The sequence below is a fragment of the Phragmites australis genome, chromosome 6, assembly GCF_958298935.1.
Source record: "Phragmites australis chromosome 6, lpPhrAust1.1, whole genome shotgun sequence".
Classification (NCBI taxonomy): Eukaryota; Viridiplantae; Streptophyta; class Magnoliopsida; order Poales; family Poaceae; genus Phragmites; species Phragmites australis.
The window spans coordinates 7,195,278-7,264,284 of NC_084926.1; the positions used below are offsets into that span (position 1 = coordinate 7,195,278).

The 69,007-nt window shown below is 42.6% G+C and overlaps 8 protein-coding genes, 1 long non-coding RNA gene and 1 pseudogene across 13 annotated transcripts; 3 read left to right on the forward strand and 7 right to left on the reverse strand.

Moving 5' to 3' along the window:
- Positions 1-809: 809 nt before the first annotated feature.
- Positions 810-7,223, reverse strand: LOC133921414 (inorganic pyrophosphatase TTM2-like). 3 transcript variants are annotated; one of them, XM_062366268.1, is made up of 12 exons: positions 6,997-7,223; positions 5,898-6,265; positions 5,461-5,575; positions 5,170-5,365; positions 4,937-5,050; positions 4,591-4,764; positions 3,710-3,904; positions 3,436-3,558; positions 3,229-3,341; positions 3,017-3,137; positions 2,653-2,913; positions 810-1,446 (listed from the first exon to the last, which is right to left on the reverse strand). In XM_062366268.1, exons 2-12 carry the CDS (start codon positions 6,232-6,234, stop codon positions 1,237-1,239), a joined length of 1,959 nt encoding a protein of 652 aa, XP_062222252.1. In that variant the 5' UTR covers positions 6,235-6,265; positions 6,997-7,223; the 3' UTR covers positions 810-1,236. The 3 variants fall into 3 exon arrangements, with proteins under 3 accessions (XP_062222252.1, XP_062222251.1, XP_062222253.1); XM_062366267.1 differs by having other exon boundaries at positions 6,932-7,223; XM_062366269.1 differs by lacking the exon at positions 6,997-7,223 and adding an exon at positions 6,862-6,991.
- Positions 7,224-9,328: 2,105 nt separating this feature from the next.
- LOC133921415 (carbamoyl-phosphate synthase small chain, chloroplastic) lies at positions 9,329-17,202 on the reverse strand. Its single transcript, XM_062366272.1, has 11 exons — positions 16,906-17,202; positions 16,621-16,663; positions 16,326-16,452; positions 15,410-15,498; positions 15,270-15,330; positions 15,114-15,181; positions 11,965-12,093; positions 11,172-11,278; positions 10,746-11,093; positions 9,922-10,087; positions 9,329-9,553 (listed from the first exon to the last, which is right to left on the reverse strand). The coding sequence occupies exons 1-11, from the start codon at positions 17,062-17,064 to the stop codon at positions 9,513-9,515; spliced, it is 1,338 nt and encodes a 445-aa protein (XP_062222256.1). The 5' UTR covers positions 17,065-17,202; the 3' UTR covers positions 9,329-9,512.
- A 5,645-nt stretch (positions 17,203-22,847) lies between these two features.
- On the forward strand, positions 22,848-28,845 carry LOC133921416 (universal stress protein A-like protein). The gene is made up of 4 exons (XM_062366273.1): positions 22,848-23,130; positions 25,442-25,563; positions 25,682-25,800; positions 28,471-28,845. Exons 1-4 carry the CDS (start codon positions 22,947-22,949, stop codon positions 28,577-28,579), a joined length of 534 nt encoding a protein of 177 aa, XP_062222257.1. The 5' UTR covers positions 22,848-22,946; the 3' UTR covers positions 28,580-28,845.
- On the reverse strand, positions 28,605-29,516 carry LOC133921417 (uncharacterized). The gene has a single exon (XM_062366274.1). The coding sequence runs from the start codon at positions 29,327-29,329 to the stop codon at positions 28,799-28,801; it is 531 nt and encodes a 176-aa protein (XP_062222258.1). The 5' UTR covers positions 29,330-29,516; the 3' UTR covers positions 28,605-28,798.
- A 5,629-nt stretch (positions 29,517-35,145) lies between these two features.
- Positions 35,146-40,071, forward strand: LOC133922902 (E3 ubiquitin-protein ligase SIRP1-like; annotated as a pseudogene).
- A 4,539-nt stretch (positions 40,072-44,610) lies between these two features.
- LOC133922903 (uncharacterized) lies at positions 44,611-47,883 on the reverse strand. Its single transcript, XM_062368429.1, has 3 exons — positions 47,166-47,883; positions 46,502-47,067; positions 44,611-46,350 (listed from the first exon to the last, which is right to left on the reverse strand). The coding sequence occupies exons 1-3, from the start codon at positions 47,881-47,883 to the stop codon at positions 44,611-44,613; spliced, it is 3,024 nt and encodes a 1,007-aa protein (XP_062224413.1).
- Positions 47,884-49,174: 1,291 nt separating this feature from the next.
- Positions 49,175-50,462, reverse strand: LOC133920404 (uncharacterized). The gene is made up of 5 exons (XM_062365026.1): positions 50,201-50,462; positions 50,026-50,110; positions 49,791-49,915; positions 49,637-49,708; positions 49,175-49,516 (listed from the first exon to the last, which is right to left on the reverse strand). Exons 1-5 carry the CDS (start codon positions 50,280-50,282, stop codon positions 49,422-49,424), a joined length of 459 nt encoding a protein of 152 aa, XP_062221010.1. The 5' UTR covers positions 50,283-50,462; the 3' UTR covers positions 49,175-49,421.
- Positions 50,463-50,806: 344 nt separating this feature from the next.
- Positions 50,807-52,317, reverse strand: LOC133920405 (uncharacterized). The gene is made up of 3 exons (XR_009910097.1): positions 52,154-52,317; positions 51,707-51,778; positions 50,807-50,886 (listed from the first exon to the last, which is right to left on the reverse strand). It is a non-coding gene; the product is annotated as an uncharacterized LOC133920405 (long non-coding RNA).
- Positions 52,318-59,785: 7,468 nt separating this feature from the next.
- LOC133921419 (dof zinc finger protein 1-like) lies at positions 59,786-63,447 on the forward strand. 2 transcript variants are annotated; one of them, XM_062366277.1, is made up of 2 exons: positions 59,786-60,498; positions 62,449-63,447. In XM_062366277.1, exons 1-2 carry the CDS (start codon positions 60,445-60,447, stop codon positions 63,280-63,282), a joined length of 888 nt encoding a protein of 295 aa, XP_062222261.1. In that variant the 5' UTR covers positions 59,786-60,444; the 3' UTR covers positions 63,283-63,447. The 2 variants fall into 2 exon arrangements, with proteins under 2 accessions (XP_062222261.1, XP_062222262.1); XM_062366278.1 differs by having other exon boundaries at positions 62,458-63,447.
- Positions 63,448-63,759: 312 nt separating this feature from the next.
- On the reverse strand, positions 63,760-67,944 carry LOC133921418 (putative pentatricopeptide repeat-containing protein At3g01580). 2 transcript variants are annotated; one of them, XM_062366276.1, is made up of 3 exons: positions 65,629-67,944; positions 64,870-64,955; positions 63,760-64,335 (listed from the first exon to the last, which is right to left on the reverse strand). In XM_062366276.1, the coding sequence occupies exon 1, from the start codon at positions 67,843-67,845 to the stop codon at positions 65,749-65,751; it is 2,097 nt and encodes a 698-aa protein (XP_062222260.1). In that variant the 5' UTR covers positions 67,846-67,944; the 3' UTR covers positions 63,760-64,335; positions 64,870-64,955; positions 65,629-65,748. The 2 variants fall into 2 exon arrangements, with proteins under 2 accessions (XP_062222260.1, XP_062222259.1); XM_062366275.1 differs by having other exon boundaries at positions 65,070-67,944.
- Between the last annotated feature and the right edge of the window lie 1,063 nt (positions 67,945-69,007).

The following is a 69,007-nucleotide window of genomic DNA, read 5'->3' on the forward strand; positions in this document are numbered from 1 at the left end:
TGGCTGGGGAAATAGCTCATAGTGGCAAACAGGCACATTCAAGTGGGGCAAGATGGCATTTGAGCAATGCACTTGGTAGGGCGGTATTTGAGAAGTTACGATAAGGGTGAAAAAATAATTATTAATTAAGGAAAGGAGGCGGCACTTTCCCGAGACGGACATGGGACGTCAGACGAGGCCATATTTATAGGGTATGTTTGATTCATTTGCCGACCCTGGCTTAGCAATGCTACAGGACAAGCAAACATGTTTTGTTACTTTGCTTGTTTGAATTTGGACAAAATGGACAATGATTTTCTTGTTTTTGAGAGAGAGCTAAATCAACTATCTTCTTTTAGCAAGGTTTGTCTTGCCTAATCTTGCCAAGTAAGGCTAGTGGGCAAGGACGGTTTCGCATTGGGCTTGGAGGAGACAGACGGGTTGGAGTATGCGTAAGGCGTTGCGTTTTGCACAGTGAGCTGTGCGGAAAGCCCAAAATCTGCTCTTATTTTTGCAACATTAGCCATAGCCTATATAGATGAATCTATAGAAGGTCATCATTGTATTGACTAGTTTTCAAAATAATCTCTCTTTTTTTTGTCTTAGCCCAATTCTTCATGCACCATTCCTCTTTGGACCCCCTTTTTGCGACTAAGTATTTATCTTTTTCATTTTTTTTTGTGGGGAGAGAGGACAGTTTTGGCGTGCAGCAGCGTGTAATGGATTCCCCCTTTTTTTAAAAAGAAAAAGCAATGCGTGATGAATTATCTTTTTGGAGCTGAATGCGTGATGGATTACTATCATCTCCAAAATTATAAGGTCAGACACTATAAGGCAGACAGAAACATTTTTTTAGTAAAATTCATCTATGTTTTCTCATAATTTCGACGACATTATGTGAGGATTACTATCATCTCCAAAATTTATTGGTACTGGGGGCTTCCAGCATCCGTTACAGATAAATGTATGCCTCTGGCACACCTTTTTTCGAGCTTGGGACTAATTTCCTCAATAAGCAGACTTTGTTGCTTGTGCTGATAGATGAGTTTATCCGACTAAACTTTGTAATCTGTTAGATACGGTCCTGGTGTAAATGATTTGAGAATCGTCGTTCTTTAGCTTGCAGGAGAGAGATCAGTATGGAGTCTGGACTCTAGGGTACTGCAGATCAGTTGAGACAGTTGGCTTCTTCCTAGGGTTCTTGGCCAAACTCGATGGCGAGCCCCAGAGCAGCATGCTTCGGCTGATTCTCTTTGGTCAGTCCCGGCTGAGACTCTTGTACATGAAATATCCAATGCTGCCAACAGTCAGGAAAATAAGTGGACAGATGACCGTGTCGACATCCAGCACTCGGTTCCTGCTGGCGGCATTTGCTTGCCGCGTCAAGACCAAATGCTCATGAAGCAGGATGGTCAGATTCTCAAGCTGATGTATAACTTGGCGCTGACCTCTTGATACGATCATAATCTGCTTAGGAAACAAAGCAACAAACAAAAACCGTCATGCTAAGATCTGTACAAAAGAATGTGTTACAATATGAGCAAAGGAGTAGCAGGCACATCCGGCACTCGGTGTACTTTATGGTGAGATTTACCATAAATACCAAATAAAATGATGCAAAATGTCGAATAACCAAAGAATTTGCATATACCAACAAAATTTAACAAATTAAGAGTGCATATTCATTCAGCCTAGACATTTTACGATACATATCTAAGAAGTTAAAAATCATATGCCACTCAGATAGTTAGTCCTGTCATGCAGAAGCTTCGTCAATTGGAACATTTTATACCAGAATCAGAATCATTTACTTGTAATTAAGCTGACTGTTGCAAAAGGTGCATACAAGTTTCAATTAGTTATCTAGTTGTCAACACTCAAGCTATTCAGTTTATTGGACTTTGTCAGCTTGTGCATGAATAGTACATCATACTACAGTATGATATCATGCAATTAGCAATTATTCTCACAGTACGTGCATTTTACAATTCCAAATTTGATCCAACATCCATAGATCTAGTGTTACAACTTCATTGTTTTTGGTCATTGCTAACTATATCATGCCACTACCAATACTAGGTAGCTACTTCTCTTTTTATTTGTTTTGGTGTAGATAAACTCAAATTAGATCGAATTTGTGACCCCTCTTGTCTATTTGATTTTAGGGTACCTACAGCAACCGTGATTCTTTGCTATTATCGAATTGTAAAAGGTCCGTCACTTGAGGCACCTATTCTCACTTCAATCCGAAATTATGGGTTTGAATTCGGAAGTTATTAAATAAACTGATATTTACAATGTTAACAGTAATTCTACATCTGGATTCCACCAAGCTGTGAAATAGTGTAGCTACAAAATAGTAATGCAACTCATCTTAGATCAATCTAGTGGATGAAGAGAATGCTTTAGTTTAATTCACTAAGTTTCTACTGTTGTTATAGTCTCGAGTTAAATGACCAGATAGTATCATTGCTTCAGAGCAGTCAATCCTAATACTTCAGGCTTTTCTCTGATAAGAAAATTTGTACTATTGGCCTTTATGCGCATGACCGTGCCAAAGTTCTAGGCAAGATTTGAACTGGAAAAGTTTCAAAGATGCAACCGCAGACATGATCAAAGTCACTGCCTAAATCTTTACATAGTTTCAACAAACTGAGAGAGGGAGGGATATACCTCTTCCATTATTGGTGACTCTTTTGAAAGTTGGTTTGACGATGACGAGTGAGGTATCAGAGTACCGTTGCCTAACTGAGAAACAAAGAGATTTGTAGGCGCAGAACCATTACAAGCATCATTTGGAAGAGCTAAATTCTGCTGACTGGGTGAATGTTTCTTCACTGTAAATTTTGAATTGAGTTCCTCAACACGAGAGGTAAACTCGTCCATCCTTTCATTCAACGTTGATATCTGTTCTGAGAGCTGGGTTATTGCACCCTATAGAAGACAAGTGGCAAACGAGAACATTTGCAAGTCAGTGTTCACATATGTCAAATGTAAGTTTCAAATTATTCTAGTTATAACTTTTTACAAAAGTCACCTCGTTGATGGCAGGAGCTTCAGGGGCTCGCCCTCCACCAAACCTTCTGTTGGTTTCTGTCAATTTACTCAATTTCACAATATTTTTGTCTCCATGCGTTGAATACGAATGAGATAGACCACTGGACAACATCCACAAGAAAAAGTCAGCTAGATTTATTAAGGTTCCAATGTTTCAAGTTCCGACTGAGAACAAAGATGGTATTAAGAAACCTCTTCATAAGTTTGTTTCTCCTATCAGCAGAGACACGGGACAAGGCTTCCTTTGGACTTGAGACCAGTTCATCATCAATGCTGAGCTTTGTCTTCAAATCTTCTGGTAATGCCTGCACATCAGTCAGAAACCACCAATAAACTAAGCAATACAACTACAAGTAATGTGAATATACTGTATGAGTGCACAGTTAACAAAATGCATACCATAACATCATTCATCAATTTCTCCAGCTGAATTTGTTCAATATATGTGCGTGGTATATAAGAACCATCCAAGCCTAACTGCTCCGCAACAAATTTGACATAAAGCCGATCTCTTCCTTGCACCTAAAAAAAGAAGCGCGGTTATAACATTTGCACATCTGAAATAGTTGCTGAGGTACAAAGAGTAATGAAATGAGTAGTCCTCAAGAATTCGAGATGAGCACAATGACAATGAGAGAAACTACAGCAACCAAACAATAAAGAGTATGCTCACTTGTATATACTGCCGGTTAAGCTGCTCAAGCCAGTCAATTTTAACAGTTGCCTTGCCATTGGAAAAAACACGACTTCTTCTCTTCAGTATAGCTGCTATAGTATAACCCAATGCCATCAAACCACCAAGAAGACGTACACTGACTTCAAAAGTAATCCTTGGGGATATGATAAAAGGATTGTCGGTCACCCATTCCTTAAAAATACAAATAACATAAGCGACTTAGTGAAACCAAGGCCAACAGCAAGGATTTGCTTATTGCACATAGTTACAGGACACTAGGAAGAGGGTATATATAAGCTAACTGCAGGGGTCGAGAACACCATAATCCGCAGAGAAGACCGAGAAAATGTGTTAAGTTAAGCAGTCCTAGTGAATAAAAAAAGAGAAGTACAGTTACGAGTCTGACTGCAATGAAAATTGAACTGAAGTGGTGTTTCATGTTTTAGCAAAGTAAAGATTCCTGGGAACTATGTGTATGGAATAAATTACACTGCAGCTAAAAAGATGGATTACACTGCGGGTAAGGAGGTGGATTTAAGCCAAAGAACCTTACAATACTAGCATAAGAACATGAACAACCAACAATATCCTTCAAATGTAATATGTAGCCATTAAAAAAAAAGGATATATCCACGATATGCCACCGAATAACTGCCTAAGCCATAATATGCCATCCGTTAAGAGGATGACATGTGGGACCTGGACCCACATGTCATTGACACAATGATGGCATATAAGGAACATTGCAGGGTCCCACATGTCATTGACATAATGATGGCATATAAGGAACATTGCAAGTTATTCAGTGGCAAATTGGGGAATCTCCCTTAAACATAAACTGGAATTCAGCAAAAGAAAAAAATCATAAACTGAAATACCTCAAACATGAGATTATATTTCCCTTCCCTATTCCGCATTCTCAAATAAGATTGGCATGCTTCTGGATCTTCACCAGGTGGAAGTAGATATATATCATAAGTTTCTTCATTGCTTTCTGTATGATCATCACCAAGCACAGCCTTGATTTTATCAGGTGTTAGAGACCTTGGTGACTGCAAGTGTAGACGTCCAAGAGCCATGTTATCTTGATTAACCATAAAAGAACAATTTATTGAAGCTATGTCATTGGTTGATAATTCAACAGTTAAGCCTTCTTGCCATTCAGAAGAAAACCAAGATTGCCAGGCATGGATGACAAAAGAAAAGAAGATTACTAATGCCTACCTTTAGAATGTACATAGGATTTTGGAACCCTGAGAATGGGTTGAACTTGTTGATGATTTTTATATGTGCAGTCTCCAAATCCGGCTCAATGAAAGCCTTGTACATTGGATAAACCTGAAAAAAAAGCATCTTCCATTAAACCACACCGATGGCTGTGAGAGGCAATTACCTGTTAACATGAACCACAATATCACTAATGCATATGTATAGTCAAGTTGGGAAAGTCAAGCTACCGTTTCTGAGATCTGATGAATTATTTCTTCAGGCTCCTGGCCAGCTCGCTGTATGTCCCTTAAAACCCTCTTCACCAGGTCAAAATGAACACCACCAGTGACAGAAACACGCAAGTCCAGCACAGACCGTAACTTCTCACTCAGTGCATAGATACCTTCAATGATAACAATCCGGGAGCTAGGGGCATCAACTGTTCTGTTACACATAAGAAATGATAATATTAAACAATGAATGATGAAATATGGACCTAAGTTTCTAGTACTGAAAACTGGCAGTTATGTTTCATTTACCTGTATCCAGTTCGGCAGCTCAACTTGAAATCATAGATTGGAACCTGAACTGACCTTCCTTCCTTCAGACCATGAATATTTTCCAACAGTGTATCATAGTCAGTTAGACGTGGATCTGAACAAGTGTGAAAAGGTGAAAACATCAATTTCTCTGGTTAGCAATACAATATTACCTTAGTGAGTGCAGCTTGTAATAATAGAACTCTGATACTTTCATTACATCATAAAGCATATAAGATAACAATTATGCCATTATCAATGTAGAGGTATGCAGTTGCAAAAAAGTATAAGATACTCGGCTCAGATATATGTAGCATCAACTACCTCCTATTGCTTTTTTCCCCCCCAGAAATTCTGTTGTTGTGAAGGAAGTGGCATCCAAATTAAGCAAATTATAAGATAAGACAGTATGCAAAGTGCTTGGAGCTTAGGGCTACCATCAAAATTGCCATCAACTATGCGAGTTGCATCATTGTAGTTGTCCATTGATATCACAGCAACATCGGGCATGAAATTGACCACCTTCTCAGTAAACACAGTCTTCCCAGCACCAGAGGGGCCGGCAACACCAACAAATACTATCCCTTCATTGTGCTGCACCAGAAGCTGGCAGGCACGGATCACAACAAAGAAGCCTTTCTCAAAAGACAATGGATCAGAAAAGCGGACGATTTCATAGCGGTTTGTGTCCTTCCTTTTCACCAGCTGGACCTTGTCGCGCAGAAGGTTATGTCGCCTCCTTGGCGAGTCAGCCATGGAATCATTTTGCTCCATCCTAATGTAGTCTTTGAGATAATATTGTAACCTGCTTCATCAGATTTGAGAGGAAGATTAATGAGACAATAGAGCTATGGGAACTCAGAGCCCCTGAGAGACTTAAAACAAAGATTGATTGGCTTCAGAGTTTGTGCTGCGTAATTGCTAAATCTATTGTTTTCCCGAGCTCTGATATTCTACCCTTCTACTTCCCCAGCTCTTTTTTTCCTATTCCTTCAACTGTTTTCCTTCTCCAACTTTGTACCTTACTTTCTTGCACGTGCATAGTACTTGTAATGCAAATTCTATAATGCAGGGAGAACGGCTGGCTATTCAGTCAATAACAATGATTAAGCCAAATCAATAACATTAATTAATTAATTTACCAGGAATCTTTATTGCACGGTGAAAGAACGGTTGGGTATTCAGTTGATCCCCCAAAAAAATTGGAACAAAAAATAAACAGCACCCGCCCCTTGGCTCCCATGGTGTCAACTGGCATCGATCTAGCTTACGCTGAAGAAAGAGCCTAATCGCACCGAACCAGAACCATGCATGGTAAATTAAACTCGTGCTCCACCATGCAGCAAGCAATTCCACTACTAACTGATGGAGAGAAAGAAAGGTTTGAACTCGACTAATCACAGCAGCCAAAAGACCTCCCAAAACGAAAGTCACTCTTAGAAATCCATCCAGGTAAATTAGGGTTCCTAACCGACAGATGAAATCGACCACAATTCGCATGCCCGGATGGATCCCCACTCCACGCTAACCCAATACCTGTCCCGCGGAGGCTGGTGGTGTGGAAGGACGACGACTACGACCACCAGCGGGAGCAGATATTCCTCTCGGAGGTGGCTGTCGTGCTTCGGTCGGTGCCTGGACTCTGGAGAGCGGGTTCGACGGCGCGGGCGCGGCCGAAGGACGACGGTGTGAGCGGAGCGCGATGCCGATGCTTCGAGGATACGGCGTGACCAGCTTGGGGCCGGGCTCGACGTGGCTAAGCCCAAAGCCCGATACAATTTTATACTGGTCAGCTCAAGTGTGCGTTTCACACATATATAATTAATTTAGAATACAATAATCTAAAGAAGTAAAAAAATAGCATAGTAGAAAAGAAAAATTCACAATACGATCATATAATTTTAAGAGATAAAAGAATAGTGAATAAGTAGATAAGATGGTGGAGAGGATCGTATCCTCTAGAGCTAACCGTCCGTAATAACAGTATAAGGAGGATCAAGATGTTAATCGACTTATGATGAGATAAAAATAATTTTTATATAGTATTTTGGTGTAAAAATAGCACGATAAAAGTGACCCGTATGATAGATGGTGGTGGAGGAGAGATGCGAGCGACGACACACCCTCTCTAGAAAGTTGATGTTGTAGGCGAAGTGCGGGAAATGACGTACCATATTAAGAAACCTAGTGATAAATTTATAAAAGACAAATATTGAACGTCTAGATATATAAGGCAAATAATAAGAGAATAAATGTATTTTTAATGTATAAAAGATAAATATTTGACGTTAGGTATAGAAGATAAATAATAGAAAATAAAATATAATTTTGGAACGAGAAATAAAGTCCAACTTTGCATGATAATCATTCGATTAACTCGGATGAACGGTGGAGATCGATCGAATTTGTCACTACTCGTGCATTTTATAAGAGTATATATATACGCTTTAATTTGTAATAAGTTTGTACTAAAGAAAATGATATGTATAACAGATCTCTACTATATAAATTATGAGTTAGTTTATGCGTCACCTATTTTTCTATTTTCCTCTCATCTAATAAAAAATCATAAAATTTAATAATTTATCTATTTTTATCATGCACCCTCGCTCGCTCACTCTTCAGCATTTTCATCTCGTTACCAGTTATGGATATGTGACATGTTTTAATAATGAAAATAAATAAAGAAACTAAGAGAAAAATTAGTGGATAATCTTATTCTCCTTTTTTGGATCCAATTTAAAAACAAACTATGGCATTGCTTTGACGTATTCGTTTGACGGCGCTCTCATGATGTATTCACATCTCTATACTTGAATTTATATTTAATATTATCGCATCTAATATTTATGTTCTCATTGAGCACGTACACTTAGCGAAGTGCCTAAGTACTTCAAATAATTTTAACCTGTAGGATTGTGTTGCAACCTAAGCCCGAACTTGGCTCGAGATTTACCTCCAAAATTTTCGGTTGTTCATGACTACCTACGAACACAAATGTGAGGCATAGATGAGTTCGTGCTGAATACCAACTTCACCACACGTCAAGCGGAGTAGAATTCAAGAAGGCTTGCCTTAGAGTTGGCACTTTAGAATTTGTGGTGATCTAAAGTTCTAAAGTGTCAACTACAAGGATGGCAAATCATTAAATTCCCAGGCCAAAAATTCCACTCGACGACAGTTCATCTTTCACACAATTTAGTAGAGAGCTAAGAGTGTGATTGATTATTCGTTGATTCAATACGATAGGAAGGATGGGAAGATAACGAATAATGCCCTCTCTCTCTGAGGGTGAGGGCACAAGCTTACAGCCTCTGACCGGGCATCTTGCAGAATGAGGCAAGCAGCAAATTCCCAGGTCTTGTGGAAGACGCAAATTGCCGAAAACAGACGATAGTGGAAGACGCAACAGCTTAACTTTTAGTGCAACGTCCCAACCCAGATCGAATGAATCTGGGACCAAAACACAAACCGCAAATTCCTAACCCTTTTTCTCCTCCTCTGAGCACCGTCAATTGGGTCAGGGAGAGCATCTACAAGTGCCGGATAAACGAGAGTTTCTATCATGATCGGATGCACATCGAAAGATCTTCACTCCGCCAAAAGCTGGATGCTTTTCCATCAGAAATTAAAAGTTGACAACAACGTTGTGCATATCTGCGGAAGGTCAGATTAGCCTGGAACAACAAAAATATTCCCTTGACCAGACATTATTGCTTCCTAGCCATTCTTTATCCCTACTGTGCTCTGTCATGACCAGCTTAACTCCCCCCCCCCCCCCCACCAAAAAAAAAAAGAAATTCGTAAGGCATTATTTGTGTCTCGTACACTGTACGATTGATACCATGGAGCACCTTGTCGCCATAACAAGAGTTTCAACTAGGTGATTGAATGGTATAAAGTGCAAAGCATCTTATTCTCAAGTCCATTGACCCAAAAATTCAAGCATTAAAACACCTGGAAGACAAAAAATATACAAATACAACAATCCTTTGTGCTTGGCGCAAAGGATAGCCATATAATTATTAACCTTTTCATGTACTCCTCCCTCCTCACAACTTGTTCTTCATGAGCTCTATAAATTCACCGAAAGCTATAAAGCACAAAAAATGAATCATAACATCAGCTCAATCACACTAAGGGCCTGTTTGTTTCGGCTTCTACTTTTGGCTTTTCTAAAAAGTTGTTTTTGGATTTTAGCTGTTGGCTTTTACAACAAATTTTTAACTTATCAGTACACCACTTTTAGAAAAACTACTATCAACTAGTTTTTCAGCTATTAATTCATTTCTTCAGAAGTTGTCTTCTGGCTTCTTCAGAAACCACATGTTTAGGCTTCTTGCTTCTGACAGTAGAAAAGATAGAAGCAGAAGCACAAACAAACAGACCCTAAGATATATTGCATTCTACAACAAGTTGTATTTTTAAAAGATTATAGAAGAATATTACTCAGAAATGTACCTGTGTCAGAGTCATGCGGCCCTGGGGAGGACTCAGGATGGTACTGGAGAGACATAAGGTTCATCTTGGGGTACTGAAGGCCGGCACAGCTATTATCATTGAGATTGATGTGTGTTACTTTCACCCCTTCTGGAAGTGATTGTGGGTCAACTGCGTAGTTATGGTTCTGCAGGGAAACAAATCACACCTTAGAACAATGCAGAGCACACAGACTGCCAGAAAGCAGCACAAGTAACAGAAACAAATAATAGTGATTCCAGATTCCCAAAACTAAGGATTAGAGCAAAGTAATGATACTGACACTATCATACTACAAGACAAAACATACAGAATCTTTCTTGCTGGGGAAGCACATTCATTTCTGTCAATACCGAACTTTTATCTCAACTGATTTGTTGTATTTAGTTTTCAACCTATCAGGTTGGACTGGGAAATTGGATATAGCTAGATTGCTTAACAAAAACAAATTGACAATTCAGTGCCAAGAGGCTGAAAAACTCAAAATTTACCAAAGGAAAAGGTGGAAGAAACGCAGCATCCCTCAACAAATATACAGGTCATACAATAATTGACAGTGGTCATTGCAAGGGGGATTAACATAAATTAATTATTTAAACAAAACTAATCATTAAATCCCATAACAAAAGGCAGTGATTTTTTGGTTGAATGAATTCAAAAGTCCTTTATAGTACTACAGTTACCACCTGTGTTATCCTAGTACTAAAATTCAGAGGGGATCAGGATTTTATCGCTCAAATAAAAGATCTGATTTTGAACAGACATGGCCCATATGAAAACATAAAAAATAGCAAGTAGGAACAAACCTGTGCACTTATGTCTACACGTCCACTTTGGAGATCACAAACAGGATGATTGCCCCCATGATGACCAAATTTCATTTTAAATGTCTTCCCACCAAGAGCCTGCCCAATCAATTGGTGGCCCATACAGATGCCAAACACAGGAACCTTCCCTATTATTTCTTGTACTGTCTTCACAGCATAGGAAACTGCAGCTGGATCTCCAGGACCATTGCTAAAAAGAACACCATCAGGCTTCAAATTAAGTACCTCTGAAGCAGGCCAATTTGCTGGAACAACAGTTATTTTGCATCCATATGATGTCAAGCGTCTCAAAATATTATGCTTGATTCCAAAATCATAAGCAACCACCTATAGAAGAAAAGGAAGCCACTGTCAGGTAGGAGATCTATTTTGGGTGAGTTGTAAAAAGAGAAGGCCGATACTGACATGAAAACTTTCACTTGACTCATCCTTCTTGAACTCCCATTCCGAATTGGTCTTGTCTAACCATTCATATGGAGCATCGCATGTGACACCACTAATCAAATCAACTCCTGCATAATGTCAACATGAAAGCTCTTTCCATTACAACCAAGTCACCAACAGCTTAAACAACATTGAAAGGTCATTTGCAACAGTATAACAATTAACAATCTACTGGAGCCTGGTAAAAGAGGTAATGATAGCAGTATCAAAGAACTACCATTCTCATGTATCATTCGAACCCATACATCATATATGACAAATAATGTCTAGATGAAAAAAGAACAAAATCACTCCATTGAAACAGTAGCAAATCTAAGTGCTCCAACAGATCTAACCAAGTTAAACGTGGATATTTTTAGCAGCTCTCCCTTGTTTTATTTTCAACTCTTTTTCTGAGACATGTACTGGAATATTTGAAGTGGTGAATAACAATATCCAGTGGAACTCAGCTCTTTAAAAGGTCAACACCGATGACATCAGATAGACAGCTATATAATCCTATTAACATGCATCTTAATCAAAAGCATCAATAGATATAAAGCTAGTTCTTACTAGAAAAGGTTGGGAAAGAGAATTTTGTTATATCCAAGCTGGTCACTGTGCAGTCATTTAGGTTTATCACTGGAGATTGACAATGAAGTGTGCTTACGTGAAGTCTAATTTTTTTAGAATGATATAGAGAATCAAATATGAAGGTTTCAAAAGGAATGTCACTACTTCAAGGACTAGACTGCCTGAAGAAATCTTAACATACCAACAATTTTCCACTTTCGGGCCATTTCCAACAAGTCATCATCTGTCCGAGATTGATCAGTACTCAAGACACCAATAAGACTACCCTCTTCTCTTAATCTACGTGTTATGGCACGTGTATCCACGTCGTCTGCAAAAAAAGTAAGTCCACGGTGTTAGTTTCTAGGGTTAATTAGATATATGCCATTATAAATTTGCCCTTTTCGAAATATGCCATTACAATTCGCGAAATTGTACTTGTGCCATTACTATTTCGTGGATATTGGAAGCAAACCATTTTGTACGCCTGAAGCCCGTATGAATGCCATCCCCGAGTACTGTATTTCAGTATGGACCAAATAGCCCCCGTGAATGGCACGAGCATATCCGGATGCAGTCCGACTGAACCACGCCGAACTCATTCTCCCGAACCTGATGAACCCTAGCCCCAATCCCCTTTCTCTTGGCAGCGGCGAAGGCGACTGGCGATGGAGGTGATCTAAGATCCGTGGAGGCGCTCATCCTCGATCCTATCTTCACTGGTGGGCATGATGGATCAAGGTGGATCCAGTGCATCTACAGCGGGATCACCAAAATCGTGAGTAACCCTCCCTCTTAGATCCATCTGAGTTCGGTGCATTGGATTGCCATAGGTGTAAGAATTAGGTTATTCTAGTCTGCTTTACCATATGGTGTTTAGGATTTCGTTAGGAGTGACTTCATGTATTCCATTGCCCGTTAGGCACTTATTCACGATAGAGCTTCAGGTCCAAGGTTTTTTCTACATAGGCTCTGAAGGTAGGAAATCCTATACTAAGGGGAAGACTTTGAAATGGGTTGTGGAGTTTCAAAGTTTCTCCATAGACTTGCTTATGAAGAGCTTATGCACTGCTGTGGAATGGGACTCGAGCCAGACAGCTACGGTTTGGTTCTTTGACAAAAGGATAGGTGAGGATATTAAACTAGTTGATGACACACAACTAGTAGATGTGTTTGAAATGTACAGTGCAGAGATGTATGTCTAGCTTCTTGTAGGTGTTGTAGACAAGAATAGGAGTGAGGAATTCGGTCTTGCTTGCCTAGAACCGATTGAGATTGTGCCACTAGAAGTTGACTCTACTCAAGCATGCCCTCTAGCCCATGAAGCAGATGATTCAGAGCTTGATATATTTGACAATCCAGAGGAGTATGTCGGTGTCAATGATGAGCATATCTATGGTCAGGCAACAACTGCACCTGCGAGCAATGCACCACTAGTTGAGCTAGATGCACCTGCTGCCAATGCACAACCAGCTGAGCCACCTGCACCTGCTGCCAATGCACATACGTCTGAGCCTGCTGAAGCACCTGATGAGGAAGATGCTTGTAAGGGATTGGAGAAGGCTGTTAGTGTTATTTTCCCTCAAGCAGAGCCTAGAGAGTACGTGAGACATCTTTACTAGTATTTCATGAAAAGGTATCAAGGGCCCATATTCACTCAACACTTATATTCAGCTGCAAGAAGTTATATAGAAGAAAAATTTAGGTGGCATTTGCAGCAGATTTATGACCATGCTTCAGATGCCATCCAATATCTGGAGATTTATCACTCAAGGATTTGGTATAGGTGTGAATTTACTGAATTAAGCAAGTGTGATTACCTTACAAATAATGTTTCTGAGAGTTTCAACAACCAGATAAAGCGATACAAGGGCCTACTTCATGAGCTGGGTGATAGTATTACAGAACTGATCATGGAGAAAATGTGTGCTAGAAGGGAAATAGGAAGACAGAAGACAGATGCAAGATGGCATACTGCCAAGTGCGGAGAAGGAACTGAATAAAGCAAGCAACAACCTCAGAGTTGTGAAGGTTGCTAGGAGTGATAATGACTTTGCTGAAATCACCCTAGTTGAAGCTAACAACATAACCAGAAGGCACACAGTGGATCTCCAAAACCATAGATGCTCATGCAGATAGTGGCAGATTACAGGGAAACCATGCAATCATGCCTCAACTTGGATCTGTGCCAACAGAGGTATTAAGATCTCTAACTATGTACATGAATACTACTACGTCCATAAGTTTAGGGCTGCATATGCTGGAAGAATTGCACCAATGACAGATAGGTCTATGTGGCCTGTTGTGGATCTTGGCTTCAAGGTATTTCCACCTAAGCTTAGAAGGGTTACAAGCAGATCTAGAGTGCAGAGAATTAGAGGAGTTCTTGAACCTAGAGCCAACAAAAAAAAAAGTTGAAATGCAAGAGATATGGAGGATTTGGTCACTTTGAGAAGACTTGCAAGAGGGCAAAAGCACCTGATGAGGAAGATGCTCCTACTCAGTCGACACCAAGGAAGAGGTACTTGCATGTTGTCCACTATTTAACTAATCAACTTTGTTTCTTTGCTTTGATGAATGAGCAACCTATTTGCAGGAAGAGACGAGAAGAAAGAGCACTCACAAGCAAGAAGAACAAGAGGACGCCCAAGAAGAAAAAGAATACGAAGAAGAAAAAAGACCCCTAATAAAACAAAGGCTCAAGCAAGCTCAAGTGTACCGCCTGCTGGAGTAGTGAGTAGCCTGTCACAATGGCTTGGCATGTGATGGCCACCATTCTGTATTGGCATGTGTGAACTTGTGATGTCATGAAGCTGTGAACTTGTGTTATGTGTGGTTGTAAACCTGAGTGTGTCCTGCGAACTTGTGATGTCCTGTGAACATTTTGAACCTGTTGACAATCATGTGACAACCCACAGGAATCCGACAACCCAGGCATTCAACCAGGGAGAGTTGATTCACGTCGCTGTTGTTCACGCTCAACCTCCCTCCTAGCGTCAGACCTTGGGACATGGTGCCCTAACTTGCTCTCACTCTAGTCGCCTCCGCCGTCGCCGAGAGGAAGGGGATTGTGGCTAGGGTTCTTCGGGTTCGAGAAAATGAGGACGGCGTAGTCCAGTCGGACCGCATCCGGATATGAGCGTGCCGTTCACAGGGGCTATTTGGTCCATACCGAAATACAGTACATGCGGATGGCATTCATACAGGCTCCAGGCGTACAAAATGGTTTGCTTCCAATATCCACGAAATAGTAATGGCACCAGTACAATTTCGTGAATTGTAATGGCATATTTCGAAAAGGGCATATTTACAATGGCAGATATCTAATTAACCCTAGTTTCTATCACTTACATATGCCCATAATGTTCCTCTTAATCAGATACTCTTCAAGTGTTTCTGTGCATCGCCAGTTGGAAGTACTACGAAAGAAAATATCAATTCAACAAAAAACAAAGGGGAAGTTCACTCAAAATGTCAACTAACACGTAACACCAAATATAATTTTACCATATGCTTAGATTTCTTATGATCAGGCCACCAAGGAAACATTGGTTCGATTCTTCATCATCTGCAATAGCATTATACTTTATTTCATGCTTAATAATTAAAAAGGTATGTTATATCTTTCAGGAAGGAAAGTAACAAACCAGGATTAACACCAGTGTTTCCAATATGAGGGTTGGTCATCAGGACAAATTGACCGGCATAGCTTGGGTCAGTCAAAATCTCCTGATAGCTGCAACAGAACAAATGATACATAAGTACCAATTTGCAGTCCAACGTAAAATTGCGTTTACATCACTAAAACAACCACAGCAGCAGCATCAGCAGCACCAGCACATGAAATTAAAGCACATAACCAATCATGCTAGAGTAATACTGTGGCAAAATAGTGCAGTGAAATAGAAGAACTCATGTTCAATAGTCCAAAACAGATAACTGAGGAAGGGTAGCACTCCAAATGCCAAAATTAGTAGAATCTCTGTGTCAACCATCAAACCAAACCTCACCTGCCATGTAATTTCTGAATGACTTTTACCCTCTTCAGTGTCTTCGGGCCTCAGTGACGCCATCAAATATGATCAATATTACCACTCCCCGAATCTTTTGGCCTCAAAAAAGGCATGCACTTCGTTTTTCTTTTTTCTTTTTCCTTTTTTTTTTGGGGGGGGGGGAGGGGGTAAGGACTACCAGGATTCGGCAATTCATCCCTAATGGTTCTGTTGAACCAAACTTTGATGTAAATCCTTAATCTTGTACCATTGAAATTTTCAAACACAACGGATTGACTGGAAGCTGGAACATACTTTTTAAGGTTTCTGTTCATTTGTTTCCTATGACTGTATGACTAAGTTGCACCGCTATGTGGGTACCATGACACAGCCAAGAGAGAGGTTAGGTTACGTGGTAGGAGTAATTGTTGCCTCAACATACTTATATCCTCGCCTGAATCGCCTGATTTAACAGCACAACTTGACTCTGAGCAAACAAACAATACTCAACCAAGGTAGGCAAAACATGCCACTACTCAGACATAAATAAAGGTCAGCCTAGATGATCTACCCTGTCAAGGATGTATTGAAAACCACTTCGCCAACTTGAGTTCCTGAAGCACCAAAGGACTTGGCCCTCCACACTGAGCCATCCTCTAGAACAAGACGAGCATCACTCAGCTTCCACGGCCTTTGCGCTGCATGAAGAATTCGAAAGCGGTGAATCAGAAATCAGTCAAATTACCGAGCCCTCAAAATTGTGCCGCTACATGATTGCTGAATTCGTAAGACATAATCGAGAGAGCACACTCCCCGCAAGGAACACAAAACTAGCTATTTGAACCGGTGCACGAAAGACAACTCACCTCCATCGTCTAACACGCTGGCACTCTGCACGCCACTGGCAAACTGCGTGGAAGAACATAAAAGTAACTCAGCATCACAGGGGTAAAACAAACAACCATCGGCAGATGAAGTTGTTGTAGATTTAGCCCAGCATTAGCATGGGGTGAGACGATAGCAGGGTTTTACTGGGAGCACAAAACACGCCAAAGGAACCCACTCCAGCCCAACAACCCCTCCTAGTCGATAGACTCGATACTGAGCCGCAGAGTTAGCTGCAGAAGCGATAAGTCTCATCTCACGCTCACCTTGGCACGGAAACCGAGACAGCGGCTCCCGCCTTGCCGGGGGGCAACCAAAGGCGCCGAGACGGTGAGCGAGCTGAGACTCCGCTGAGCGGCGGCGCGCGGCTTGGCACCGGAAAGGCACCGGGAGGGCGCGGAAGCTGTGACCGGAGGCGCCGCCATCGGAGAGCGCGGTGCGGGCACAGGCTAGGGGTGCTCGCCTTCCTCCGCGCCGCCGGACCGTGGTTCTCGCCGCCGCCGCCTTAGGTTTTGGTGCGCGCGCGTGTGTTCCGTTGTCCCGTTGCGTCGGCTGACGGTCGGGCGGCCTCCAAGAGCTGTTCTTCTCCACAGGCCCGCAGCCTCGCGACATCGGTGGGCCCGTGATGAATCCTCGAATTCTCTGCCCGGCCCAAGGTGTGGTAGAAAGAGACATCTGTCCGAGTCCGACCCAGAGACAGAGCACTCGGCCCAAATGTAAAGGCCCAGAAACACTTCCATCCGAACGGGAAATTTTTTATTTTTTATTTCGAATCAAAAAATTGTGGAAATAGACATTTGTTTGATTTTTTTTGCAAAACTAGCTAATGTCGTATTTAAATATAAAAAATATTACGTTTCATTACTCTCAAAATTCAAAATATTATCGAAATAATCATAAAAAGTTCGGTTGTTGACTCGTTGCGCGGGCCGTGCGGCAGGTTCGGCGTACGCGTCACGTCCGGCGCTGGCACGCCGCACTCGCAGCGTACGCGTCACGTCCGGCGGTGGTCAGGTCGTGCTAAGCTTCGCCTCATGTGCATCTGCGTGCATGTGCTGCACGCCGGCAAGGCGGTGAAGTTGGGGGAAGAATTCACGCGCCGGCTTCGTCGTGGAACTTGGAACATGCGTGATTGTAAAGTTCTTGCCAATCTGCGATGGTGTGCATGTTTCGGTCTCCTCACGTGTACAGAATTATCGATCGCCTCTGCCCTTGCAGCGAAAGAAATACTAAAACATTGAGTCCCGCAACATATTCGTACCGTTTGACAGCATGCAACGAATAAACGAAAACAAATTATTTGATCCGTTTAAAAATAATCGATATTTTTTAGTTAAATAAATTTTATGTACTTTAACTAAGATTTAATTAAATTATAAAATTATTAATAATAAAAATATATAATTAAATTCATAATTTAAAAAAATATATTATATATGTTTTGTAGCTATAAATAATATACTATGAATTTTTTTAATTAAAATCTAACTTCAAAAATTGAGAAAAAATATGACTAGTATTTCAAAAATAGGAGGGAGTACTACGTGTTCATCTGTCAACCTTCTAGACCAGTGCCTATGGGCAGCAAGACCCCACGTGTGAGCAGAGACAGTGCGCCGCCCTCCACGTGGAACACGACTGACGTGTATCCGGGCCCACTCAGCCGCATCAGCCAAAGGGTGCTTCTACATCTGCCACGTTGGGCCTAAGGACCACTAGCTCCTGAGCAAATGAGATACAAGCAAATTCTATAAAATTAGATTCTAATTATATATTTTTTATAATACATGTTTCTTCTCTTTTCTCTTTAACGTATTAATTAGATAAAAAATATATAACTAGATCAGGATCAAAAAATCTATCATAAAGTAATATAGAATTTACTTCTGAATAAAATTAGACAACCATTGCAAACAAGCAATACCCAACCGGAAGCAGGTATTGCTTCCTGCACACCAAAACGCACCAAACAAATATGCGCGACCAGGGAGCACATGGTTTCTTCAAATATACCGTACACTCCTTCTGGTCACTAATACATTCGTTTAAAAAATACTCAGTAAACTTTTAAACTTTTGACTAACATTAGATTTCAAAATATTTACTTTGAAAACCTTAAAATCATGATCTTGAAAAATATTTTCATAATATCGCAAATTTAATAAATTTATAAATATATTATAATATAAAATAATTGCCAAAGCTATTCATCAGCGACTGTCTTATCCAAAATAACATATATTTATAACATGAGAGGTTATGTTTGTTCATTGATTTTTACTTAAGAATTGCGATGATGAAAAATCAATCGATAATGATACGATGTGAGGTGACTATTAGTGTACCAAAAAGGCGTCCTAGCTGGCCGTGAGCGCGATAACATGGCTCAAGGTGCCTGCCCATCGTAGCTATGGCATATAAACGGGTGTTATTTTTCTTTTTTGCAGTTGATCCACCTAAGTGATTTAAGGTAATAAAAAACGCTGCTAGGTCATTCGGCTAGACTACTTGAAAGTTATTATAGGCAGCAACTTCTGATGCTAATCGGAGCGTGGGAGACAAACAGTATTGGGGATGGTAGCAAATGAAGATGGGGACAAATGTCATATGTGTACAATGCAACGAGGACAAGGTGTGGTGTAGAGGCAACAAAGAGTATGGAAGTTGGAAGGGTGTAAAGGGAAGAGATGTGTCACCGTCCCTGACGACATCACTGAAGAAGCATCAGAGAAGGAGCGCACGGATTCTGAAGAGATGGCTCAGGAGAAGCTGGTACTAGAAACTGAAGGGAGGCGAAGACTTGGAAGGCGTATTCGTAGACCCAGCGCCCGAGTGTTTGGGTCGGATTGGGCCAACTGAAAGAAGGCCTTGTAATAGGTTAGGCTGGCCCATGGCTGGTTCTTTATTTCTCATATAAGCATGTATCTTCTTCTTGCTGGAGAAGGCAACGGAGAACAGAACCAGAACCTCATCGGAGGGGAGAACGAGCATTGCTCTTCGCCGTGTCTCAGGATCATCCAGATACTATCTATCTAGTATAGTGGGTGGTAACAATTGGTATCAGAGCAGTTCATCCTGGCGGGCACGATCATCAGACGAGGTTGCAAGTGGCGATGAAGACGGAAGATCAATTCGTTTTGATTTTGAAGAGGCTGGAGGAGAGCGCCAAGGGCATCGAGGAGAACAACAAAATGGTCGCAGAGGTACGGGTGGCTGTACTCGAGCTGAAGGAGGCCAAGGGCAATTTCGATCACTGGAAGCCCGAGGTAGAGGCGAGAGTACAAGATCTTCAAGCAACCGTCATCGACCTGCGTTCGCGGGTGGAACAACTCGTCTACAAGCCCACGATACTTCCTTCCGCGACCCCCACCATGGATCTGGTGAACCCTGATCCGCAGTTGAAGCCGACAACCGCCCATCTGGTTGCTTCTTCATCCGAGGCGGCTTCAGGGCCTAATGGCCACCACTCTGCTCATCATCACCGGGGTTCTTGTTTCAGGGTGGTCACCACCCTGGCACCAACCCCGATCACAGGTGTGAATCTACACCAAAATTTCCCTCCAATTCCTTTCAAACTTGGTGAATCTAGTGCGAGTTTGTTTGGAATTTTGTCAGGATTAGGCTCTGCCATCCCTCAATTGAGTTTTCCCCAATTTGATGGTACTAATCCCAAAATGTGGATCAAGAGATGCGAAACTTTCTTTGAATTGTATGCCATACCTCAGGAGTTGTGGGTGAGGTTGTCTACCATGCATTTCATAGGCTCTGCAGCTTTCTGGTTACAGTCCATAGAATCTTGTTTGGGTCAGTTTGGTTGGGTAGATTTGTGCGCAGCTGTTAGTTTAAGATTTGGAAGGGGCCAACAAAATAGGTTAATTAGGCAGTTCTTCCACATTAAGCAGAATAGCACAATGGTTGATTACATTGAAAAGTTTGATGAACTTGTGCACCAGATGTTGGCACATGATTCTTCCATTACTTCTGCTATTATCACTAATAGGTTTATAGATGGTTTAAGAGAAGATATTAGAGCAGTAGTTTTGATACAAAGGTCTCAAGATCTGGATACTGCTAGTTCCTTGGTAATTTTGCAGGAGGAAGTGCTTCAAGAATCACCCAGAAAAGAGGTGAGAAGGAATGATGGGGTGTCATATTTGAGGAGTTCCTTTAAATCTGTGTTGCCAATGTCAACCCAAACTCAGAAAATCAGTAGCTCAAATGCTGAAGATCGAAAGCGTGCAAATAATATCAAGTTCAGAACTGGTGAGGACAAATTTTCTGCTTTGAGGGCTTATAGGAGGGCAAAGGGATTATGCTTCAAGTGTGGTGAGAAATGGGGATTTAATCACAAGTGTGCTGCTACTATTTCTTTGAATGTGGTGGAAGAAATGTGGCAGCTATTGCCTGATTCTGGTTCAGAATCAGACTATAAGCCTAACCATTCAACTGAAACTGAAGAATTTGATTCTGGTGAAGACCTTATGTCAATATCCAAGCAAGCCATCAATGGCACAGAAGGGGCAAAGACAGTTAGAATGCAGGGTTATCTTCATCATTATGAAGTGATCATGTTAGTAGAGTCTGGTAGTTCACATTGCTTTATTAGTGAACAACTTGCTGCTAACATTCCAGGATGGAAAGCTATAGATAAACCTTTGAAAGTCAGGGTTCCTGATGGAGGAATTTTGTGGTGCACACATGAACTACCTCAATTTGCTTGGGGTGTACAGGGTCACACTTTTAGGAGTGATTTCAAGATACTTCCCTTGAACTGTTATGACATCATCTTAGGGATAGACTGGTTGGAAGAATACAGTCCTATGCAAGTGCATTGGGCTGACAAGTGGATGGCCTTTGAGTGTAACAGTACATTGATCAAATTGCAAGGTATTAAGACCCAGAATTCTATTTGTGCCCCCATCACAGATCATCAGATTCAAACTCTGTAGAAAATTGATTCAATCATGTTTATGGTACAGCTAAATACAATTGACCTATCTAAGGTCTCTCAGTGTGAATGGCCTACTGAAATTAAATCACCGGTCCTCAAATTTGCTAGCCTCTTTGAGAAACCTAAAGTCTTACTACCCAAGAGGTCAGAAGATCATGTGATTCCTTTGCTTCCAAGTGCTCAACCTTTTAGACTGCGTCCATATAGATACAATCATGCCCAAAAGGATGAGATAGAGAGGCAAGTGAAAAAACTATTGAAGAGTGGTATGATTCAATTCAGCTCGAGCCCATTTTCTTCCCCAGTGTTATTGGTCAAAAAGAAAAATGGTGAACGGAGACTATGTGTGTTGCGGTGTGTGTGTTTGTAATGAACTCATAAATACATAGATTATCTAGGTTCAAACCTCCATAAGGATAACATCTCTACGTCATATATATTTTTGTTATCAATGTTTGTGAACTGGTTACAGATAATTTTTTTTAACCCTTTTTCTCTATCCTTTTACACATCAGGTCCTCCTCTCTTTATATACCAGAGAGAAATAGACCTTACAAGCAAGTCTTTTTCTACTGACTCATATCTTAGCTAAACTTTCCACCCCTAAGCTATTTAAAATGGGTGACGTACGTGCCCCTTTTTATCCTAATAAAGCAGCTGAGCCCATCCTATCTGCTGTACACTGTCACGCCTATATCACCCCAGTCAACCGGTGCGTCTCGTCCCATCACTGGTCTTGCACATGAGCCTGTGAAGCAGTCTGACACGCCTGCGAGCCCGTTCCATAATGTTTAATGTTACAGGATGGGACATGACACCACTGCGCCGGCCACGACCTGTCCGCTGTGAGGAGTGACTAGGGAAAGAAAATACTTGAGTGAAATGTATTTAATGATAATAGATTGTTTAGATGTGAACTTGTCATGTGACCAGTGAAGACTGGTCGCGGGAATCCCTTATGTGGTAAGGATACTAGTCGCGAAGATGCAGACTGGTCGCGCGATGAGATTCTGGATCGAAAAATAATCTTCTGCCAACTGATATTGACCGATATAGGCCTCCAGAACACATGACCCATATTCTATACATCGATAAGCATGTATTTTGGACGCATCAATTTCTATGATAACCCTAAAATTATATATATATATTCCTCTAAACAGTCGCACGAGACTAGCATAGATGTCTCTTGTTTGGTTCACTGCTGGGGTGGACTTACTAAAATGAAGGGGAACTCGTCTGCCGATATAAAGAAAGAAATAGAACGGGCTGGATTTTGTCCTGTGCTCAAAATTTCCCCCAAAACTTTTCTTCTTGCCGAGGAAGGCAGCACGAGCGAGCGAAGCGTGCGCTGCAATGGCGGACTCGTCGGCGCCGACGCGGGTGATGATGGCGGTGAACGAGTCGTCGCTCAAGGGGTATCCGCACGCCTCCATCAGCTGCCGCGCCGCCTTCGACTGGACGCTCTCCAAGCTCGTCCGCTCCAACCCCGGGGGCTTCCACTTCCTCTTCCTCCACGTCCAGGTCCCCGACGAGGATGGTACGTACGCACACTCCCGCGACCTTTCTCCATGCTCGCTATCTTGCTGCGCGTTGGCTGCTGCTCGACGAAATGCGTCGGTTCTCTCTCGATTCGCGCGTTCGCGTTGGTGTCGATTTAATATGTGATGTCGCGATGTGAGGGTGCTAGCTATTCTCCGAGCAGGGGTAGTTGTTCGTAGCGCGCGGCGACGGTGTTCCACGAAATGCACGATGGTGTTGGTTGATGTTGTCCTTACTGCAATCTCGTTGTTTATGTAGGCGAATCCGCAAACTGTTGCAACCCGTGTAGTGTTCGGTAGTTGTAGTTGTTTTCAGCTTCTGATGTGTTGAACCTTCGTTTAAATTCACAGCATCATAGGGCTCTATGGCTAGGTGCTTTCTGCGAAACTTGTTCTGTTCAAGGACTTGTCGATGTTCTGAACTCTTGAATTAGGCTCTAGGTTATTCATACTAGGCGGTGTTGGTTGTTGTTAGTTGGCCCGACATCTGGATTAGGCGTGCCTTGATAAGAATAGTTGGTGGGTGTATTGAATATCTCGTCTTCAAATGCTGATTCCATAATGCGATTTTTCAGCAATTAGAATTTTAAAAAATCAGCAAATTGGTTCTGATACTTTATTCGATCCTAAATGGCTTGCCTCTTAAGGATAAGGTGTGATGCTTGTGTCTCGGAACTTGTATAGCTGTAGAGTTTCTCTCTCTACTCTAAATGATATATGCAGGACTAGCATATTGTTTGAATGAAAATGCCTCTCTATTGTGTTCGAGATAAGAATATATGGTCACCTTACTGATACTGCCCTACCGGTGATTTTCTGCTAGTGTTCTTTTTCTGGGGGTATGGATGGCATTTGACAGAATGGTTTTGAAGGTGGAAGCTTATGTTGCTTTGAATACTTAGTTTGTATTACGACCATTCTGCTAGGCAGATGCTCAATTATATTGCAAATATAACTCATGCATACAGGAACATGGTATTGTTTCTTTTTGCATGGGATGGTGTTATTGTGCTACTGGTTGTGGGCATCTTGCAGTGCATCAATGATGCTCTAACCACAGGCTTCCATCCTGATTTCTTTTTACCTCCTTTACACCATCTCTTTGTGTCCAATCGTATGCTATTGACTTGCTTGAGTTTCATTAAACTTACAGCCTACACTTCTTATTTTGAGACATTATCCACCATATCACTTTGCTCTGTTTCTGCTACCAAGAATATATTTATCAACTATTTACTTGTTTCTGTCTTTTTAAGAAATGTTTCTGTTGCAGGAGCATTTGGCTCTTGCAACATATTTCTGCGCACTATCTTTTTAGCCCATTTCGAGATCAATGCCTCTTTGTGTTGAAAACTTGGCGCGTCTCGCTCTCTCTGTTTTTTTTTAAAAAAAAAATTCTTCACTCCTTTTGTACAAAGATAAAATGGTTTCTGTGGTTGCAAATGCTTAGACCTGAATCACGCTTTTGTCTGTCAGGATTTTTTCTGGGTCCACAATACGCTTTAGCTGATACCGGAAATTGAACAGAGGATGTATGCATCATGAAAGCTTAGAGGGCACTCCTTTTTATGCCTTAATTGCTTTGCTTTGTTTGTTCGTTTGCATACCAATTCTTTTGTTGTCACTATACCATCTGCGCTAGATTGCAAGATGAAACAACTCAGTGATTATAAGTGATGTGGACAGAAAGCTTCTTTTGCTCATAGGGGTGTTTTATGTTACAGCACAAGATAGCTGATATAATAAAGTTTGAATAAAAAACTGTGTGCTACATCGGTCCTGTTTGGGCATTCTTATCAGGCTTAGGGCTCATTTAATTTGTATATTTGGTTCTGATGAGTAAAAGACTTGTTATGGACTTGGCCTTTTTGTGGTTGGTGTTTTACCAGATGAAATGCTTCATGTGCTTCTAAGTGATCTGGCTAGAAAACTTCTGTTGTTCAGTGGAATATTTTGTTACAACATAATATAGCTGATATAGGAAAGTTGGAGCAAATGAATATGCCATTATAAGTCCTCTTTAAAGATCTTCCATCAGGCTCAGGCATCATCTGTTGTGGTAGTTTGGAAATCAGTTAATTATTTATCCCATGAACTTAGCCAACCTTTTGTGTTGTTCCAGTGTCCAATGTATAAATTGAAACAAGACTTCTGGAACATATGTTAGCGCTGAGAGGCTTCCAATTTTTTCCCAGTTTATCTTCCTGTACAATGGGTGAATATTGATTACCTGCTCGAATATGTTGATATGGATCACTATTTTGTGTCTTTGTATGAAATTGGTTATTTTTGTTTTGTTGCCATCAAAAGGATTTGATGACATGGATAGCATCTATGCATCACCGGCGGACTTCCACCAAATGAAGCAGAGGGACAAGATAAGAGGGCTTCACTTGCTTGAGTTCTTTGTAAACCAATGCCATCAAGTAGGGGTAATTGAACTTGGCTATTGCTCAGAAAAATTACTGATTTTCATCAGTAGTGCTGACTCCAGCTGGCAGCAGTTGCCTTTTTGGTGTATAATGATCTTTTTATCTAATTGTATTGCAGATAAAATGCGAGGCATGGATTAGACATGGGGATCCAAAGGAGGTTATCTGCAGCGAAGTGAAGAGAGTCCAGCCTGATCTTCTAGTTGTGGGAAGTAGGGGCCTTGGGCCATTTCAGAGGTAATATATGTCAGCATGACTCGGTGTTTCAGCTTGCACAACATTTTATTCAGAATGTCACACTATTCTTTTCTTTTCCTTCTTTTTTTGGTGGTGGTGGGGTGTGTGTGTGGGTGGGGGGGGGGGGGGAGGGTGAGTTACGGCAAGCGTTGAGAGGAAGATATGAAAATAAAATGCATGTAGCGAGTAATTCAACTTCTCGCATCACCGTGCTCCAGATCTTTTTTTCTATGCTTTGATTATCCAAAAGTGTATGATTCTTTCTACTCTGTATTATGCAACAAGGGTTATTCTTTTTTCAGCGGCAAATCATCAATATTCGTTAAATTGACCAACTAATGTGTTGTTGGCTGTTGCTTGGCCACTTGATATAATTGTAGTTCCCTGGCCTGGCACGACTTTTCCACACTCAGGCCTGGGAATCAGGATTGTCAGGCACTCAGGCTTGCCCGTCCTGAGAAACAATAAATAACATAATTTAGCTTTTACCGCTATATTCTGATAAATTTTATGGGAAATAATGATATTTTGCATTATAATCAAAACTAATAAAATATTAATAGTTTTGGGCTTTTTCTAGGCTCTGTGCCAGGCCTCAAGCTTAGCCTGTCCAGCTGGCCGGTCCAGGCAAGGCTTGGGCCTGGCTTAGCCCATCACATGAACAAGTCTGGTGGTTACTAGCGGCAATTTTCAGCATCTTGACTTTCTCTCTCTCTTTTATTTGGTACCTTGATGTAGCACGAGGAAATGTTGCTGTTTTTCTTTTCTTTTGAGGACTTAAAATGTTGTATTTCAAAGTAGGATAAACCTATCAGTACTAGTCATATGTCACACACTATTAGAAGATTATGCTAATGTTCATTCAAGTTGTACATAAGCACATAACTTTAAGATTAGTTTAAAGGATTTCATTTCTTAAATCTCAATCTGAATCTTGAACTTGTCAGATAGTAACTAGTTAGCCTCTTTTCACAACATGTTGTATTGAGTATTTTGCTTATATAGTTCTATGGAGATCTTGAAAAGAGGGCAGAAGCAAAGGAGCTTTCAATTAAAAGCTTCAAGTTACATGGAGTGAGAAATGCTCCGTCTAACTGAACAATAGTAGGGAAAAAGAGAGCAAGAGTTTTCGCTGCCATGTGGATTAAGAAAAGGATTGCAGCTATCATCTAAAAGCACAATTAATATTGAATAATATTGAATTTGTGGAGCTTGACTGTAACATGGTAATTGTAGATAAGCACATTGGAATATGGAATGCTATGCTTGATTTGCGATATACATGAACCTTCGATCAGTGGTGTGCTATTTTTGTAACATGTTGGAATTATATGCACTTGAGCCTTGTAAGGTACTGAACTATGGTATCTAACTAAACTACGTAGGTCTGTTTGTGAACTGGAGATACCCCCCCCCCCCCCCCGCCCAAAAAACAAGTTTCCTTTGTTTGGTATGTTAAATACTGTACAGTAAAGGTTTTTCTGTTGGCCTAGAAACACCTTTGAAACTCTTTTTATTTGTTCCGTTGTAATGGGCTGAGTTGCACCTCATCCTTTGTAATGGGCATAGCAAATATGTACCCCTATATTTACTTTCATTTCTTTGTTGTAAAAAATGATAGTTAGAAGTTCCACCGAGCATATGAATAGTGTTTTCACGACAATAACAGAAAAAGGTTCCAAATGAACAGAAAAAATAGGACTCTTCTTTTGTCTACTTTGCCATGCTGCTTCTAGTGAAGTTTTACCTTTATAAGTCATTTTTTTCCTTTTGGTTTTGTTGGTGCTCAAATCATCTTACGATAGTCTGTCTCAACTTTTCATGTGAATAGTGAATGCAGGATGCATGTTTGTATTGCTATTCTTGGTGCACATGCGTGTTCTAGTTTCTTCAAGCGATTATGGAAAAAGGGTTTTTTGATATTCGTGCCTAGACAGGATGGTGCCGTACAAATCAAGCAGCAGTAGAGCAGCGTGCCTATTCTGGAAGGCATATACACTAACTCTAAATGATAAACACTCTTTTGCTAAAATAAAGACTTGGTAATTTAGTGGCCTATACATGTAGAGCTAATGAAATCTCCTTATGATGTAATGGTCTGTCTGTCTAGACGTGCTGATATATCATGATGGTGTGCAGCAAGAGTAAAGATTAATTATGTAGCTTGACTAAAAAATTATCGTGATGGTGAGCAGCAAGAGGCAAGATTAATTATGTAGGTTAGACTAAAAATGCTTACTGATTCAGTACTTGTACCCCAATTGAGGGTGTATTTAAGATCTAATTTAATTTCATTGTGCATGACGTCTCTGCAACTCTTTGTAGGACTTATGTCTAAGTTATTTTAATTGTTGATATTCACAGGGTGTTATTTAGTTACTATGAGCTAGGTGATGGAACACATATACAGTAGGTAGAATTATGTGCAATGTGGTTGTAAGAACATGAGCTAAATTAAAGTATGTATTTTGTATGCTATACATTTTATGACTTCTCTTTTGGTGAATGAGAAATTTACTACCAAAATTTGTTGCAGCAGTGTATGAATCAGAGCATCATGCTCATCTGATTTGTCCTGCTCCTAGATTATATTATGATTCATTCCAATGAGGAAGTCCATAGGAGATTTACTTGCACTGAATCTGAATGGTTTGTTGTTGCTACTTGTAGGGTTTTCGTGGGCACAGTGAGCGAGTTCTGCGTTAAGCATGCTGACTGCCCTGTCATCACCATCAAACGGAAGGCTAATGAAGCTCCTCAGGACCCTGTCGACGATTGATGCTTTCAATTCAACACCACTTGAGAATGAGATATTCTTCACTGCTTAATGGGTTAATGTACAAAATACAATATGGAGTGCCTGGAACTAGTAGTACAAGCTTTGCACACACCGCCCCGAAACTAGAGTGAAGATGAACACGCTATTGCCCAGGGACGACGAGAGATCGTATCATATGCGATACACCAATCGAGTTGTGAACCTAAGCTTCTTATATGATCATGTACTAGGCTTTGCAGGAATGAATACACCGCCCCTTATTTGCCCCTGCCTGACCACAGCATCTGCAGGATATCTAAAACCTGCGTACTCTTTCGGCACGGCGTAGCCTTTCGGCATGCCGAGCTGGGGTTGATGATGTTGCCCTTTGTTGTCAGCCTTGCTGTCGTTCTTCCATGCTGCAGGTTTCCCTGGCGCGAACTTGATCTCGAAGCCGTCGTCGATGTCATGGATCACGGCGCGGGAGCTCGCCACGGGCTTCATCGCCGGGTACTTGATCTCGAAGCCCTTCTCCAGGTCGCCGCCGACGGAGTTGGAGCCGTAGAAGTCCTGATCGGCGGACTTCTTGGAGAGCCGGCGGCCGCACAACCGCCCGACGACACAGGCGGCGACGGCGAGGAAGGAGATCACTGCGAGCACGGCGAAGACCGGGCCGAACGAGCCCTTGGACGCGGCGGTGGCCGGCTGCGCGTGCATGACGGAGTTGGCGGAGGTGGGGTAGTACACCGTGGGCTGAGGTAAAGAAGTCATCTTCTTTCGCTCTGCCTCTCAGCTATCGCAAACTGGAGTATGGAACTACCCTGCTCCCGCTCTAAGAAATGGTTTGGCCGTTTGGGTGTCTCTTGGGCACCGAGTAAGTGTGGTCCTTTTATGATGGAGGTAAAAGGTGCCGATTTGAATCGAGCAATTGCTTTGCATTTTTCACAAGCCAAGTGCTGAACTGCCCGATATGATGCTGCTGCCCATCTTTTCACTACTTATTTTTATTTTCGCAGAGATCTTTGAACGCATCGGACCGCGAGAAAGGTGGGCGCTTTGGGATCCCTTTGTGAGCAGTTCTTGGAATAACGTCTCGGTACGTATGCAGCAGCAGCCTGGTGTGTGGCCTCCCTCTCACTCCTTGTGTCCCCTCCCCAGTGCTGTGCTGCCCCTCCCCTGTGCTGCCCCTCCCCTGTGCTGTGCTTTTGCTTTTGCTTTTGGACGTTGCATTGGATCAAAGCAACCGCGGCAGGGAAGGCCCTGTCAGGGACATCGATCGCTTTGGCTTCTTTGATTGCTTTTCCTTCCAACTTTATCAGATTGTGGGGCAACGGGGAATGAGCGCCCCTCTTGACTGGTCACCTTTCTTGGGCGTGCCAACGCCATTGCCTCCTCCAGGCCCCTTCGCCAAATCCCCTTGAGGTGACAGCAGGGCCTGTTCACCTGTCTATGGCATTGTTCTTTCCATGATGTGTTCACGTCCACCTGAATCCGTTTAGATGATGAACCTGTGAGCACGAGCACGAGCACGATTATTAGGCCTAGGACATGTAGGAACGTGGAACTAGTTACTAGTCATGATACATTGTTGAGACTTGCTACTAGTACTACTGCTCCATTGATCGGACAACTTGAAGTAGACGTTGCAAGGATTGCATGAAGAAACACAAACAAACCTTGCGACTTTGCCGGATAGAATTAACGTTCGTATCCGGTTCTCAGTTCGGCGAGATAGAGGTTAAACTTGGATCTGAACCCCTGATGTAGATGTCACGGTGACTTCATCGTCGGCTCCACGTGTTAGCGACGACGCGCGATGTTAAGGATCCTCGTCCATTTAACTTTACCTCATGAAGATCAAGTTTAGTGAGCCTTAAATTAGAAACAAAATGAGATGAATAGATGGTGATGTCAAAACACCAAAATAGCGGGCTGACCTTTCCTCGTGTCATCTCCTCGGAGGTGACTCGAGGGTGACACACCTCCTCCCTCAACTTCCTTCTCCACCGACCTCAGCTCAGCCATCATCAACGACGGTCGTGGCAGCAACCGAGGATGGCACTAAGCGGTGGTCATCCTACCCACCCCTCCCTTTCCTCTTCCCCTTCCTTTCCTCTCCCCCTCTATGTGTCGTCACATGCCTGCCAGACCTCCCCTCCTATGCGGTGGATTTGGCCATTGGTGATCGGGATTCGCTCAGATCCGTTACCAGTGTGGCCTTCTTCGCCAGGGTCGGGCCCTGCAGTGGTGGGCCTGGGTTGACTGCACGCGGGATTTGCTAGGGTTACGGGCCGTTGTGGTGGTGCGCTCGCCCGGTGCTCCTCTAGGGTTGACATGGTACACTGGGCGGCTTGCTTCATCCGATCGGTCTGTTGTCCGGGCGGTTGTGGTGGTGTGGTGCTCGTTGCTATGGGCAGTGGGGGCCGACTTGCTTCTCCGTGCGGCTTGCTCCTCCAGACGGTTGTGGTGACATGGCTTTCTGGTGGTGCGGCTTCCCGTCTAAGCGTCGACGCGGCGGTGCCCGGTGGTTTGGATCCGGACGCCCTAGGACTCGATCTACTCAACGAGGATGGTTCTTCATGCCATCGATGCGGGTGCGGCTGCTGGTGGACCTGCCATTTGCACTACCTCACCCTCGCCCTCCCTCTACCCGTCTTGCATGGCACTGCCTTCGGTCGGACTATTGCTTCCTGGTGCGGTGGCTGACCGTTGTTGAAGATGATTTGGTGCATCCCTAGTGGTCATGTTATGCGTTGCTGCTGGCTGGGGCTTCGCCCTCGGTCGTCTCTTGCTAGTGGAGGTATCGTGCTCTTGTGCTATATGCTGCTAGTTGCTCTCTTGCAGGTGAATGGTCTGGTCGACCCGTCGAACCTACGTGTTCATCAGGTTGTGCCATGGTTAGGGGAATTATGGGCAAAAGCCCTGACAGGCACCTTGCCATTGCTGACGACTGTGATGCCCGCGGGCGTCATAACCTCCCTTGAGGCGTCGTGACGATGCTTCCCCCCTGGGATCTCTCCTTGTGAAAACCATGTCCGATTTCTCGGACAAGCGACGATGGTTCCTTTGCTGCTCCCTTCTTGAAGGCGTTGTTTTGAAGAATCCCTATATTACTTGTTACAACTGGCGACACTCTTTCCAGGCACATCATCCTCTATTGTTGTTCGCTCTTTTATCCGACCCCTTTGTTCTTCTGTGTGACGGGGCTTTCCATCACCTTTTGGCGCTTCGCGATAGTGGCTATGTTCTGACATCCCATGACCTCATCTTTGAGCTTGTGGTTCGACATGAGAATTGCTGATCGAGTTGGGTTGTTAGGTGTGGGAGCAGGGCTTCGTCTATTAAGTTGTCAGGATGTTCTGATCAAGGTGCTTGCAAGGTGCAGTTGCTGGCAGGGTAGCGTTGTTTGGTGTGGATGCTGCTTGGTGGTTCAGGAGTGCCGAGCTATTTGTTGTGTTCGTCAGGTTATATGCTGCTTAGTTGTTCCTTGTTGTCTGGTTGGTAAGAGGGTTTAGGGTTCCTTTCTTTCCTGTATTGCGCGTAAGCTAGGTTTCAGGGTTGTATTACAGTGTTTTTAAGGTTTTCGGATTTGTATTCACTTATAAACTGGATTATTTTTTTCTTAATAGAGAAAAAAATAGATGACCATTAGACCGTATAGGGCCTGGATCTAAAGTGCTTCCATTTTGGCGACCGGAGCCCAGTAGCATGATGCTGCATTCTGTAGGGCACAATTTGGTCGCGTCACGCCGAGTTGCTGCTGCTTTGTTCGGCCGTGCTGTCCGCACTTGAGAGATTCCTGTCAGGTCGTAGCCTCGTAGGTGTCGTAGTCTATGCCCGTGTTGTCTTGTCACCTCAGGGGTTTGGACGCTACAATTGTCTCGGACAGCAAAGCTACGGCATATAGTACAACTCACCACTTTGCCAGGTAGCACTTGCCCTATCAGACGGTGTTGAGGGTAGCTCCTGTGGTCACAATTCTGGAGGTTCCTTTTGAACTCTAGAATTTTATAATAGAAAACAATGTGATTCACTAAGGATCGTTTGTTCGAAGTGTAAGTTTAGATGAGATAGTGTTATTTTTGTTTTTCAGATGTGATATTTTAATTTTATGTTTGATTGGTAGGATGATAATAGATAAGATGAATCAATTTTCTGTTTGATTGGATATAGTAGATAAGTTGAGTTAGTTAAAAATTAGTATATCATATGAGAAAAGTATTAATGAATTTTTAAAATTTATTTGACATAATAAAATTTCTTAGAAGTTATAAAATAGGCTTATTTAGAGAATTTTAATTAATTATTGGCCCATACTTTTTAATCAAACTAATTAAAATTTAAAATTAGTTACCGATGAGCTCAGTTTATAAAAAACATTTAGAGTTTTTAAACCATTTCTATACTTACAAATCAAGAGTTACATAAAAAAACGTAAAATCACACGTACCCACAACGAATTCGCTCCGCAGACAAGGAGGACGGACTCGTCCGGTCTTTTTTCCGGGATCGACACATCTGGGATCTATTCAAATATTCTCCCGACTTGGATGGTCTGGCCGTAAACCAAACACCGGATCGACAAAAAAAAAAGGTGGATTGGGCGATCCCATCCAGTCCAGTCCAGGTCCGGCGAACCAAACACACGGAAGGATATCGTGGAAAACAAGTTTAGAGGGGTGATAATGACTTATTGGCCTAAACCTAATCTTCCTTCTTTGCTGGCCGCCGCTCGCAACACCTGTATCTGCCGCGGCGGCCGGCGGCGTGAGTGGGGGCGATGGCGCGGCGGCGTTTGGAGAAGGGTATCAAGGTGGCATGAGCCGCAGCGCAGTGGCGTGAGGAGTTCGGCACAGAAGTCAGGCAGCGGTGTCATCAACTTCCGCGGCGGCGGCTTCGCATCGCAGAGGCGTGAGGACGTTAACGCTTGGCTGCACATCTGTTTCAGAGTTCAGTTTCCTGATGTTTTCCCGTTGCAATTAGGAAGGCCAGCTAGATGCATAGACTGGCTGTCCCCCTCGATCTTACTGAACTTAAGAACCAGATATGGTTGGGAGAGAATGGGTTTGTTCATGTAAATCTTTTTCTTATTCGTATATGTTAAGGATCAAAAGCAACAAGATGTATGTATTCTGAAATCTGAGCACCTCTTTATGATAATCGAAACGAATATACTACTGCAGAGACAAAGCCAAACCCGTCTATGATAAGATTTAGCATCTGTTTGTGATAACCCGTTCTGAGGAATTGGTCTCCGTTTCCCATCCTCCGCACCCCACCGGTACAATCTCATCTTACGCATTAACTCATCACATAAGCCAGCAGAGAGTTTAAGGAACCCCATGCATTAGTAGGTTGGGAGCGGCTGAGCCACTGATTTGATCAACACTTCTTTGCCAGCACTAGAAACAAATTTCTCACTCCAATCTGAGAACCGTTTGCCAAAGCGTTCTTCATAAGGTTGAAAGGCTTCTCTTTCCATCTTGTCCTCTGGAGTTGGCAGGCCCAGATACCGTGCTTCAAAGGCTTCCTTCTCAAGTTGCCGCGTTGCCCTGATATTTGTTTTCAACTCATCATCTACATTGCCAGAGAATAAGATCGAGCACTTTGATGCACCGACCAGCTGACCAGTACCAGCCTCAAAATCCGACAAAATGTTTCTGATGTGTGTTGCTTTCTCAACTTTAGCCTTGAAAATAACAAGGTATCATCTGCAAAAAAGATGTGTAATCATCGGTGTTCGACAACAGATCCTGATTCCTTCAACGCTACCCTCTGCTACACCTTTCTTCAGCAGCCCTGAAAGGCTATCGGCCACAGATAAATGCCAGCTCCGTTGGTAGAATTTACCTGGTAGCCCATCTGGTCCAGGGGCCTTGAGAGGGCCGATTTGGAGCATAACGTCAGCGATTTCTTCGCCCGTAAAAGGTGTGCAAAGGGCCTGGTTCATTGCATCCGTTGCTCGCGCTTGTACAGCAACCAGTCCACGATCCGATTCAACAGTGGTGTCACGATCATAAAGTTGTCAGCAATCCTAACTGATATTTGCAATATGTTCTGTTGATATCTGTATTCTGATTTACCTCTAAATCGTGCTACTTGGTTTAAACCGATTGAAATCTATCTGTAAACTAATATATAATGAAAGGAAGCCTCCCTGATTGGGCAGAATAGAACCTTTGACAAAAGTTTCTTAAAAAAAGAATCATCAGCCAACCTTTGCATGCTCTCCTTCTCTGTACACCATCTCCCTTGCTCATCCTTTAACCTTTTAATCATGTTCTTCCGAGCTCTCCACGTGGCTTTCCGATGAAAATGATTAGTGTTTCTGTCTCCTTCGCCTAGCCTATTACTTCGGGATCTCTGTAACGACATCATCTCCTCCCGATATAAAAGTTCATTGAGCTTGTCGAGAGTATCACGGAGGACTGTATGATCAAACTGTGGGCCTTGTCAAGGATAGTTTTATCAGGCCACTGAAGGAAGACATCTTCTTGACTTGGTAGATCTCGAGTCTTGATAATTCAGGGGTGAATTAGGGCTGTAAGATACTATACCGAGGGAAAAGAACAAGTGTTGTTTGCAAGATGGATGAAGTTCAGGGCGTTAGATATTGGTGCCACAGCTGTGAGGAGGTGATCAATCCTATGCCAGAGATGAAGTGTCCTAATTGTGAGGAAGGATTTGTCGAGGAAATGGACTCTGAAGGCTTCGAACCAGCAACGGTTCATATAATAATTTCTAATAAATCTTTATGCATATATCGTGAAGAGGTGGCTCATATTAAAATTCACACCCTATTAGTACTATATTGTTGATGGAGATAAAGTTGGGAATTTCTCTTTATATATATGCAAAGACTCTCATCTCATTGGATATACGTACAATATAGACTGCTAGGAACGTTCTCATTACGTGAGTCTATATAAGAATTAGTGTTTTGTCTCTTTCTCTCTCGATTGTGTTGCCGATGTAGTCTATTCTATCCCAGCGTCGACGTGCACCGACGAATAGTAGAGTATGTCTCTGAAACTCTGGCGTTTGAGATCTTGTAACAGGAGATGGTGAATAAGGTTTTTAGAAAACGCTTCACATGACTGCTTAAGTTTTTCACCACGGCTCGTCTTCCTAGTCGTTTGAGTGATGCCGCTGTCGTCGTCAATAAACTCGACGTGTCATCAGCAGGATCGATCGTGTCGTCAACATAGTGCAACCAACATCTTTAACAACCTTCACAATGCAGAACCAGTACGTAAAAACAATGTTAGTCGTACTTTATTTCCTACGATTCCTAATTTTGAGTATAGTAGATCTAGTCATGTGTTGTACTTTCATGCATAGTCTAGATTATACTCTAATGATATGATCTTATCAGTTTCTGCTCATGAATTATTTATGGTTAATAAGGTGAAGTCTTTCTTATATCAAATCTTTGATATGAAAGATCTGGGTAAGGTTGATGTAATCTTAAATATCAAGTTAATCAAAGGAGAGAATGAGATTACTCTTACACAATCTCATTATGTTGAAAAGGTCTTGAGCTGTTTTGGCTACCAGGACAACAAGACTTTTCCAACACCTTATAATTCCAGTGTGATACATCGAAAGAATAAGAAAAGTGGTAGGAACCAACTGAGATACTCTCAGATTATTGGATCACTCATGTACCTAGCTGGTGCTACAAGGTCTGATATCTCATTTGTTGTGAGCAAATTGAGTCGCTTTACTTCTAACCCGGGTGATGAACATTGGCGTGCACTTGAGCGAGTCATGCGCTATTTGCTTGGTACTATGAGTTATGGTCTTCACTGTTCCGGTACCCATCGGTAATTGAGGGTTATAGTGATTCAAACTGGATATCTGATGCTGATGAGATTTACGCCATAAGTAGATATGTATTCACTCTAGGTGGTGTTGCTGTGTCATGGAGGTCTTGCAAACAAACCATCTTGACGAGATCAACTATGGAAGTAGACTCACTGCATTAGACACAGCCACTGTTGAGGCAGAATGGCTGCATGAGTTGTTGATGAACTTACCTATGGTTGAGAAACCGGTACCAGCTATCCTTATGAAATGTGATAATCAGACGGTTATTATCAAAGTAAATACTTAATGGATAATGACAAGTCCTTAAGGCACGTAAAGAGACGATTGAAGTCTGTAAGGAAATTAAGAAACTCCAGAGTGATAACCTTAGATTATATCCAAACAGCTAAGAACTTAGTAGATCTCTTTATAAAGGGACTATCATGGAGTGTGATAGATATTGTATCGAAAGAGATGGGTATGAGATACATTTGAGTTATACTATAGTGGTAACCCAACCTATATAATCGGAGATCCCGTGAATTAAGACTTGGGAAAAACAAGCTATTGGCCTAACTAGAGGAGAGTACCTTTGTTGTTTGACCCACTCGAGTGAAGATGCAATACTCTCAGAGATCTGTAAGGTAGGTTGGCTATTGACTTAATGTGTTATGTTGGCTTTAAGTAGCGAAGATGCTGACCTACAATGCATTCTTGAAAGAACACACCTATATGAGTCTGACTGTTAGTCGCAATCTATGAGATTTGGGTGATATCTAGTAAACTCATAAAAAAATAATAGAGTGGGACTTATATGCTCTACCCGCAAGGTAGCCTATTGGCAGCCAAGTATCAGTTATGACTTTAAGTAAAACTTGTTTGCATATTGCAATTCAAGGCATAGTCCATTGTTCAAGTTATGAATGAGTGTAGCTTGATGTTCTAGATGGATGTTTAACTTAACAGTCTTCACTGAAACACTGGTATATCAAACAATAGTGAGAAACTGACAATTATCTACGAGACTTTGAGATCTGATGGTGGATTGTTAGAATTATTGGGACCGACCCATATAATAATTCCTAATAAATCTCAAAGGCCTATATTGTAGAGAGGTGGTTCATTTTTTAGATCCACTCTCTATTAGTACTATATTGCTAATGGAGGTAGAGGTGAGGGGTTTCTCCCTATATATGTAAGGATCTCATATCATTGGGTACACGTATAATATAGGCTGCTAATTGATAGTAGTCCTAAAATTAGGAACACTCTCATTACGTGAGTTTATAGAAGAATTAAGATTTTGCCTCTTTCTCTCTCGATTGTGCTGCCACTATAGTCTATTTCATCCCGACATCTGCGTGCACCGGCGAACGGGAGAGCAGATCTCCGAAACCCTTGCTCTTGAGATCTTGCACCGGGAGAGGGAGAATAAGGTTTTTAGAAAGTGTTCCGTGCGACTGCTCAAGTTCTTCACCACGACTCGTCTTTCTAGTCGCTTGGGTGCTGCCCACTGTCATCGTCATAAACTCAGCGCGTCATCAGCAGGATCGATTGTGTCGTCAACACAGTGCAACCAGCATCTTCAGCAACCTCCACAACGTAAGACCAGTACGTAAAAACCATGTTACTCGTACTTTATTTCCTGCTATTCCTACTTTTGAGTATAGTAGATCTAGTCATATGCTATATTTTCGTACACATATCTAGATTATACTCTGATGATATGATTATATCAGTTTATCAGTTTCTGCTCATGAATTATTTATGGATTAAATTAAAGCTAAATGTGCCTTATTTTCGAACAGGATCGACTCTCGCTTTTGGCTCCACTGCTGCTTGGGATGTGGGGGGGGGGGGGGGTGGCTCGTCGCGGTGATCAAGACTTAGGCACTTGCCAAACCGCGAAACCCTAGCACTATTCTCAAATCGTGTAGCCGCCACTTGCTTTGCCTTAAGCAAGCGCTCCAATGTCAACACGTATACTGTGTCTTGTGATCTTAACCGTCGGTAAGTCTCTCCCGCTCTCGATCTCTCGGGCCGCCTTGTCACTTGCACCGGCATCCCCTTTGCTTGACTTTACCAACATGACGTCTTCATCCTTCTCCATTCATACTTTGCTTAATCTCCATATGTACCACTAGGATCACCCTTGACTCTTCTCAGCTTCCTTAATCGTCCGACAGCAAGCCTCCCGCCTGGCCCCGATCATCTCGCCATTGACCGTTAAGTCACATCCATCACCCGCACACCATGAAACAAGCAAACATGTTTTGCCCACTCTAAACCATCTCCAGATTAGCTCAAAACAAAAATTCTCAAATGAAAGCACATCCTGTAGAAATCATGAACACTGGATGTTCCGGTGTGTTCTGCCTCTGAACACCAGACTATCCAGTGAGGCTAACTCCTTTGTGCACTAAAGAATCTCGCATCTGTAAACAAAGGTTCGACGCATTGCTCTAGTGTTCATTGTCTAGTCATCGGAACATCCGTTACCTTTATCTCTAACAGAACACATTGTTCCAATCCCTCTGCAAGAAATGCTCCGGTGATTAATCTAGTGTTCAACCGTGCACACACCGGACCTTCCAGTGAGTACCACGGTACTAGACTTCACAATTTTACCCTCTCTGCAAGAAAAGCTCCGTTGTACTCTCCGGTGCTCACAGCTCATCACCGAACTGTCCGGTGAGTACCACTCATCAAAACTCAGTTTGCATTCTTCTCTGCTGAAAATAGTTTGGTGCACACAAATAGCCAACACCGAACCATCCGATAACCATTTCAAATTTTGCCGTCAAACTGAAAACCTCCAACATTAGTGTCAGCACCACACCGGATCATCCAATAAAGCTAATTTCTCAGACACCAGATCCGGTGAGAATAAATCACCTGAACTCAGAGAAAATTGTTCCAATTTCATTATCCTTCAACTCAAATTAGTTATAAATAAAAACAAACTTAAAAAAACGCATGCTAACTAAGTACAATTCAACTCAATCAGTATCAATGACTCATCGTACATATTAACCAAAACATTTATTCACCTAGTTTTTCAGATTGGGAGAGACAGAGGGATCGACGTAGGGAGAGGACAGAGAGCCTTGTTCTGATCAACTCCAACAATGAGGCTATTATTCTCCAAGGAACATTTGGACCTGATGACAACCAAGAGGACCCTAGCAACACAAGTTCTGGTGTGTCACTTGGGGATTACTTTCTTGGTCCTGGCTTGGATCTTCTCTTGCAGCGTTTGGCAGAGAGTGACCCCAATCGTTCTGGCACACCACCTGCCAAGAAGGAAGCAGTAGCTGCATTGCCAACCGTGAACATCCAGGAAGTGTTGGGCTGTTCAGTCTGTCTAGAGGATTTTGTAATGGGTACAGAAGCAAAGGAGATGCCCTGTGAGCATAAGTTTCCACTCTCATTGCATCCTTCCATGGCTGGAGTTCCACAGTTCTTGCCCAGTCTGTCGATATCAGTTGCCTACTGAGGTATCGAAAAACCCATGTGAATCAGCAAGCACTGCTGGGGTCGTGAACAGTGATGGAGTCAATGCTGCTGCAAGCAGTGATGATACAGAACGTACTAACCGTAATGGAGGCAACCATTCTGGTAGTCCTATCTTCTCTGTTTTAAGCGCATTCTTCTCATATCCACCCTCATCTGATGAAAATGCTCCACACTCTTCTGAGAGCTGAAGACAGCGTCGGGCGCTGGGTTACGATAGGGTGAAGATGTTCTGAAATGTGGTTCCTGACTCCTAAGAGGCTGGCATCTTTATCTTGTGGTTTCTGTGCATACCTTTGAATTGCCCCCCCCCCCCCCCGGAAGACAAGCTATTCTCTTCGCTTTTCTGAAAACTACGTGGCTTGTAACCTGTTAGTGCTTGTTATGTCTACTTGTCTGAAATAAAAGTTAGCCTCTAGCATGCTTACCATCTCTCGGAAGACTTCAACATGCATCAGTGGATCGCCAATTTGGTTGAAATTTTATGACCAATGCAAGGGTAATATCCTCCACTAGTTGTTTGGCATATGTAAGCAGTGACAAGCCTTATGTTTTTACTGTGAGAATCCTCTTACAAGACAGCTGGATAATTTCTGTGAAGGGAAGCACCTTTTACTGATCCTCGCGCCACATGGCCTCTTTGATCCGATTTCTTCTTTAAACGCATCAACAGTTCCCACATGTGACGTCTGTTTTCCACTCGCAGTTCACCGTAGACAAAAGTGAGTCTCCATTGCGAGCGGGCGTGTTCTTTCAATCCTTCTATCTGCATATGTTAATAGATGGAGGATACAACTCTATTTAAAGAAGTCTTCTTAAAATTTTCAAGAATTATAAGTGGGCTTGGCCCATGTATGTAACATGTGCTATTGGTGAAATGGTGGTGGGTACCAGCACCACTTCCAAAGTACTAGTATAATATATCTTGGCCCTCTTTAGTGTTTCATGGCCTAGTATAAGACCAGTTTCCCCTCCAGATCAAAATTACAAGACCGATCGATCCATTTTCCTTCATATTACTAGCTAGAGAGAGAGAGAGAGAGAGAGAGAGAGAGAGAGAGAGAGAGAGTCGCCCTTGGATACGAGTCTGCAGCAGTTACGAACGTCTCTTGGTTTATGACCCCCACGGTTCAGCTTAAACAATTGAGCAACCTTTTGAAACCAACACAGTTGAGCGACTTGACTCTCACATATATATGGAGTATATCAACCGCGATAAGGCTTGCAACGCAACGCGGCTCGAACATAGTACCATTCGAAATTCCACGTAAGCTTCATTTGTTCATTGCCACACTCTGCCAACTTTACGTTCAGGAAGTTTGGCTTTCTTAGCAGTAGCTTAGGCTTCTACCTTGACATAGATACCGAAGCTTCTGTCATGGGTTTATCTCACGCAAAATCACCCGACAGCAGCTCAATTCTGATTGGGAAACGACGCAGCAAGAGTCGGTCACATGATTAATCACATTCGACACGCCTTTCACTTCACAGAGAAACTTGGATACCCTGTAGCGTGAGTCTACCTTGGAGAGACAGAAACCGAGCTACTTGAATTCAACCCAACCCGCACGCTCTGCCGGAGACGGCGACTGGGAGCCAGCCCAAGATACCAGGCATGGATTGCGATCGGATGAATTGGGACCATTATACCACTTCTTCAGTTTGAAATCGCGTTGGCAATCTGCTTACATCTGCGCTGATTTGATCTGAACACGGAGAAACCGACCTGCTGCGGCTGTGTCGTGGGCCTCGCAAATTGTTCTTTCCGTGAATCAGACGAGCTTTATTACTTGTTGTATTTCTCTTGTGCTATGAGTTATGTATTGCTGTTTGGCTTTCGGAGCACATGATTATCGAGAAAGTTGAAGCGATAATGGGAAGACAAGATACTTTGGGACTGAAAGCTTCTTTAGCCTTGCTCACTGCAAAACAAATTATATACTGTTGGGCATGCGATGCATACTGGGAGGCGCCGCAGTGGGGTCGAATTGGGCGCGTGATTGTTAACCATATCGTGTGCTCAAATCTTGGACGTGCTGGATCGGCTGTCAAGTGTCGACACACGCATGCTCTGGTCAAACGTGAGAAGCGACCAGCCGCCGAGCCGCGACTCGCAACCAACCCCCTTCGAACGTGAGCGGAAACTAGCGTTGTCGTCTCAATCGACCGCGCACGAGCGGGGCGGAGGCCGATCCGGCGTGACAGAATCTGAACAGAATCCAGCACACGTTTGCGCTTGATTTGATCGCGACACGGCGCGGCCGGCATACCAGGCATATCAATTATCAAGCGACCTGCGAACCACAGGTGATTGTGAACCCACCACCATCACCACCCGCGCACACGGAGAGGCGCAGCACGGCCAACCCGGCCCCGTCCCGGTCCGGCTCATTAAGCCCGTGGGGGCTTGGCTGGCTGGCTGGCCACAGCAGCAACGTGATGGGAAATGCAACTCGGCATTGTATTGCGTACGCACGGATTATCGATCCGTTGATTCTTTTATTTATCTTATGAATTTTTTTCACTAGCTTCTTCGGCATAGACATGTGGAAACTTCCCTTCCGCAACATGACCGTCGATGGGCGCATCACCCCGCCGTCGTCGCGACGAAGACGCTCGATCTGCCTAGCGAAATTTAATCCGTGGTCGATCCACTGAGAAAATCGTCGCAAACGAACCAAGGTCCGTAGCGGCCGGACCTGTGAGCGTCCGAGGGACGACGGCGGCCGGGTTATTAGCTAGCTAATGCGCGCTGACACGCCGCAGCAGCGCCGGCGCGTGGGAAAAAGGCGTCCTCTTGCGCGCGTGGCTCCACCGCCCACCCCGGTGCCACGCGCGCCTCCGCCCCGGTCGCGCGGCACGCACGTCTTCACGTACTTGGCGCGGGGCGCCGCCTGCCCGATCACACGCTGCTCGTAGCAGGATCGGTTTTTTCCCCCCCTCACGGTTCAGCCGCGCGCCGCCTGCCGACACGGCACAGAGGGAGTAGTAGCTGCGCTTGCACGCCACGCGCGGGCGCGGCTCTCCACGCCTACAGTCCGACCAAGGCGTGCCGCGCTCGCCGGCACAGCACAGTAGGCGGCAGGCTCGGGAAGGCACACGCGGCGCTGGGGAAACCGAGAAGTCGGTTGGCTGCTGGCTCGTGGGCCGTCTGCAGTCACGCTGTCACAGTGTCACGTACTGTCTCCTACGGAGTAAGTACTTGTTAGGAATCAAAGTGACCAATATCGGTCAGTTATTTTTATCCGTTGAGTAATACTGTTCGAGAGGGATAATTTTTTACTATATATATAAACTCAATAAGAAATCTGATGATTAAACTCATTTATACATTGTCTACTTTACTATACAATTCTACTCTCAACACTACGTACACGTACTATGATCCAGCAAATATTAACAGCAGTCTAAAGGTGATCTCCATGCATTATCATCACTATACGCTCAAACTTTGTCCATCTCTGTAGATTGAGTACTGTCCCATTCCATCTCTATGATAGTTATTTTCACGCAAAAGTCATCTCCAGATATTCTGATATATTGCGTAAGATCTCTCACCCCGGATAAACAAATCACCTGTTTACTTCTGCTCGGCATCTGCGATACCATACGTGGTGCAAAACCAAACAGTTTTACACGGTGCCAGCGCTCTCCCTGATGAATGGGCTAACAATTGTCTTCGGTGATTTGGCCAACGACGACACGGCAGTTTGTTCAAAGCCACATGTTTGTTAAACTAGTAAGGTACCCGTGCGTTGCTACGGTATAAATATTTTCGAACGTGTGTTTTATTATTTCGATAGTATGAAAGAAAAGAAGAATAATATGATTAAAATAGTATATCATTCATAGATTACATAGGCATAGAAACAAATAAATTGTTTTGTGTCGAACATGATATGTATTTACGAGGTGAGGACTTCTTTGTAGATAATATTTTTGGTTAGTGTACAGGCTGAATCTACGTTAGCATCATTTTCCGATGCAGCAAGTATTTTGATATTTCTCCTAGCAGTTGCTCGCGACAGGGCGACATAGAGCTGACCATGAGAGAATACTGGATTAGGTAGATAGATTCCAACATGAGGGATCGTTTGTCCTTGTGCTTTATTGATCGTTATTGCGAAGCTCACTCTGATAGGAAATTGATTCCTCTTAAACTTAAAGGGGAACATTTCATTATCAAATGGGCACAAAGGTATCCTTGGTAGGAATACTCGTTTTCCAGCATGTTGACCTAGCACAATTTTTGCATCGATAGTGTTTCTTTGAAATGCTTGGACTATCAACCTTGTCCCATTACACAAACTATTAGCTGGATCTAGATTTCTGAGCAAAATCACAGGGCAATTGACCTTTAGCTTGAGGATGTGCGGTGGTAATCCATTTGGGGTTAGAGAATTCAAGAATTCGGGAGGGTAGTAGTTGTTTGGATCATCAATTGCAAGATCATAGCTGTGATAGACCATCTCATCACCAGGAAATCGTTCGATAAGCCTCATGTTTATGTCATCGACGTTCTCATTCCTTGTTGACAAAATAGCGCGAGATGTGATATAGTCTGAATTGGATATGTGTGTTGCTAACATAGGAAACACTCTATCAATAAGATTATCAATGTCTGATTCTGCACCAGTGTAAGACACACATATCTCATCGGGTATCTTTATATAGTCATCTTTCACAGTTTCTTCAGTGCCATTCCCGATACGTAGTAGGTATTTAGAAAATCATGGATCTGATTGAGCCCTCATATTACGAACAAGCCTCAGCTTTTGCATGTTTTCCCATAGGTAAGATTTGCGTAATGTTGCATTTATTATTTGTGCTCTTGTACCCTTTCGCACAACTGGAAGGACCTGCTTGAAGTCGCCTCCAAAAACAATCGTTTTTCCTCCAAATGGTAGATCAGGCTTTTCCATGATGTCTCTCAGGCTCTTATCAAGTGCCTCAATTGCTTGCCTTTTTGTTATAGAGACCTCATCCCATAATATAAGTGAAGCCATTCGAAGAAGTTTCGCGATCTCACTCTGCTTTGTAAAGTTACACACTCCTCCTTCTTGTATGCCCAATGATATCTTAAATCTTGAGTGTGCAGTCCTGCCTCCAGGCAGGATTGAGGTAGCAACACCAGATGTTGCAATAGCAACTGCTATTTTTCCCTCACTACGAACCTTCGCTAGCAAAGCTTTGTATAGGAATGTCTTTCCGGTCCCTCCAGGACCATCAACAAAGAATGCAGTTCCATTACCGCTGTCAACATAGGATAATATTTTGTCATAAGCATACCGTTGTTCACGATTGAGAGATGACACGACCGAGGCAAATTCATGGTCTACCTCTATAGATCTCTCTTCAAATATTTCCCTTACCTCTCCATACATAGTGTCATGCTCCTCTTCGATCTCAGGAAGAGGGAATGATGATATGTCTTTACCCATTGACTGTAGCATATTTCTAATATCCAACAGAATCATTTGTTCAACTACATGTGAGTTCATTTGGTCTCGTCGGAAGTCATCGGACATTGCCTCTAGGTGCTTGTTCCATATCCCACGGACATCGTTGGGTTCGCAGAAAACCAATATTGTGGCAAACAGCCTTCGGAGAGATGATGGCATATGGAATATTTCAGCCTCTGTTAGGCAATCATCGATGTTATTGTTTGACTCAATAAGACCTCTTTTCTCAGCAGCTTCTCGGAAGGTAGGGTAGACAACACCATCAAATGTCCTTAGATTTTCATATGAAGTAGCACCTGCCACGTGGTTTAGTAGTACCCTTAGATAGTATCTTTCTCCCTCCGCAGGATGCGCTGAGATGATCCTTCCAACCTGTGTGCGTTGTTTTCTCTTCTTCCATTTCTTTAATGTAGGGTTCCAAACTGCATATTCTGGAAATTCCCTATATAGTATGCTTCGTGCCCACGGGAACTCACAATTCGCCTTAAAATACCCAGTTAACATGGTCTCAGAGGCACTTTGTTGGTCCAAAACCTGACGTACATCCGCGTTATCTCTGTAGGACACGAGATGCATGCCAGGGAGATGAAATTGCAGCTGGAGCACTGGGGGGAAGATCCCACTAAGATCGAAGGCAAAGATTCTCCACAATGCCTCCTGTGGGGCTACCCATCTAGCTTCCCTGTAATCATCGATCTCATTAATCTCATGATTGTCATTGGCATCATTGATAGAAACAGATACCCTGTCATGACCCTTGTAGATGTATTTGTAAAGGTACTTGACAGCCTTAATGCTTGAACAAACCTTGGCATTGATGTGACAGTCATACCTCCTTAGTAGCTTAGGATTATATGGTACAACCCATCTGTTGTCCAAGACATGCCCTCTTACATGTACCTTTTGCCCACCATCCCGTCTTCTGTAGATAGGGTAAGAGTCCTTGCCTTGGAGAGTTGTATCAGTAAACTGGCGTGGATAATAGCTCTTGCATGTGCGATTTTGATTCTTCATACATACATTACCAGGATTTAACGAACCACAGGGACCATGCATCATGTGTTTGACAACCATTTCATGAAGCTCAGGATACCTTTCCTTGGTTGGAAGCTCTGCGGAAATGACAGTGTTGTACTTTCATGATAAGGAGGAAGTGTACATGCGGTAGACCCCTTTTCTGGAACTCGATGACATGGACATGCGCCGCAACAACACCAAGGATGTGATTATGGAAGAGCTGAAACTTGAGATCATCTAATTTAGCTTTAAATACTCGCACAACAAGATCAGGACGGCCTTGTGGTGTCTGGCCAGGTTCAAGCTCCCTAAGTATTTCTTCCCAGTTAGGGTTGCAAGTCATGGTGAGGAAGATGTCTGGTTTATCGTACTTCTGCACCAAGGCCATAGCATCCATGTATCGTCGTCTCATATCCCTCGGGCCACCAATAAATGACGCTGGAAGGACCCATCTTTTGCCCATTGCACTTGCTTGATTCTCCCCTGCAGATACACTATCCACTAAGCCCTGGTAAAGATCTGCACGTATTCTTGATTGGTTGTGCAGAATATAGTTCAGACGTGATGTTTCAAGCTTTATATAGGTATCAACTGCAAATTGCTGGAATAGGCGCTTCCCATGCAAGATGGTGTTGAAAATTCCACGGCGCATCTGGAACTTGTAGCAATAATATTTGCGCATCATGACGCACAACGTGCTATTAGTGTCTATCAAGAAAAGAGTATACATGATCAGTTAATTAGTAGAAGATTGATAAGTACCATGAGAAAATGGATGTAATGCAACTATATATCACTTAACTAACCTGGGTTATCGGGATTTACGGACTGAGACCTTCGTATCTGTCTAATATCAACACCTTGTTTTGGTATCTCTGGATGCCAACCAAGCTCCCCACTCGGGAAAAGGAGAGGATATGACAAAGGGTCATAGCAGCCATGATGAGGTCTGATTGAATAATATGTGTCATTATTAGCAAAGAGAGTTATGCTGCGATCAAAATGTTTGTGCAACTCGCTCCCCTCGACCCACACAGCAGCCACCTTTGATGTTAATGACATGTTATATACTCTCTGGTCTAGTTTGTATTCAATGTTTAGCACAATACGATATTCGTCCATGTCTTCAACTTGTCCCAGGCTCCTGAATGTTTCAGAGTAAGGGTTGTCTCTTAGGATGCCCACCAAACTTCTAATGACACTCCTATCTCTTGCTCTATATGTTTCATCTCGGGCACATCGAAAACGATGTGATAAGAAAGGATCGTCATCATAGAAGTATAGTTGCAAATGGCTCGGGTCATCATCTCGTTGTCCGAATGAGTGTATATTGTGGTACATTTGTCCATGAGCTTTAAATGTGTACACTCCATCTCTTGCATTTGCGAGTTCCTTGTCATAATCACAATAGAGTGTGGTGAACGAGAAATGATCATTGAAAAATCTAATGCTGTCCCGAAAATATTGTGATTCAGGATCCCCACTTGTGTACAGCAGTCGAAGCTCTTCTGGTGGTTCTGGCATCTCTAGTTTGACTTTCCCATCCTTGCAACAAAATCCCAATGACTCATATTCGAACCTTCTCGCACCACAATGGTGACAGTTTGGCTGAGGTTTCAACATATGAGTGCTATCTGGTAGGTTCTGATAGATAGCTTCTGTTGTATCAATATTGTTGGAGCCAACCACAGAGCCATTTATTGCATCGGTAATATTTGTACCCATGACACAATTTGCACGGGGAGTGCTTCGTCTTGCCATGTTTCATTTGTTCTATTTATCTCGCCTTGCATGCCTCTGCTCAGGCGTCATATTTGCATAACGTTGCCTAGCACAAGCCCGTCTGCTTGCAACTTGCTCGGGCGTCATGCTTGCACGGCGTGCTCTATCACGTTGTCGCCTTGCTTCTGCACGGTCCACTGTCCTCCCATGAGTGTTTGTTTGTTCTGACTGTGTCTGTTGTTGCTGCTCCAGTGTAGCAATGGCTGGATTTGCCATAAAATCAAGGTTATGTTTCCCGCATATTCAAAGGCATATTTAAGCTAGTAGCATTACTAAAATTCATACTAAGCTTTTACCATTAGAGCCTTCGCCTCGTAATAGCCCCTCTGATGTGAGGGTACTTTGGGTTGAAATTAAAAACGAGGATGGTAGTCGATGTGTTTCATCTTTATCGTTTGATGAACTATCACATGAAGCATATGATGGTTCTTGAATAGAAATTCCAGAAGAGCTATGTGGCATATAGTTGTTGCGAGACCTCTTTCTTGTGCGGTGTCCATCTATAACTATATATAAAAAAAATTAAAATGAGAGTAGCACATATGTTTTTATTATATTAGTTTAACGTTGTAGCATGGGCTATATAGCTAACATTACAATTAGTCGTGTTAAAATGCATACCTTCTTTTCCTTTTCTTCTTGACTGGTTTCGGTCTTCTGACATTTTGACAATTTGTTGGTAATGTGATATATATACCCTAAAATATGAATATATTATTTGACAATTTAATAGTTCAGAAAATATTTCAGAAACATATCTTACAGTGCTAGATTCATTATGTTATAAACAGAAAATATTAAATTACATACTTATGTTTTTTTCACATAGTTCTGCTTAATTGTTTATTTAGTTATGGCATATTAAAGAGTAAGTTATGCATTGAGAATTCCACATACTTTGGACCATCTCAACATATTTTGAACCATCTCAAAGCACTTTTTAATTTCAGTCCCAAATACACATCCATTGAAAAGTAGTCTAGAAATAAGATATATTACAGACATATAAAAACACCATAATTACAAGACATCATTACAAACTATAGGATATATTATAGACATAAAAACACCATAATGAGAAAAGTAGTAGGATATATTACAGACATAAAAACACCATAATGAGAAAGGTAGCTGCCAGTATCCATTGGTATAATTACTTAAACAACACAAAAATCACAATAAAACTAAAAACTTGATAACCGATAGACACATTAACATGTGTGAATAATGTCTAGCTATAGTAGTCTTCTAAGAACTATTAGTACTTGTAGCCATCACACTCAAACCACGGTTGCTAGGTACGCCCATCTATTCTCAAGAAATCTGTTAACAAAACGAAGATCCATAGATCCTGTGATCACCGATCCGCGCACGCCTACATGTCCGAATAGGATTGTTTCAATTAATATTTGACAAAACTGTATTATTTCTTAATTTCTTAGTGAAAATATTTGTGCATGTATTGACTTTTCTTGATGGTGTTAGAAATACTCACTCTGCAGTGCACGTGTAGCGCAATGACTTAGGTTGAATTTAAAAGTTGTATGCTCTGAAGTCTCCAAGCACCCTGATTTCAAAATTTGTTATTAATGAAGTAACTTAACAAGTATAATGGTTAAGTATACCTTGATTAATAAGAAACCAATTACCGTGTCTCCTGTTATTTTGAAGCATAGTTAACAAGACTATGTCATTGTTAGCATTAGCCAATGACCAGCTACGCGCATGTCGGGTCAAATGGTGGGACCAAACCCCAACAACAATCAAGTTGCACCTTTAAACATAGAAAACTTTTAGTTATTTTTCTGCATATTGTGTTATAGCATTTTTTATCCTGATGCACCTTTTTGTACTAACAAAATTATTAACATAACTCAAAGGTACCTTGTGTCCATGAGTGTGACCTCTCTATAGAGGCTACAACCAATGTGCTCAATTGCTGCCCAATGCACAACTACTCCAGCTATATCTGCACCATTATTCTTGGTCAGGTTTTTTGTGTAAATTCATTTTTTCTTTACTTTTTTTATAAGTCTAAAATGGAAAGCTTGAAACTTACCTACAAAAGTCTTATTAGGACGGCGATACACTTCAGGGAATGACATAAGGTGCTTTGGGTAGAGCGGAAACTGAATAGGCATGGTATACGGCTCAACCCTAGTGCGATTGTTCAAGACACACTCATATCGATGTCCAATATTTCAAAATTGCAACGCCTCCTCCCAGTTAGGATCGAATCTTACTTCATGTAAGGTATAAACACATCCTTCAGCAAGTAAAGCATTGAATCTTTCAACGTTGTTGTTCGATGCAATTGCTTCCATTTTGACCCCTTTAAAATTTAATAACAACTAATGTTATGTAGTGATGAAAATTTCTTATTACACTATTGTTATTCTCTATATGAATCAATTAATACAAGTGACTTACACAGGTATCCATGAGGATAAAGTGTTGGCTATCACGATAACGAGGCTGGATAGGGAACTTGACATCTATCATAACAACGACACTCCATGATGTCTCCAAGTCCAAAATATCAATGTCATCGAATAATTTGAATCTGTATCATAAAAATATATTTTAGCTTTATTTCTTAACAAATCATTTTAGTTTAACAAATCATTTTAGCTTTTATTTCTTAACAACTCACCTAGGAACCACTGGGCGATGAAAAAAATCTACGTAAGTTCTCTTTCGGGTAACATTTTTTGGCACCATTGAGCTAGCAGCACAAGTTGATGGCTTCGAAAAGTGAAAAATTGTTAAAATATATAATTGGTTGGAAGCAAAATCTTGACGTCTCTTGAAAAACCAACTGACACACATTGTACATATGTTTTTCAATTTTTGATGCCTATCTTTTGAACTGCTCATATAAAAATTGTTTGAACTGCTCATATAGAAAAGTTACTGATTGTTTTAGTATAGCAAAATTGATTGAACTGCTCATATTAAAAATTGCAAGTACTTCTCAACCACTTTGTTTAAGTTAGTTAATTTTAAAATTCTTTTATGATGTGGATACTATCTCAAAAGTTTAATTTATATTCAGTACTATTTGCAAAGAATATGTTTTTGAACTTAGAAAATAACTTTGTACTCAGAAAATTGCTACACGAATTATTCGGTACTATTACTGTATAGCAATTCCAAGCATAACAAGGAAGAATAGCAAAGATGTTAACCCAATTACAACCACTTTGTTTAAGTTAGTTAATTTTAAAATTCTTTTATGATGTGGATACTATCTCCAAAGTTTAATTTATATTCAGTACTATTTGCAAAGAATTTGTTTTTGAACTTAGCAAATAGCTTTGTACTTAGAAAATTGCTACACGAATTATTCGGTACTATTACTGTATAGCAATTCCAAGCATAACAAGGAAGAATAGCAAAGATGTTAACCCAATTATAAGCAATTCTAAAACATGTTAACTAAATTATAACCATGGCAAGGATGAAGAACAAGACATGTAACAGCATAGCATCCTCTTTTTGAAGCTAACTAAGATATGGAACAATTCACACCATTAATCAGCTAAATAGAAAGAATTTGACTTACCTCTTGAGCTCAATGGTTCATGTAATTTCCCACTCTACTCGCTACAATTTCTTTCTTCTTCTTTCCTCAATTCTGCAAAAAAAAAAAAAAAAAAAAATGCATTCTCATAATCTCGGTATCCTCATGGGCATTTTAGCTAAAACTGGTAGAGCGCGGTTGTCAGGTGTATGTGGCTGCAAGTCCATGAAGATTACAGCATGCCTTTTTATTGAAAAAAAGTCAGAAAAAAAAAGAAAAGATTATGATCAAACTTAGGCATATAATACAGTGTAGCCGAAGTTATCGGCAGAATACAATGTACATTACCAAAGGCATATAATCAAACTTAGGTTATTTTGGTAACTATACGTTATAGCGTACAATGTACCTTACCAAAGGTTATCAAACTAAGTTACACTTATTCTCAGTGAACATAAAATGGTACTCACAGGGAAAAGCAAACTCAACTTGTTCTCGGCTGCTCCCTCGTTCAGGTAGGTAGGGTCTCCAGGAGAACTGAATCCATAGAGGCAGGTGTTTAATTTTTTTGTAAAGTTCAGGAGGCTCTGCCCCCAATTTCATTAAGGAAACTGATGCTCTTATACAGATTTAAAAAAATGAGTTGCGATAGAGAAAAAACTATTGCTTCTTGACACAAATATGTAGGGAAGTATATAAAGTAATAAACATATATGGCAAATGTAGTGATAAACATGTCTTAGTTACTTCCAGTTCAATGATTGGTTATGAGATTTCAGATTAACTATATTACATGCAGTGCAAGCCTCAGCATGGAAGACAACACATGAATAAGTTTTATTCTGCGGGGGGTGAAACAAGATATAGTCAATTATAAATGGTGAAAAGAAAACACAAGAGTGTTTATTTACAAATTAACAATTCGTTGGAATTGGGAATTAGAGGCATGATCTACCAGCTGCTGTTGAAATGTAGATCCGGCTTATACTTTCTGCGAGTGAATGAACCATTTAGTGTTGAGCAAAACAATCAAAACAACCATATTATCACTATAACTTTGCAGTTGCAACCTTGTCAATATAACCTGCTTCATTGTTTCTCGGATCCATCATTTCGCTCCATTTCTCTCAGAAGTTAAACAGGTCTTCTTAACTTATTAATCTTGTAGTCATGTGAGGATTTTTTAGAGCCTCCACTGGAAGAACTTTTAAGGCAGTTGGAGGCACAAGGCGGTAGACGATTTAGCTAATGGTTGGCTCTGTGAGCAGCTGACCAGTACCCTGTCAGCACTGAACTCACCTGATGATTTGTTCAACTTTTTCAATAAGCTACGAGGTGGAAGTTCACATCACGTGTGTATGTTTTTGAGTTCTTTATTTCCTTTCATAGAGAGGCTTTCAAATAGACAGCTCACAGTCACAGCTTGCTCTGAAAATATTTTTGCCAGGTGTGCTCACTGCACCAGAATATGTGAATATCTAAACTGATAGAATTCTTTGAAGTTGCAGATATACTTCATCCTTAAAATCTCTTTGGATCTTCCTTCTGCAATATAATCCTAAAAAAGGTATCTGCTGGTGTTACTGTGAAGTTCAGTTTAGACACTTTTGTCCGTTGGTAATCATTTTGTAAAATTAGCATCATTGGTAATAAGTAACTGTAAGTGTTATGATCTGAATCATGTGCTATTTCTAGATTTCCAGTCAGGCCAGGTGCACTGGAGTAGAATGATTCTAATCACTTCATTTAATTAGGCAAGTCTTGATGAATTGAACCTTGTGATTCTCCCAAACATTTAATTAATTATGCATGTGGAGCTGCACATGTAACTTAGCAGTAGATTGTTGAAAATCAGATTCCCTTTCTTGTCAACTAATAAATGAAGTTCCAGAAGTACTTAAGAGTTAAAATAATGATGCCTAAAAAAAAACCTAAGACAGCTCTGCACCTTTCTCTTGCACGTATGAATAAATGCACTGCCAAATAGCCTTGAAAAGGCCAAAGCTTGAAACTGTTTTGTATCAATTTGAAAGCTTCAAATAAGAAACTTATGCAAACCTGGCACTGACAACATTGAAAACATCATGGCCTAGCCTCACAATTTTTTTGTTGTTTCTCTCAATGACTAATTATTTAACATGATTACTTGATGATACAAAACTTGTGTGTGCATATCTAAACTGCAGATTGATCTACTTGAAAATAGCTTTGAACTCAAAAAATTCAGTACTATTTCCAAAGAATATGTGCATATCTAAACTGCAGATTGATCTAATTCAGTACTATTTCCAAAGAATATGTATTTGAACAATCAGAAAATAGCTTTGAACAATCAGAAAATAGCTACATGTATCTTATTTAAACTGCAGATTGGTCTACTTGAAAATAGCTTTGAACTCAGAAAATTCAGTACTATTTCCAAAGAATATGTGCATATCTAAACTACAGATTGATCTAATTCAGTGCTATTTCCAAAGAATATGTATTTGAACAATCAGAAAATAGCTTTGAACTCAGAAAATAGCTACATGTATCCTATTTTTATCTCCACAGGAGTCTCAGAATGCAGATCCTTTTTGTGACTGTGTCAGATAGCGTATAGCAGTACCATTTACTCCAATCTCATGAATGAAAATATGAAATTAAACCATAGAAAGTATGAAGTGCTAACAAAGAAGGGGGAAAATGAAGGAGCAATCAATCGTGCCAATCACAGAAAGTATGAAGTGCTAACCAGAGAAGGGGGAAAATGAAGGAGCAAGCAATCGTACCAATCACAGTAATCGTACCAGAAGAAATTGTTCGCTAGCCTTCTCCCCTCCTCCTCCTCGGCTACTTTTTTCTATTCCCCGGCGGGCTACCCTACACGGCTAGTAGCAGAGTGGGAACATCTGTAAGAGTGGAAACAGGTATTGCAGAATGGAAGGAGTGGGCAATTTGCAGAATGGAAGGAGTGGGCAAACCTTTTTGTACTGGCGGTTACTACGGAGACGAGCAGTTGCTGCAGGAGCTTGAGACGTGCTGTGTGCATGGTGGTTACCACCATCTCCTTGCTTTGGACCGTCCCGCCGTCGAGCACCACCAGCAAAAACCGGCGTTGCGAGGGGGAGATGGAGGGTCGGGATCGACAACGCGGCGGGCTAATCGCGGCAGCTCTGGTGGCGGCCATGGATGGGAGAACGCGGCGGCCATGGCGCGTAGACGGCGCAGGCGGCGTGAGTGGGAGCTGCGTGGGAGCTGCAACGCGGCGGCCATGGCGCGGGAGACGACGCGGGGCGATTCCGGCGCATCCGTGGGACGGTCGGCGGTCGGCTGCGGCGCGAGGAGTTCGATAGCTTGTGCGTGATAGGGTTAGCAGACAGCTTCTGCGGCTCGGGGATCTCCAGGGCGTGAACGTTGGGCCGACTGGATTTTAGTTTTTTTTTGGGCCTGTGAGGATGTGAGGACGACGCACGATTTTGGCCCAGGATGAGAACGACGCACGACGAAAGAGCTGTTTTAAAGGAGTAGAGATGTAGTACTGAGTAGTATCCGGTTTTACAGATGATCCACACATGTCACGAATCTGATGCTCATGTCGATCGTTATAAGAGTGATGTCATTGGACAGCAATTGATCACCACTCTTTCAACGTCGCGCATCAGCAACGATGTGGATAGCTGTACAGGATCACACGCTGTACACTATGATCGGGTTCAGGATAATGTACTTGAATACGAGGAAGCGTTGCAGCGATCTACCCGAAGACTTCTTACAACGCCTGACTCTGACAAGCTGATCCTGTAAATTAAGTATTGTTCTGCTTGTCGACAGGTTTGCCTATGAAGAATGTTCATAGAGATTCACAAACATTGAACAGCGATTGGTAACAGTTAACACGGCATGCGGTGTGGAAGTGTGATGCAGCACAGCACGCAGAATGGACTGACTGTGACGTGATTGACTGACACCAAGCAGAACATCAGCACATGCCTTGCTTGCGGATGAGAATCGATACCTTGCTTGCGGACGGCGAGCTCGCAAAGGCAAAGCAAACAAAATTTGAATCCGGAAAGAAAGGGCAGGGAAAGAAACGAAGAGATATGTTCGGCTCATGCCTTTCGCCCCCATAACGCCATAGGCAGGCGGATCCACCGTGCCCTCCTACTCCGAACGTACCTAAGAGTCCTTTTCAATTATTAAGCATATGAAATGAAGAAAAATATAAAAAGAGAATGATGAGAACGAAGAAGAGAGAATCTACTTTGCTACTCTGGATCTACCCCTGGTTAGATGTACCGAGAGTAGGAATCCGTATGTCCGTACTCTACGAAAAATAGTAGTAAAATTATACTAGTGTTGTTCGGCAATCGCCCAACCTTTCTTCCGAGTTATGGATATTTTTGTTATCTGGGACTGGTCCTTTGGCACTGTTTCTGCTAGGACATAATCCATCTCGTGGGACATGCTTGTGAAAGGCAACTTCAGCTTAGTTCATCCTCGACTTTTGCTTACTGATAAGTTGCTCCATAATTCTACGATTTTGGCGCATCTTTTCAGTGGCCAAGTTAGTCTTTGCCATCGGATCCGATTCTGACGAAATTCCGTGTATTCTATGAAAAATTACTATTTATAGCTGGTTATCTATGTTGTTTATTTCGTCGTGCAAAGATAATGACCCGGTAGTCTTTCTGACTGGCTCCGCACCTGCATCTTTTATTTTTTCTTTCTGTGGAGAACCTGAGACTGAAGCAGTATCAAACATGGTCTAAATATATATGGAGTCACCGCACTAGGAGCTAGCATCTCGGATCGTATAATTGGATCATTTCGTTGTTACTTTGGACATTAGAGGATCCCACATTTGTCTTTGCCTTTTTCCGCTTTTGTGAAATGATATTTTAAATGAGATTTTCACTCGTTGCAGCATGCATGTTTGGGTACTTTTAACATCACTAGGCGCTAGCCATTCAGTTACACTGCTACTTACTAGTATAAACAAATCATATAAAAAAAATCAATGCGAGGAGCTAGGAAAGAGATGCACAATCTTTGGAGCACCCTCTTTGTCAACAGAGGCACAGATCACCTTTCGACCAAAATTCTCTACGTATATTTTAAGCAACAGCACTCATCCTCCACCCAAGAACCAGTACGAGGATACTTTGTTGATGGTAAGATTTAAGTTTTTATAGTAGCTATTGTAGCAATGATTGATTTAATGAATGATTAATGAACAGTGTCTGACCAGATGAATAGTAACACAATCAGGTGAACAGTGATCTGATCAGGCAAATATTGCTCTGACTAGTGAACAGTAACTACTTTTCAACCAGTGAACAGTGATTTCAGATAAGTGAACAGTGTTTTTATAACCACGACCAATGAATAGATGATCACGGTTTATTCCTGCAGTCGGTCTTCATACAGATGAAAGAGTTGGTCGAATCCAAGAAGATCGAACTACATTGAAGCCTATTTAGGTAGGTATATAGAAACTTTGGAGATCAGGTAGACATAGCCGAATCATATCTGTAAGTCTTTTCTGTTTGAATTAGGAGTTCTGATCTCTTATGGCTAAGACCGCTGCCCTTTAAATATAAGATGGTCATGGCCAATTGAGAACATCAACCAATTGATCAAACACAATTTATATTATCTTTCGTCTTTTGTCTAGCTTATGTAGTACTGACTCTTTTTCCTATCTATATTGCTACATGTTTTTGATCTCGATGACCAAGGACAAGCTATTAGTCATCCGCGCTCCAACAGATCCCTTTCGAGTGTGGGTGACGATGAAGGTTCAGAGACGCAGCACCACAATCAGGACACCTTGAGTGACGCTCACCGGATATTACACATGAGGTGCTCGGTGTGTTGACATGACAACTTTTCACATCAACATGTGCTCGGTGTGTTGACATGACAACTTTTCACATCAACATGCTGTTAGGATCGCAAGGGTGCTGATTGATGAATTTGCTCAAGCGATAGTAATTGTCAAGATCAACTAGAAGGTTTTGCCCCGATGAACCGAAGATCGCAAGAGTAGTTTCTGTCATCGTCTGTTGCTTTTTTTGACCTTGATGCCTGAAAATGCTTGCTATGGATTGCGATCAATCTGTGTTTCGTTAGGTACTTTAAGGGTAGGCTGTCAGTGAAATGTTATGGCGGTATATTTACTAGCTTTTTTCTGTAAGCAGCCCTCGGTGCTGCGCTTGCGTGTCTGGACACCTTATCTTAGTGTTTGCTCATTTATCAGTAAATGTTTCGGTCCGTTTATTTAAACAATCTGTAATTTCGTAGCTTGTTGGTAATGAATTCAGAGATGCTCCTTTCTAAAAAATATATATATTTTTTAAGCTACAGGAGATTACGATCGGCGACGAAGATCGATGGATCGATCGGGTCAAGAAGAACAAGCATGCATGGGTCCACTCCCAATTGGAGTGAGCTTTCGGTTTTCTCGCCTCTCCTTTCTTCACGGGGACCAAAATATTCCACGTGGCCCTGCACTCTGATGTGTCGTCGTGGTTACGCATTGCTACGCTCCGTGCCATGTCAGTATGTTGCTGTAGCTCTTTCAGCGTGAAGTGTTAAATTAGAAAGATGGCGCGCATCATGTCGCCATAACCCAAAAACGTAGTAGTACATTTGCAGCGACAGATGAACTGGACTTTTTTTATTTGCATTGATCTATCCGGAGAGTAGTACTCCTAGGTCCCAAATCCTCATTGTCATGGAAAGAGAATTGATCGAGAGCGCGTAAAGGTAAAATTTTAGGAATGGCCTGATGGGATCTGTTGAATGCAATAGAGACAGCATACGTATATATATATGTATATGTATATACGTATATACATATATGTATATGTGTATACGTATATACATATATGTATATGTGTATACGTGTATACGTATATGTATATGTGTATATGTGTATACGTATATACATATATATATATATGTGTATATATATATATATATGTGTGGGACACCTATTCTATACTTCTAGGAGTATGTACTCCCACATGCAATATACCATCTAAACAAACACTTTATACTCTTTTATCATTTTTAGTATACTCTAATACTAATTCTAAGATACTCCAATATGAGTTGTATGAAAAAAAATTCAATGTTAGTCTTTCATTTTTGCTATATACTCTTTTTTATACATAAAAGAAGTATATACGCAAATTATGATAAAAATCATGGAATTTCATAAAAATTTTCGTGGGATTTGTATTGTAGTATCTTATAATTACTAATGAAGTATATTTAAAGTAATAAAGAAGTATAACACACGTGTAAAAACGGTATATGAGAGGTGGGAGTACATACACCCAGGAGTACATACTAGTTTTCCTATATGTGTGTATGTATATATACATATATATATACACATATGTATATATACATATATATATATATTTAATGTGATAAATGGTATGTATATGGAGCATGTAAATATATAAGGTCATTCAAATGTTAGTATAATTTTTTAAGTGATTTTCACATATTTTTTTAAGTATATTATATTTTATATACAAATACAAATGTATTATTAAAATCTAATAAAATTGATGGACTTTTTTTTTCTATTTTTTCACGTAAGTTCACATTGATCTTAGAACGAGTATACAAATATACCTACAGTGGTAAAATATATCTAGTTTATTTATGTGGTATATTATAGTAGTAGTATGTATTCCAAAAATACAAACTAGTTTTCCTATAGTACCAAGTCCATTTTAGCTAGAAAGAAGCTCACACACTGCAGCGAATGCAGCAGCGTCCGCACCCCACATCCAAAAGTTTGGTCAGAGTCTCCCCACGCCTCCGAGTGCCCGATCGAACGAGCCGCGCCATCGACTCTGATTTTTTTATTCGACGACGGGAATTTCATTTCCATTACTAAAATAGCAGAATAAAAGTGTCCAGCAACCAGAACTAGAGACTATAAGTTTAGAAAAAAAACAGAGGAAGAGAAGTTTAGAACAGCCAACACCTACCAAAGATGCAGACATAAAGCAAAAAGATCACCGAGTAACAAGTTCGACACAAATTGGATCACACAAGCCACCCCCTCCCCGGTCGTCGATCGATGATAAGCTAGCTATAAAAGCACGTAGGCTGAAGGCCGCCGAGCCGGGCCGGCCGACACAACCGCACGCACCTCGGGATGGGAGCCGTCGGCGGGCCCCGACGAGCCGGAGAGCGGGCCCCCCGCCAATGGGGAAGTCGACGAGACGAGGCCGTCTTCCTCGCGCGCCCTTCCCGGATGTCTCCACGCTGCTGAGTGCCCCCCGACATGGTGGGCCACCCAGTGGTGCCGCGGCACAGCAAAATGCATGCATCACCCGGCACACTGTGCTGCTGGCTCAATCACTCTCTCTTGTTCTCTCTCCCCCTCTCTCTCTCTAGATCACTCTTGGGCGTGCAACTTTTTCCTCCCTTCTTATTCACATCTCCCAACTCCCGTCGTTCACATCTCTCACCAACCACCAACACACCTTCTCTCCTCCTCCTACCTCCATCCATTGCATTTGCACCCTGCACCTGCGTATGCCTGATCGCCTCTTTGCTCTTCTTCCTATCTAGCTACCTCACTGCCGTAGTTACCTTTCAATTCGTCGACGCGCCAACGGCACGAAGATGAAAGATCAGCTTTCGTACATGGAAATAATGGAGTAACTAGCAGGCAGACCGTATTTGGAAGGTTTTGTGGCTCAGCTCGTTGGTTTGGCAGAACACCATATCACGTGGTTAGTTAGCTAGAGGCATCTAGCGATCGATCGATGATGGCCGGAGCACCCTCGATGCACATCTGCATGGACTCGGACTGGCTCAAGGTATGTACACGATGATTTTTTAGACGAAGATGCATGATCACTTCAAGCACTTAATTTTGCATCCCAGCTCTCGTGTACATCCATGACTTGACCATAGCAGCATACGTATCTCTCTCACACACGCACATATATATATACTAGCTTAATCAATTGTGTCTTCTTATTTTTCTCATCAAATTAACAGATTTGTCCTTAATTCAATTTCCTGATGGCGTCAAGATTTCGAATAGAGTTAGTTAATGAGCTAGCTAGCAGCTGGTGTGAAGGAACTGGGCATGTTCGTCAGTTCTTTTTTTGCATCGATCTGTGCTCTTCCAATAAATCCTTGTATGCCTCTAAAAAAACACATCCGTGTATGGAGATTGAAAAGTTACAACTAGTTGACCTATATATGTGTAGGCAAATCGATCTTCTCTTTCTAGATCTCTCTCTGTCTCCTTGTTTGATTGACGATAGATATTATTGATGACTAAGTTAGTGTCTCTTTAGAATGATCTCAGTATATATGTACTGACTTTGATCAGTAAAGGTTGAGAACCTGGGGTATTTAAATCTTGATGAAGCTATTCTCGACGATCACATATACACTGCATGCACAGTTTTGATCGATCCAGTAGTACTATACGTGCGTTCCCTTATGGTTTAATTTTGAGCTCTCCTTTTTTTTCTCTGTTTTTTTCATAGACGAAGAGATCTAATGTTAGTTCACGCGTTGATTCGTCCATTTGGAGTCTTGCTTTCGTTTGTGTTTCATATTGCATGCACTTCTGAGCATATGTAATCCGCGCGTCTAGATGTTGCAGTATCGGACCATACTTATGAATGCAGACCATGATGTGTTATACGGAGAAAGCCAGAAACTCTCTAGAAGGAACACTAACAAAAGATGTCACAAAACAGAGTAAACAACAGGAAAAACAATACAAAGTGTCTACACACTGTCAGAGACCCAGATGTTGCAAGCAAAAGCAGCAACAAGATAAAAGAGATTTGAACAAGTACGGTTTGATCATCTGATCTACCTTGCTTTACCTTTAGAGAACACCGAAAAGGCCATATATATAGACTTCCTCAAAACTGTCAATATAGGGGGGAGAACAACATGAATAAGCATCCCGGTGCAATTAATCTCTCCGTTTATAAATAGTAGACAATACATATTTTATTTTAGAAAGTCAAACATTGTGTATAAAAATTATACAACTAGATTCATAATCAAAATGATTTCACACTATATGGATTTTGTAGCTATAAATGATATATTTTGTGAGAAAATCTTAGTTAAAATCTAACTTCGAAGACCGAACAAAAAAATACGCTTACTAGAGTGAGTACCATTTTAGAGAGATTTAATTTATTTAGCAAATAAATTGGCATATGCATGTATGGGGGATATTCTTCTGCGGCTATATGTTGTCAAACTAAGCTCAGATTTTGGCTAGGGTACAACGCCACAATGAGAACATTCTTCAGATACCACGGACAGACATATCAAACAACACAAGAATTAATGTGATGTCGTGAATAAGTAGTATATATGTAATCATAGGAAATGCATTGGACATGCATTTTTAAGAAATCAAGAGAAGTACACCATGCATGGCCCCCCATGAAATCTATGTTTGTTGTAACTTTAGCATGTGATCAAAAGTAGTGCAACTACGCGCAAAGAAGAACATGAAGCAAGTGATCAATGTGATTCTAAAATCTACTAGTATACCATAAGATCAAGCTGGTCAGATCTCAACTTTAATCCGCTTGATGCCCCCATCATGAGACATCATCATGTAACCTAGAAGCTTTTGCATGGAGTTCGTACTTTAGCCTATGAGAAACTGTATACAGGATCAGCTTCCAACTGGGACCATGCATGCAACCCTTTCGCGCATTCCGAGGCTTCCATTCTGTCAGGGTTGATGATTACGATCACATTGCCACAACGTGGTCTAGTGCTTTCAGGGCATCGTCCCCGAGGAGCCCGGGATGGGGTCGTCGTCGCCGTCGGCGGAGCTGATCGCGTGCCCGCGGCCGATGCACGCGGCGGCGGCGGACAGGCGTCTGCGCCCGCAGCACGACCAGCCGCTCAAGTGCCCGCGGTGCGAGTCGACGCACACCAAGTTCTGCTACTACAACAACTACAGCCTCTCGCAGCCGCGCTACTTCTGCAAGACCTGCCGCCGCTACTGGACCAAGGGCGGCTCGCTCCGCAACGTCCCCGTCGGCGGCGGGTGCCGCAAGAACAAGCGCGCCAGCGCCAAGAAGCCCGCCGCGCCGCCGCTGCAGCCGGCGCTGCAGGCGCACGCGCGGCACATGGCGGAGACGGGCCTCCACCTGTCCTTCTCCAGCATGCAGCAGCTCCCGCCGCAGCTCGCCGCGGCCGATCCGCTCTGCAGCCTCGGCCTCATGGACTGGAAGTACGACCCTATCCTCACAGGCTCTGGTGGCGCCGCCGCGCTTGAGAGCGCAAACTCCGAGGCGCGCATCGCGGGGGCCGGCATGATGGGCATCCCCGGCAGCGGCGGCGGCGAGTGCCACGCGCTGAGCGCGCTCCGGTACGCGGCCGGCCTGGGGGAGCACCTGCAGGCACTGCCGTTCGGTGCGCGCGCGGAGCACGACGCCGTCGAGGTGAAGCCGGCGGCGGCGGAGAGGCTGCTGTCGCTGGACTGGTACGGCGAGGCGAGCCGCGCGCCGGAGAGCGCCATCAGCTCGCTTAACGCGCTGGGCCTGTGGAGCGGCATGATCGGCGGCGCGCACCAGCACTATGGCTCCTCCGCGGCCATCTGATCTAGCAAAAATGCACACAGGCGCGCACCCCTCCATGCATGCGTATGCATGCTGCACGCACGCATGCATTAGTGGTTTGCTAGTAGCGTTAACAAGTAAGAGTGACTACGTAGAAGTGCTTGGCTTCTTGTTGTTTTTGGAGTCGTCATGTCCTGTTTATTTTCATTGTTTTGTTTGCACGATCGATGCTTGCAGCATTACAATCCCGAGAACTGGATTTATCTGCTGATGTTGTTCCACTTCAGACATTTCCTTTGGTTCAAATTATAAAAGTTTGGTGTCTGCTGAGCTAAGATTTACCTGTTCGATCAACATCTACCTGCTGAGCTAAGATATACAAAGCGTAGTTGAAATATTTTTCAAGCTGAATTGATTTACCGGTACTAGTAACATTGTAATCCAATCATTTACAATCCTAATTATGCAATCGGGTCGTAAAAGTGCTCAAGTAGTAGAAAATGGTAACACTGTACAATCGGAAAAAGCTCAGTGGCGCGACTTAATTGGGACATAATGGTACTTACAGTAGTGCCTCAAGTTTACCACAAATTGCGTGCAAACTATACGAGGTTGAAGAAAATGCATGATTGCGTACAAGATTTGCACGATTAAGACATGTCATTATGTAGGATTGTATGTGGTGGTGTGGGTGTGTATGCCTATCTACGGGTTGTACTAGGTTTCTAAAAAAAAGATTGCATGTGGTCAAGCACCTGAAGCCCGATCATAGCAACTTGAAAAACGAGTGGAGCAGCTCCCTTGAGACATCCGAAGTTCCGAACAGCCGAGCGGAGCAGGAGGCCAGGAGGGAAGCAGGTAACTAGGGGCCATGCTCTGGGAGCTACCCAGAGAGAGTTCATTAATAAGATTGTGCTGAAGGAAGATTTTCTGGTACCCAGGGATTCATTTTGGTGCCCCATCTGCGAAAAGTGCACAATGCAATGTTCCAGACCAAAGTCCTGTTGACTACTTCGTTCCAGTGCAATATTTGTCTAAACCAATAGCACATGGATCCAGTGCCTGCTTTGTTCTTTCTGTTTTAAGCCGGAGTGCCTGCAAATTATATGCAAACTTGAGAACCACTCTACCATAGTTGATAGTTTATATATACATTAACTTGGTGATCCTAAAGAGTTTACTGTGTGTTTTGTAGGTTGGATTCGATGTGCACTCGTGTATTGCCGGAAGGATTCCTGTGATAATGTCCTAGAAGGCAACACTGATTTGTGACTAGTGGGGTGGGGGTAACAGTTCTACAATGTAATGGTGTTTCAGAATTCCATCTACACCACTTCTTCCCATATTGGGTGCTAACAGTGTACCAATTAGCATACACTAGTCCAAGTACACACTGCTGTCTTGTTAACATGTTCTAACCAGTGAAGCAAGGTAGCATGGCCAGCTAACTTCGTACCACTTTTATGTTTTGTCTAAAAGGAGAAAAGTGCAGTTGCCAACAATGGGTCATCAAGCATATCACGATGAGTCTTTCCCCATAGATAGACTTTATACTGAATCATGACACTCCTGACTGAAATCAGAAGAAACAGACATTCAACAACAGGAAGTTGGAACCATTTTGAATACCTGTTCATCGCATCCTGTGGATAATGTATAGCAGGGATCAGAGACAAGTACTAGCTTGCAATACTACCACACATGGGCATATTTCCCTGCACACAAGAATAAAAGCAGATCCATTGGATACACAATATTAGCTGTTGAATGTTGCATTGATTAGAATGTAGAAGTTGCTGATAACTAAAAGGTGAATTTTCTATGCGAACCTGCTGGGAGTCTATGCATGAAAAACTAATTTGTTTACAAAGAATCATCAGTGAGGGCCCCAGAGTTCATCTAATGTTGATGATCAGACGAGAGCAGATACTTTCTCCAGTATATTATCTGCCTACAGAGAGTACAGGCTTTGCAGGTAGTTTAAGAATTTTGGCTACCCGTGACCTTCTTTAGTAACAAAACTTTGCCATGCTCTATCTCTAAATCATACTCCCTCTGATTGCAAATATAGGTCATTTTAGCCTCCTCAACTATTCTCTAAATATAAGTCATTCTCGAATTTTTATGCACTTTTTTCTCTTTTGTTCCTTTCTTGCTCTTGTTTAATTAATGCTAGTACTCTCACAAATAAATGAGTTATTTTTTCAAATACAGAATAAATAAAAGGTAACAAGGTCATTCGATCTACTTTCTTAATCCTTGTGCTCAAGTCTAAAACGATATATATTTGCAATCGGAGGGAGTATATGACTATACTCCTCTCGAACTTTGATACAATCTTAAAATCAGTGCAAATTAGGTATCTTTCACCATATGATGAATTCTGACCTTGCAAACGCTGTTTTCTCCACCTGTAAGTTGAGGTGCAACCAAGAATAATTTCACTTCAGATAAGAGCAATATGGAAATTCGCCATCAGTTGAGGCGTGTTCAAAGATCATTTTCAATTCATAGAAGAGCAAAATCTTCAAGTGCTAAATCAGTGTCTACATGAAAGGAACAATCCTCGCCTCTCAACTTTCGTGACAGTTCCCAGAGCAATGTACAGATCTTCTCCCAATCTCGGTGTGTCTTCTCCCCAGCAAAGAATTTGTGCACTACATTATTGACCTCAACTGCACTGTAACCTGGAACTTTATTCAGACCTCTGCCTCTGACCATGTCTCTAGTCTGCTTTACACTGTCCCACTTGTGATCAAATGCATATATATTGGTCAAGAGATTGTAGTAGCCAACATGGTCAGGATCAAGCCTGAGCAGATTGTTAGCTACTAATTCACTCATCTCTGTGTTGTTGTGTGCTCTGCAGGCAGCAAGCAAGGCACACCAAGTATGAGCAACAGCTCTCCCCTCCATTTCATGAATGACCTCTGTGGCCTCTTGCAGTTTACCTGCCCGGCCAAGGATATCAACCAAGGCACTTTGATGCTCTGGATTTGGCATGACTCCGTAAACTTGAGTCATGCTACCATAAATTTGTTTTCCTTCCTGAACCAGGCCAGAGTGGCTACATGCTGACAACAGTGATACAAATAGCACACTATTTGGTTTAACAGATGAGGCAATCATCCTTTGGTACAAGGTAAGAGCTTTCTTACCAAGGCCATGGACCCCATAGCCAGCAATCATTGAGCTCCACAGCACAACATCCTTTTCAGTGGCACTTTCAAATATCCTGATAGCACTATCTAAGTTTCCACATTTTGAATACAAATCCACAAGTGCAGCTGCTACAAATACCTTATTATAGAAACCACTTCTAACCAAATAACCATGGAGACAAATAGCTTGGCAAATAACACCAGACTCTGAGCATGCAGCAAGTACCTTCACCATCGTGACAGCGTCTGGAGCATGGCCATCTAACAACATGCATTTGAACACTCGCAGGGACTCATCAGGGAGACCATTTTGTGTGAGCCCACTAATGACTACAGCCCAAGCCACCACATCTTTCTTTGGCATCCGATGAAAGAGGCGCATCGCCTCCTCATGACATGAGCTCTTCATGTACATATCAACCAGCGCAGTCGCAACACCCACCTCAAGCTCACAACCTATGTTGACAGCAATGCGGTGGATTCTCTTACCTTCCTCAATATCAACAGCAAGTGTACAAGCCTGCAGAACACTCACCAAACTCACGGAATTGGGCTGGACACCTGCCTTAACCATCTCCCTGTACACCCTCAACGCGTCATGCGCGTCCCCGGATTGCACATATCCTTTGATCATGCAGCTCCAAGTGACGACATCCATATCCGTCATTCCCTCAAACAACCTCCTTGCTTCCTGGACAGCACTAACCTTAACATAAAACCCAAGAACAGCATTCATTAACGCTAGCTTATACTCCAAGCCTTTCCTGACAACAACCGCATGGCAGGCTTTCCCATTACGGACATCCCCCAACTGTGCTGCCGCCGACATCACACTCACAAGCGTGACAGGACTCGGTACGACGCCCTGACTAATCACATTCTTAGCAAAGAACTCCAGCGCCTCCTCAGCCAGCCCGTTCTGCTCGTACCCGGTCACCACGGACGTGCGGAGCACGATGTCCGGCTTCTCGAACGTGTCGTACGCGTTGACGAACCCAACCATGTCCCCGCACCTGGCGTACATCTGCACGATCGCGGCGGCGACGAACGCGTCGTCGGACGCGGCGCGGGACCGGACGGCGGCCGCGTGCACGGCGCGGCCGTGGGCGAGGGACGGGAGCATGGCGCAGGCCCTGAGCAGGAGGGGCAGGGTGAAGCAGTCCGGGCGCGTGCGGAGGCGCGGGGCGAGGAGAAGCGCGGCGCGCCACTGCCGCGCGCGGACGTGGGCGCGGAGGAGCGCATTGGCGAGGCGCGGGGTCGGGTCGGGGATTTCGTCGAACAGGTCGCGGGCGAGACAGGGAGGGTACGACGCGAGGACGCGCGCAGTGAGATGGTGCGACGAGTGGAGGCGGCCCGAGCGGAGGAGGTGGGCGTGGAGGTGCGCGGCGGCGAGAGGGGTAGTGGCAGCGGCGGCGGCTTCTAGAAGCTTCTGGAGTGGTTGCATGTATGGGTGGGAAACCAGCACAGGGTGGCGCCGGCGTCTATCGGTTTTGCACCGGCAATTGCGGCAGTGTGGTCATCATATGCGACGGCCGCCCGTTCGTTGCCTCCAGAACGGTCAGCCCAGGACGGCGGCCCCTTAACAAAGTAGGCCGGCCCATTAGCGTTTTATTCGTTTTTTTAATCCGTATATTGAATTCCCTTCGGTCTAGATTTGTATTCATACGCGTTTCAAACGACAATTTTAAAAACACTCCTAAGAAACAACAGTATAAGAAACGTAGTTCATGAAGAAAATACCCGTTCAACATTATACATGTAATTTGCTAAATATTTTTCATATACGCTCAAAGCCGGGGAGGCCGTTCACTTCGGGGACTTCTCCTCGCCCTCGCCCGGTGACGGTGACGGCGCCGGCGCGGCCCCACAAGTTCGGTGCGTACTGGGTCAGCGAGGGACGGATCGCCGGCGCGTACCTCGAAGGCGGGAGCCCGGAGGAGTACGAGGCGATCGCGCACGCCGGCAGCTGCGGAGCGGCGGTCCGCGGCAGCAAGCCTACCTACGCGTGGCACGCCACGGTTGGCGTCGCCGCGGCCGTGTCCATCGCGGCGTTCGCGTACTGGTACGGGTGGAAGGCGCCGTACGTGGCGAGGCGCGACTTCTGAATGAGCCTACTACTACTACCGCTGTGATGGTTTCAGATCTCTCACCGTGGCATGCACTGCTTCCCGGTGCCGTATGAAACGCTCGTCGTCGTTGGGTCAACTGCCCAACTGTAAACCTATCCGGTCTCAAAAAGGAAGAAAAATGTAAAACCTATCCGAATCACTACCTCGCATAGTGAATGAGACGATCGAGTTTTAACTGGAATTTACAGACAAGGGATGCCGAAATAATCAATTCATTCATCGCGTTCTCGTAAGATGCTGAAAGAGGCTTTGCGCCGGACAACGAAGTGTTTCGAAGTATTTCAAATAAGTAGATCATGTTTAGTAAGGATCCAGATCTTGTAATTTTTAGAGTCGGTCATGTTCAGTTCTAATAAATTTAGGATTTGAAACTATGTATAGATTAAGGATATTTGATTAAATTATTTGTTTTTTTTATTTAAAATAAAAAAAATATTTAATTTTTTTTATTATTATACAAACTCTAAATCTAATATA

Bases quoted from the DNA above. Each gene is read 5' to 3' on its own strand.
- LOC133922903 (XM_062368429.1), bottom strand. From the start codon at position 47,883: ATGCCAGAACCACCAGAAGAGCTTCGACTGCTGTACACAAGTGGGGAT. The intron at 47,068-47,165 runs GTTAGTTAAGTG...TTTTCTTGATAG, and splicing joins CGTAAATCCCGATAACCCAG to ACACTAATAGCACGTTGTGC. The intron at 46,351-46,501 runs GTACACTTCCTC...GTATGTATGAAG, and splicing joins AGAAAAGGGGTCTACCGCAT to AATCAAAATCGCACATGCAA.
- LOC133921415 (XM_062366272.1), bottom strand. From the start codon at position 17,064: ATGGCGGCGCCTCCGGTCACAGCTTCCGCGCCCTCCCGGTGCCTTTCC. The intron at 11,279-11,964 runs GTATGTTAAGAT...GACATTATGCAG, and splicing joins CCGAAAGTGGAAAATTGTTG to GAGTTGATTTGATTAGTGGT. The intron at 11,094-11,171 runs GTCAGTATCGGC...TTTCTTCTATAG, and splicing joins AGTCAAGTGAAAGTTTTCAT to GTGGTTGCTTATGATTTTGG.
- LOC133921419 (XM_062366277.1), top strand. From the start codon at position 60,445: ATGATGGCCGGAGCACCCTCGATGCACATCTGCATGGACTCGGACTGG. The intron at 60,499-62,448 runs GTATGTACACGA...AACGTGGTCTAG, and splicing joins TGGACTCGGACTGGCTCAAG to TGCTTTCAGGGCATCGTCCC.
- LOC133920404 (XM_062365026.1), bottom strand. From the start codon at position 50,282: ATGCCTATTCAGTTTCCGCTCTACCCAAAGCACCTTATGTCATTCCCT. The intron at 50,111-50,200 runs GTAAGTTTCAAG...ATAATGGTGCAG, and splicing joins TCCTAATAAGACTTTTGTAG to ATATAGCTGGAGTAGTTGTG. The intron at 49,517-49,636 runs GTGAGTATTTCT...TCGGACATGTAG, and splicing joins CGCTACACGTGCACTGCAGA to GCGTGCGCGGATCGGTGATC.
- LOC133921416 (XM_062366273.1), top strand. From the start codon at position 22,947: ATGGCGGACTCGTCGGCGCCGACGCGGGTGATGATGGCGGTGAACGAG. The intron at 25,564-25,681 runs GTAATTGAACTT...ATTGTATTGCAG, and splicing joins ACCAATGCCATCAAGTAGGG to ATAAAATGCGAGGCATGGAT. The intron at 25,801-28,470 runs GTAATATATGTC...TGCTACTTGTAG, and splicing joins GGCCTTGGGCCATTTCAGAG to GGTTTTCGTGGGCACAGTGA.
- LOC133921417 (XM_062366274.1), bottom strand. From the start codon at position 29,329: ATGACTTCTTTACCTCAGCCCACGGTGTACTACCCCACCTCCGCCAAC.
- LOC133921418 (XM_062366276.1), bottom strand. From the start codon at position 67,845: ATGCAACCACTCCAGAAGCTTCTAGAAGCCGCCGCCGCTGCCACTACC.
- LOC133921414 (XM_062366267.1), bottom strand. From the start codon at position 6,960: ATGCGAATTGTGGTCGATTTCATCTGTCG. The intron at 6,266-6,931 runs GTTAGGAACCCT...CTGATGAAGCAG, and splicing joins GTGGTCGATTTCATCTGTCG to GTTACAATATTATCTCAAAG. The intron at 5,051-5,169 runs GTAGCTTGACTT...CTTTTTTTTCAG, and splicing joins TTCATCAGATCTCAGAAACG to GTTTATCCAATGTACAAGGC.